The sequence below is a fragment of the Podarcis tiliguerta genome, assembly GCF_965153285.1.
Source record: "Podarcis tiliguerta genome assembly, chromosome: 3".
NCBI classification, from domain to species: Eukaryota; Metazoa; Chordata; class Lepidosauria; order Squamata; family Lacertidae; genus Podarcis; species Podarcis tiliguerta.
This window is the reverse complement of record NC_139536.1, coordinates 20,664,522-20,736,610: the sequence shown is the minus strand read 5'-3', so window position 1 is coordinate 20,736,610 and position 72,089 is coordinate 20,664,522. Positions and strand designations below refer to the sequence as shown.

At 43.4% G+C, this 72,089-nt stretch overlaps 2 long non-coding RNA genes across 3 annotated transcripts; one reads left to right on the top strand and one right to left on the bottom strand.

The window, feature by feature from the left end:
- Nucleotides 1-17,595: 17,595 nt before the first annotated feature.
- On the bottom strand, nt 17,596-50,602 carry LOC310674247. Its single transcript, XR_014509476.1, has 4 exons — nt 50,562-50,602; nt 35,028-35,202; nt 34,130-34,300; nt 17,596-17,669 (listed from the first exon to the last, which is right to left on the bottom strand). It is a non-coding gene; the product is annotated as an uncharacterized lncRNA (long non-coding RNA).
- On the top strand, nt 17,596-64,048 carry LOC310674231. 2 transcript variants are annotated; one of them, XR_014509456.1, is made up of 4 exons: nt 17,596-17,699; nt 19,897-19,966; nt 61,420-61,470; nt 63,924-64,048. It is a non-coding gene; the product is annotated as an uncharacterized lncRNA (long non-coding RNA). The 2 variants fall into 2 exon arrangements; XR_014509457.1 differs by having other exon boundaries at nt 17,624-17,699; nt 19,894-19,966.
- Nucleotides 64,049-72,089: the final 8,041 nt, after the last annotated feature.

Below are 72,089 nucleotides of genomic sequence, written 5' to 3'. Positions count from 1 at the left end.
GTGGTGTTTAGCAGAGTATCTCTGAAGGAGTTCATGCAAGGAGAGCTGTTTAGATGCTATAAAGCTGAATGCAGAAAAAAATGGAAATTTGCAATCTTGTAGGACCAGTGTAAATGGGGAAAACACTACATCCATAAATTAAAAAAAAAAGAATTGTAGAGTTGGAAGGGACCCTAAGGATCATCTAGTCCAACCCTCTGCAATGCAAGAATCTCAACTACATCATCCATGACAGATGGCCAGCCAACCTCTGCTTAAAAACCTCCAAGGAAGTCCACCATGGAGAGGGAAGTTCTACACATTCACTGGGAAACATACGTGTTACGCTTGAATTTGCTGCAGCAGACCCACAGCATGTAGCTATCCTATTGTATATACACACAGATTTGCTGCGTCTCATGGAATCCAGCAGCATCCAGAGGGCTGCAGGTTCCCCGTTCCCATCATCGATACCTGGGTTTCAGCTGGAGATGGGGGAGAAATTTGATTCTGTTCACATTTAAATGTGATGAACCTTGGGCTCCTTTCTAACACTATGATTCTGTGATTGTGATGTGATTTTGTAGCTTCTGAAACAAAACACTGCCATCCTTCGAAATCTGCACTTTGTTGAATTTTGGAACTCCCTGCTGCAGGCCCTGTTAGCTGTTCAACAACCAGTGGATGGTGACAGTTGGCCTTCTTGGTGGTAGCCCCTGCACTCTGAACACCTGCTTTCAGGTAATTTGTGAGGTGGAAAAGTAGTTATCTTTGACCTCTTTTCTATGAACTTTTAATAGTCTGCCTTTTAAAAATACAGTGGTACCTCGGGTTAAGAACTTAATTCGTTCTGGAGGTCCATTCTTAACCTGAAACTGTTCTTAACCTGAGGTATCACTTTACTAATGGGGCCTCCCGCTGCCACCACACCGCTGACACGCAATTTCTGTTCTCATCCTGAGGTTCAAATATATAAAAGGATGTCACATAGAGGAGGGAGAAAGGTTGTTTTCTGCTGCTCCAGAGAAGCGGACACGGAGCAATGGATCCAAACTACAAGAAAGAAGATTCCACCTAAACATTAGGAAGAACTTCCTGACAGTAAGAGCTGTTCGACAGTGGAATTTGCGGCCAAGGAGTGTGGTGGAGTCTCCTTCTTTGGAGGTCTTTAAGCAGAGGCTTGACAGCCATATGTCAGGAGTGCTCTGATGGTGTTTCCTGCTTGGCAGGGGGTTGGACTCGATGACCCTTGTGGTCTCTTCCAACTCTATGATTCTATGATTCTATGAGGTAAAGTTCTTAACCAGAGGTACTATTTCTGGGTTAGCGGGGTCTGTAACCTGAAGTGTCTGTAACCTGAAGCATCTGTAACCCGAGGTACCACTGTAGTACCGTTAGTGGGAGGAAATAACCACAAGGACATACGTTGATATCTGAAATGTGGCATGTAACTTGATGCAGATAGCACCAACTAAATGTGACGGTCAGAGTCATGAGTAGTAGTTGTAGTAATAATAGTAGTAGTAGTAGTACTAATAATAGTAATAATAATAATAATAGTAGTAGTAGGTAAAAGGTAAGGTAAAGGACTCCTGGATGGTTAAGTCCAGTCAAAGGCAACTATGGGGTTCAGCACTCATCTCGTTTTCAGGCCAAGGGAGCCAGTGCTTGTCCACAGACAGCTGTCCGGGTCATGTGGCCAGCATGACTCAACCACTTCTGGCGAAATGGAACACCGTGACGGAAACCAGAGCGCACGGAAATGCCGTTCACCTTCCCACCCCAGCAGTTCCTATTTATCCACTTGCACTGGCATGCTTTTGAACTGCTAGGTTGGCAGGAGCTGGGACGGAGTGATGGGAGCTCACCCTGTCGCGGGGATTCGAACTGCCGACCAGCCCAAGAGGCTCAGTGGTTTAGAGCGCAGTGCCTAATAATAATAATAATACATTTCTATCCTGCCCTTCCTCCCAGGGCAGGAAACACCAATATGGTAAACTGTAAAAGATACCCAGTGTAAACAACTCTGAAGAACATAAGGCTATACAATGAGCCTGATGGTCCTGGATCAGACCAATGGCCTGTTTAGGTCAGCATCCTGCTCTCACAGTGGCAGATGCCTGTGGGAACTCCCAAGACAACTCTCAAGACCTACATCTTGGACTTCAGCACCTTTCTTCCTGTTTCCCTATGCAAGTTTTTTAAATAAGCGACTTGTACTGTAGGAAGCTCCAGTGGTGTGTGTGTGTATGTGTGTGTTGGCTTTTAAAAAACAACTTTATTTGTATTTTCTTCTTGTTGTTGTTAACTGCCCCGGGTGCCACGTGTAGAATGGCATGGCATAAATTGAAATAAAGGAAGGAAGTCTGTTGAGAATCATCGATGCTCCACAAAGACACTGCCAAGCAGTTTCCCTGGGCTCCCCCATGGTTTTTAACACAGTAGGGCAGCATTTAGCCTTATATAAACACAGATAAGATAAATGGTTTATTGTCGCACAGTAGGTATTGCCTGCTCTATCAGCCACCATCGTGAAGCCTGAGCTGATAGCTGCTGCAAGATGCTTTAATGTTACTGATATCTCCTCTCTTTTCTTCTCTCCTCTCCCACTCTCTTCTTCTTCTTTTTTAAAAAAAAGTCATTTATTTTGGGTTCACATGATGGGTCAAAGTAACCAACCTGCCTCCTACATTTCATGCCCGTTATCTGGGATCAGGAGAGGGAAGATGGGAGTTGTTAAGAAGCTGCTTTGTCCATTCCAGTATCATTAAGCCAGAATTGTGTGTGTGTGTGTGTGTGTGTGTGTGTGTGTGTGTGTGTAATAGGAGCATTTCACCCAATATCACAAGAGAACCTGGATTTACCCTTACAGTTCTGAACACACACAGCCTTCCTTACAGGACTCCTCCTATTGCTTTAAGAATTCGCTTACAAAGGTGGTGTTGGATTTGAGGAGGTCCTACCCTTGCTGGAGGGACGCGGGTGGCGCTGTGGTTAAAAGCCTCAGCGCCTAGGGCTTGCCGATCAAAAGGTCGGCGGTTCGAATCCCTGCGGCGGGGTGCGCTCCCGTTGCTCGGTCCCAGCGCCTGCCAACCTAGCAGTTCGAAAGCACCCCCAGGTGCAAGTAGATAAATAGGGACCGCTTACTAGCGGGAAGGTAAACGGCGTTTCCGTGTGCGGCTCTGGCTCGCCAGAGCAGCGATGTCACGCTCGCCACGTGACCCGGAGTGTCTCCGGACAGCGCTGGCCCCCGGCCTCTTGAGTGAGATGGGCGCACAACCCTAGAGTCTGTCAAGACTGGCCCATATGGGCAGGGGTACCTTTACCTTTACCTTAGCCGTGTTGGGGAAAGCCTGGCTAATATATTTTTTTATGGCCTATTATGTAGATGCTAAAGTCACAAGAGCACTGTCAGAATAAAAACAGCAACAACCTGTGCACATTTGCTGAGATGGCTCTGTCCTTCGTTATTACATCCGGGGCTTAACCCTGCTAAACTAACTCAATTTTAAATTAAGCCCTGTGGCTTCTCGCCTGTTTTCACCTGGAGTTCATGCAGGTCACATCCTTATCATATATTTAAAGTGCTCTCACATTACTTCAGCCTGCCCCCAAATAATCACGGCAAGTGCAATTTGTTAAGGATATTGGGAATTGGGAATTGTAGCAGTACTAAGGGGTCTCCTGACGACTCTCAGCACCCTAAATAAACTGCAGTTCCCATAATACTTTGGGGGGAAGGGAATGACCGTTAAAGTGGTATTAAAAGCCCTTGAAATGAAAGGTGTGGATTTGAGCTAGTATTGGGTGGCATCCCAAAATGGATGCTGTGGGTGTCCTCCTGCAATATCTGGACTGTGGGTGAGATATTCAAGAACGGTTCTAGCACCCCAGGGAAATGCCCAATCTACTTGTGGCAGCTCTGCCACAGCCATGTTCTGAAGAGCAGCTTTGACAAGATAGTCACCAATTAACAGATGAAATCTATCAAGTCCCTACAATGAGAGGCACAAATACAAGATGGGTGACACCTGGCTTGAGAGCAGTACATGTGAAAAGGATCTAGGAGTCTTGGTTGACCACAAACTTGACATGAGCCAACAGTGTGACGCGGCAGCTAAAAAAGCCAATGCAATTCTGGGCTGCATCAATAGGAGTATAGCATCTAGATCAAGGGAAGTTATAGTGCCACTGTATTCTGCTCTGGTCAGACCTCACCTGGAGTACTGTGTCCAGTTCTGGGCACCACAGTTCAAGAAGGACACTGACAAACTGGAACGTGTCCAGAGGAGGGCAACCAAAATGGTCAAAGGCCTGGAAACGATGCCTTATGAGGAACGGCTAAGGGAGCTGGGCATGTTTAGCCTGGAGAAGAGGAGGTTAAGGGGTGATATGATAGCCATGTTCAAATATATAAAAGGATGTCACATAGAGGAGGGAGAAAGGTTGTTTTCTGCTGCTCCAGAGAAGCGGAAACGGAGCAATGGATCCAAACTACAAGAAAGAAGATTCCACCTAAACATTAGGAAGAACTTCCTGACAGTAAGAGCTGTTCGACAGTGGAATTTGCTGCCAAAGAGTGTGGTGGAGTCTCCTTCTTTGGAGGTCTTTAAGCGGAGGCTTGACAACCATATGTCAGGAGTGCTCTGATGGTGTTTCCTGCTTGGCAGGGGGTTGGACTCGATGGCCCTTGTGGTCTCTTCCAACTCTATGATTCTATGATTCTATGATTCTATGATTCTATACACAGCACCATAGCCCTCTATGAACCTGCCAGCTCTTTGTTAGCAGCCTCTGGACTTCTGCTCTCTCTTCCAAATAATACAGAAGAAGATAAGGAGAGCCCGCAGGGTCAGATGAATGACCCATCTATACCAGCATCCTGATCTCACAGTGGCCACCAAGATACCTGTGTGGGAAATCAATAATAAGAATAACAAAAGCAATAATAATAATAATTTTATTATTTGTACCCCGCCCATCTCTGGGCAGCTTCCAGCATATATAAAAGCATAGTAAAACCTTAAAATGCTTCCCTATATAAGGCTTCTTTCAGATGTCTTCTAAAAATCAGATAGCTGTTTTACAGTGGTACCTTGGGTTAAGAACTTAATTCATTCTGGAGGTTCGTTCTTAACCTGAAACTGTTCTTAACCTGAGGTACCACTTTAACTAATGGGGGTCTCCCGCTGCTGCTGTGCTGCCGCCACACAATTTCTGTTCTCATCCTGAAGCAAAGTTCTTAACCCAAGGTACTATTTCTGGATTAGCGGAGTTCGTAACCTGAAGCGTCTGTAAGCCAAGGTACCACTGTATTTCCTTGACTTCCGATGGGAGGGCGTTCCACAGGGCGGACGCCACTACCGAGAAGGCCCTCTTCCTGGTTCCCTGTAACCTTACTTCTCACAGTGAGGGAACCACCAGAAGGCCCTCGGCGCTGGACCTCAGTATACAGGCTGAACAATGGGGATGGAGACGTTTCTTCAGGTACTGGGCCAAGACTGTTTAGAACTGTTTATTGTGTTCAGATGTGTTACTGTCTCCAACTGTGGAGGCACAACATAGCCAGCAGATTATGCTAGAACCTGGACCTAACCTGGACCATCGTTTTAGATGGTCATCGGAAGGGATGAAGCACACCATAAGCATTTCTTCCTCACCCTCCCATGTCCTACAGCAGCCTCTACATTCCTGATGTTTTAAAAAAGTAAAGCTTGCTCACCCTGGTAAACATAGGGATACTCTTAGCATGTGCAATTTGGGTTTTTTAAAATTCATTTTAATAATAGCACCATCTGGACAAGAGGAATATAATGGGGTTTGCTGCTGCTGCTGCCCAGTTGCTAAACACATTTACTTGGGGGGGGGACGACATAATTTTCTTGTGGAAAAGATTAATATATAATTTGAAGTAAATACATATTATTGTTTACTTTTATTTTAAGAGGGAGAGACAAAGAAAGAAAGAAAGAAAGAAAGAGAGAAAGAAAGAGAGAGAGAGAGAGAGAGAGAAAGAAAGAAAGAAAGAAAGAAAGAAAGAAAGAAAGAAAGAAAGAAAGAAAGTAAGTTGTGGTAACCAGCATCAGCCCTGGTGAACCTGAATATGCCCATGCCAGCCCAGATGCTAATGCCAGGCCTGCTTGCCACTGCCCCCATCATCTGATACTGTATGGCTGGTCATCCTCTATCCACCCAAGTGTTTTTTCCCCCCTGGGGGTACTCATGGGTACACAGTACAGTGGTACCTCGGGTTACAGACGCTTCAGGTTACAGACTCCGCTAACCCAAAAATAATACCTCGGGTTAAGAACTTTGCTTCAGGATGAGAACAGAAATCACGCAGCGGCAGCGGGAGGCCACATTAGCTAAAGTGGTGCTTCAGGTTAAGAACAGTTTCAGGTTAAGAACAGACCTCCAAAACGAATTAAGTTCTTAACCCGAGGTACCACTGCACCAGCACTCTCTCCCCTCCCCAAATGTTAAAAGTTTCATAGCATCATAGAGTTTGAAGGGACCTCAAGGGCCATCTAGTCCAAACCCCAGCAGTGCAGGAGTCTTTTGCCCAATGTGGGACTCAAACCCACAACCCTGAGATTACAAGTCTCATGCTCTACCGACTGAGCTATCCTGTGAGTGTGGCACTTACTGTAACAACTTCATGGTGAGTGCTGGCACCATTATCTCTCTCTCCCTCTCTCTGCACTTTATTTTATTATGTAAGATACTGAGAGTATTTCAACTGGATTTGTGTGTAGGTAGGTAGTTTCATTTATTTATTTTTTTACAATTGCTATAATAGGCAGAAAAATCATTGAGTGACTGCCAAGGCCCTCATCCATTTTCAAGTGGTTCATTGGGGGAAAGGATTGGGAACTACTGGTCTGCACTGACTGACAGCAGCTCTCCAGGAGACATTCTCGGGCCTACCTAGAAATGCCAGGAATTGAACCCAGGACTTTCTGCATGCAAAGCTTTGCCACATTCACCCCTAGGTATGTGGTCGTGGTATGCTACCAACCCTACCCTGAACATATTAAGGCATAAACGAGTCCTGCTGATTTCAGCGAAACTTATTTCCAAGCAAGGGTGCTTATGATTTCTTTGAAAAAATATTGAATGAAATCACAAACAGGACCATTAACATTTTCATCGTTAACTTCTTGTGGAAATGAGTTTCTTTCACCAAGGCCATGGGTAGGCAAACTAAGGCCCGGGGGCCGGATCCGGCCCAATCACCTTCTAAATCCAGCCCGCGGATGGTCCAGGAATCAGCGTGTTTTTACATGAGTAGAATGTGTCCTTTTATTTAAAATGCATATTATTAAAATGCAAAATTAAAATCCTTTTTATTTAAAATGGGTTATTTGTGGGGCATAGGAATTCATTCATTCCCCCCCCCAAAAAAAATATAGTGTGGCCCCCCACAAGGTCTGAGGGACAGTGGACCAGCCCCCTGACCAAGACATACAAGCAATCACTTTTTATATTTTGGATACGGCTGTCATACAGCGGACTCTGCCCGCCTTCCCATTTCTCCCTTCTCTCCAATATTTATTTAAAATGCATCATGTGGTTGCTAATCTAGGGATGCAGACCCCCCTAAAATGAGCATGCTGGCTGTTTCCACAGAAGCCTCCTCCTTTTCTGTTCTACACTTTCCCCCTAGAGGATGTGAGACGTTGTCTTGAAGCAGAAGCTGATTTGTGCGTGTGGGTGTGCTTTAAAGTGATTTTGGTTCCTGGCTTCATCTGCCTTTTATATGGGAAAGCAAGGGCAGCGTATGATGCAGTGCTGCTCTATAGCTTGATCCAATTTCTTGCAGGTACAATGGACCCAACAGACACACAGCTTTGCTGCCTGAAAAGCCCCAGCCTTCCAGTTCAATTGATGAGGCAGTCTTCTGCAGACATCCCTTCTTGGCTCTTGAAGAGATGGAAGTCTCCTCCACTGCACTGAAGCAAATGGAGAAGACTGTAGTACTGTAGCAATAAATCTGCTAGCACATTTGCAAAACTAAGCAGAATCCAGTATGGTTTCAAATGGGATGGGAAATCTCATGTTGAGATTCCTGCATTACAGGGCGTTTAGATGAGCCTCGAGTTGGCTTCCAGCTCTATGATTCTGGATCAGAGGGTTCCTTGCTCTTACATTAGAGCAATTTTTGCAAAATAAAATAAAATAGATAAGCCATGGGAGAATGGGTTCAGGGTAGTGGTACTGGGGCAGGCAGTCTATAGCCTTTTCCCTTTGCATCCACCTCCTCCAAAATGCAAATAGCCCCACTACAGAAGAAGAAATGGACCAGCTTGGTGGTGATAGCAATTTGACACCTCCCCCCCCCCCCCCCCGCCACAAAAAATGCCTCAGGGAGAGGGGAACAATTGCTGTTGCAATCAAATCTGGATTCCCTGCCCCCCTCTCCAGCTATTTTTAGGTAAAAATGAAAATGTCAAGATATGGTTGATCAGTGGTGTTCTGCAGCTGTATACATTTTGGCCCTTAGCTACAAAGCTGCTCCAGAACTACACAGGGTCGCTTTTACACAGGGTCCTATGCGTTCACAGGATCAGGGGGAAAAGTGAAATAAAGGCATTCCCCAGACCATTAGGATTAAATCCACCTTTCTAGGAACTATGGTTCAAATCAAGAGCGTCATCCTTTGCATCACCTGTATCCATAAGTTTCCAAAAGCATGTTAGAAACCAAAAGGTGTTCCGATTAACATTGGAAGCCCCTATGTGTACAGCTACTTAAGTCTTTTCTGTCTCCTTCCCCATGCAACATGAAAAATGTTTCTTTCAGGAATATTGACACTGTGCTTCAAAACTGTGCTTCAAAACCCAGCTTCAAAACTGGGGAGGGGGAACCATGATAGAGGAGAAAGAAAAGTTGCTTGTTTCATTAGAACAATTTCCAGAGGACAGAATGTTGGGCAGCCACATGCAGGGCCAGATTACCAATAGGCAGAGTAGACACCAGCGTTTTAGGGGCCCCACGACAATGGATCAAAATAATATTGATTTGATCTTGTAAGAAAATTATAATCAAGCTTTCTTAGTTCAATGTGATGGGGACCCCAAGATTTCGGCTGCCTCCACAGGGTTTAATCTGGCACTGGCCACATGAGTCTGATGCAGCGAAAACAAAGAATCTTGTGGTGCCTTTAAGACTAACAAATTTATTATATGGCACAAGATTTGATGGATTAGGCCCCACTTTGTCAGAAGCATCCTTTAAGTCTTCCTAACTGCTCTGTAGTGTAGATTGAAAATGTACTCTGAAAAGAGAGGGAGGGAGAGAGGGAGAGGTAGAGGGAGAGAGAAATCCCAGCTGATGGCTGTCTTTCTCTAACCCTTTCCAATCACAGGCTAGCAGTTAAAATAATCCTCACCTACTGGGCATCTAGTGGAGTTGATCTACCTTTTCTGTTGGGAGGTTCATGTCCAGTCAAGCTTCATTAATCTGGACCGAGCCCTGAACGATCACAAATATAACGCCAAACAGCTACACCTGTTTATCGAGTCAGTTCATTTTCCCCTCCCCGGCTCCACGCTGAAAAGGAGCATTAATTAAAACAGTAAACAAACGAGCTCCTATTCTAAATCAGAGCTGCAGGCAACGGAGAGATAACTTAGACTCTTGAGAAGAGGGATTTCCAGTTAATTTATGGAATCGACTGTCATTCTCAGGGCAAGGAGGCTTGGCTTAGTAGGGGAATTGAAGCAGACAGCCTGTGTCTAAACAGTTCTTTTTCACAGAATATCTTCATTTCTCTCTCCCTCCCCCCAAACCTTCCTGTTTGAATTTTTAATCAGCTTGGCTTTGACTTTTCAATGGAGGAAGTAGCTCAGTTTTTGCCTGCTATGTCTAGCTCCTCACATTTTCTAAGGATTGGAGTTGGTTGTGAGGGACCACTAAATTGGCCCCACTTACGGTGGTGTGTGTAGCCACAAGGGGAAAAAAGAAGCCCCCCATTTGGGATTTCCTATGGGATAGTGAGGATCACCTGTACAGTGGTACCTCAAGTTAAGAACTTAATTCGTTCTGGAGGTCTGTTCTTAACCTGAAACTGTTCTTAACCTGAGGTACCACTTTAGCTAATGGGGCCTCCTGCTGCGCGATTTCTGTTCTCATCCTGAAGCAAAGTTCTTAACCCGAGGTACTATTTCTGGGTTAGCGGAGTCTGTAACCTGAAGCATTTGTAACCTGAAGTGTCTGTAACCCAAGGTACCACTGTATAACAAATAATAGTGGGACACAATTTTCAGATAATGCAGATAATGTACCGGGCATGTATCTTCTTCTGAGTCCACAGACTGGGCCAAATTTGCAGACACCCATTCTGATCCAGTAGGGGAGATCTGCAAAACTGTAACTGTGCATTGAAACAACTACACTGGTTAATGGTCTGCTTCCAAACGTAATTCAAAAGTGGAGGTTAAGACCTTTTTAAGCCCTATATTCACTCATTCATTCATTCATTTATCACATTTATATTGTGCCTTGCCTCCAAGGAGCCCAAGGCCACAATTTATCCTCATTAACAGCCCTGTGAGATAGGTTAGGCAGAGAGAAAGTTGTGCAGTTCAACTTGTAAAAAAAATAATAATGAGCAGGAAGATCTTTTGTTTCTTTCTTTTGGAAATGAAATATCTTTCTGCTCATTTTTTATATATATATATATATATATATATATATATATATATATATATATACACGTTGAACTGCACAAGTGTGGCACTTTGTCTCTGCCTAACCTACTTCAATCTGATGTGGGGGGCATAGATCTTAAGTAGCCCTCTCTGGGCCAGCTGACACATTTGCACTTGACCACACATTCGGCACACAATACAGTTGAAACTGTCAATGGAGTCCATTGGAAAGCCTTGAGTTTGAGGTGGTTTGAAAACTCTGTGGTGTGATGTCTCCCTTACCTGTGCAAGCTACCACCTAGTTCTGCAATGAACATGCGGGGTGGCCTGCCCATGAGGTGTGGTAAGGCACCTGCCTTGGGCGGCAAAAGTCCTAGGCACCCCACTCACTGAAATCTCACGAGATCTTGCAGGTCACACAAGATCTCATAATATTCCAGCTCTGCCATACCATGCAGGTAAGGAGGCTGGCAGCGTGGAGCAGTGGTGACAGCATGGTGGGTCTGTTTGTTTCATTTTACCTCAAGCAGTGAAACGGGACCTGGCGCCTCCTGTGGACATACTTGGGTAAACCTCAGTTTCCCCATAGGTAAAGCTGCAATAAAACTCATTCTTCTGGAAAACAATGTTGTCTTTGTACTTAACCCCCTCCTGTGCATGGAAATTCAACCCCTAATTAGTGACTGATGCCTCAATCTTGAATCGTTCTCCTATAAGGATGTGGGAAGCTCTGCCTTATACAAAGTATGAGCAAGGCCTACAGCAGGCAGGTGAAATATTAAAGCAACATTTGGCCTAGAATTGAATTGCTACCGTCAAGCACGATGTCAGTCTTCTTCACTCCGAGACTGTTTCTCAACTCACATTTCTGTTGGGACTCTCTAACTTAGGTAATTAATATATTAGATGGATGTTTTATTTTTATTTCAGGCTGGGGTTTAGAATTCTTCCATTTGCAATATCACAACCAAATTGTAGTTTTCAAAAAAATTATAGACAGTCCCAAGGCAGAAAAACAAATTTCCTCTCTGAATCTTTGTCACTTCATCCTCCTTGAGAGAACGGGAAACGTCTGGTACATATTTCAAATCATCCTGCTTTACTTGTGGCGTATCCAGTAATCATGTTGACAAATTAATGGTAGAGAATTAGTTGTACATTAAAGATTGAAACTGTATTATGCGGTACATTGTCATAAAGAGATATAAAACAATAGGAAAATAAATGTAAATGAATTCAGGCTGGTGACATGTAAAACGCTTAGACTGACATCTGTACACTTAACAACTTCCAAAGCTCTGCTTTATTACACATAAAGTAAGAGTGAGGTATAAGAAGGGTTGGGGAAAGTCATCCTTTGCTCAGATCTACGAAAGCATTGGAATTCATGCTTTTTCCAAGAGAGGCAGTAAGTTCAATGGAAACCTGCCCGATCCCACATGCTGTTATGGTTGCTGCAGTGGAAACAGATATTTGTCCTGCAATGGCTGAGGTGGGATTTCATTGCTGGGCTGGTATGCAAAGGCAAGTCACCACAAATGCCCCCTGCTCCTTTGTTGCACTGATTTGTAATGCAAAAAGGAGCCTAGGAAGAGGGCCTTTTCAGTTGTGGCTCCATATTTGCATGGGCACAGCCAGGGGGTGGGGGGCAGCTGCCCCCCAAATCAATAAAAATAAATAAAAATGCTTAACTAACTTAGGTTCTGCCTCCCTAACAAAAATCCTGGCTACTCCCTTGCCCATTTGTGGAATGCTCTCCCAGGTGAGGTCCACCTGGTACCTGTACTGACATCTTTTTGGTGTCAGGTAAAAATATACATCCCCTGCTCTGGGCTTTTGATGGACTACGGTGATGTTGTTTGCTTTTAGATGTGCTGCCGGCACTTTCTGCTGCTGTTGTTGGGGTTTGCTTCCAGTGTTGCCTTTTACGAATTGCATGTATTTTTGTGCAAATGTGTTTTTCTTATACAGTGGTGCCTCGCAAGACGAAAAGAATCCGTTCCGCGGGTCTTTTCGTCTTGCGGTTTTTTTGTCTTGCGAAGCAAGCCCATTGACGGAGTAGCGCTATTAGCGCTATTGACAATTTAAGGGCTAAAAACGGCTTTTTAAGGCTTGGGGGATTAGCGGTTTTGCTGCTAAAATGCTTTTAGCAGCTTAGCGATTCAGGAAAAGGGGTTTTGGAGCGGAAAAAAATTTCAAAATTTTTCGTCATTTTTCGTCTTGCGAAGCAAGCCCATAGGGAAATTCGTCTTGCGAAGCGCCTCTGCAGACGGAAAACCCTTTCATCTAGCGGGTTTTCCGTCTTGCGAGGCATTCGTCTTGCGGGGCACCACTGTACTCCATCTTTACTTATGCCAAAGGGCAAGTCAGGAGTCAGAACTGTGAAGCAAGTCATAAACCGTAAGATAAAACAGGAGGCAGAACCAACGAATATCCAAGGGTACAATAACACACTGATAAGGTCAAGCAAGTGAAACAGGAAGTCCTTATATTCCTTCCTGCCCAGGAAGATCCCATGAGCCACTATGGGTATGGTAGTCGGTTCTGAGCCTAAAGGTTCTTGCAAGTGAACTGATTCACTCAGTGCTTTTTTTCTAAAAAAAAAAAATGTTTAGGGGTACTCTCATTTTCCTACTCATATTGAAATACTGCCCCTCAATGAGGCCAAACTTAAAATGTTTAGGGGTATGCATACACCTGTGTTCCCCCAGAAAAAAAAGCACTGGATTCACCACTCAGTGCAGTCTCAGATAGACCCCACAGACTCTGACAATATCAGGGCTCTAGAAGGATACTAATTGTTTTGATATCCCACCCGTGAGTGAGTGATGGATGAGCATTTCTATATAAAGTAACTGTAGGGTTGTCATCATGTTAGATTGAATGAGCAGTCAGTTTGTGTACAAACCAGTTGAGCTATATAAATCAGCTGGAGTACACTTTTTCACACTATACACTTGCACATGCGTGGAGACGACTTGTACTTACATTGAGTGTAATGGGTGAACAAGTATTTTTAATAAAGCCAGTTTCAAACAATGAATCATATGCCGGCATGAGTAAGAAATAAAATATCACGCGGTATAGTGGTTAGAGCCCCAGAGTAGGATCAGGGAGGTTTGTGTGAATCTCACCAGTCAAGGCATGAAGTACACTGGATGACTTTGGTTTAGTCGTGGTTGTTTTTCAGCCTTGCCTACCTCAGGCGGCTGCTGTGAAGATTGTAAGGGAGAGAAAAAGAACCATTACACCAGCCAGAGTTCCTTGGGGGAATGGCAGGGCAAAAAAATATAATACAGTGGTACCTCGGATTACATACGCTTCAGGTTACAGACTCCACTAACCCAGAAATGTTACCTCGGATTAAAAACTTTGCTTCAGGATGAGAACAGAAATTGTGCTCCGGCGGCGCGGCGGCAGCAGGAGGCCCCATTAGCTAAAGTGGTGCTTCAGATTAAGAACAGTTTCAGGTTAAGAACAGACCTCCAGAACGAATTAAGTACTTAACCCAAGGTACCACTGTAAATGTAATACATGTTGGATCAGCAGCACAGTGTTGCAGTGTGGGTTGCTTACTGTTTAACCACACCATTCATTCTCTGTCCCGGTATTTTTTATTATTATTATTATTATTATTATTATTATTATTATTATTAAAATTTGTATACAACCCTTTACCTACAAGTCTCAGGGCAGTTACAACATAAAATCAGAATATAAAAACACAAAATACATAATCAAAATAAAAACAAAAACAACCCCCTCCCCCAACACATTTTAAAAGGGCATTGGATGTCAATCAGCCCAAGGCCTGGTTAAAGAGGAACATTTTGCTTGGCGCCTAAAGGTGTATATTGAAGGCGCCAGGCGAACCTCCCTGGGGAGAGCATTCCGCAGACAGGGAGCCACTGCAGAGAAGGCCCATTCTTGTGTTGCCACCCTCTGGACCTTTTGTGGAGGAGGCACATGAAGAAGGGCCTCAGAAGATGATCTCAGGGTCCAGGTAGGTTCCTAAGGAAAGAGACGGTCCTTTTCTTCTTCTCTTTGCAGCCAGTCAGCATTCCACAGCCACTAAGCACACTTCGCCCTTATTGGGCTGTTTTAGGGGTTCCCAGCTAAATTCGATCGCAACACCGAGGGCTGGTATTCAATGCTAGTCCAACCTGGAGTAGACCCATTGATGTTAGTGCACATGGTTTACTTTGATTCAGCGAGTCTACTCTAAAGCAGGACTTGGCTGAATATAACCTCAGCAATCCACGACATAGTAACTTTCGAGAGGACTGTATGAAAAGATTTTTGGGTCCGTCCCCCCCTTGCAACTGCTCTCAAATCAATCTCTCTTCTTAAAAAAACGTATTAAGAAGCAGGCTGGGGAGGATTCGGCGCTACCCCACCCGCCTCGCTCTCATAAATACCAAAGTGAGATTGCTTCCAGGGCCACCAGCCCTTCGACTTTCAAGTAGGGAGTGGACACTACTGTGCCGGCTAATTATAAGGATTCAGTTTCCTGGTATGAAGGAATGTGCTACCTGCAGCAAAGGATGCATGAGCGATCAGGAACCAGAGAGGGATGGGGAGGAGGAAGGCGAGCTGAATGCCACATAGAACTGAAGCTGTAGCCCCAGGTTTATACCCACAATCCTGGCCCCTGCCGGGAGACTAATCACTTGGCCATTCTCATTTGCTGTTGTCCAATCAATTCCTGAATGGCAAAACTTCACAATGCGGAGTATGAATTAGAAGGGAGGGTGGGGGGTGGGATGGTGGAAATAAATGTGGGTGCAGAGGGGTTTTTTTGTGGTGGTTGGGTTTCCCCCCACCTTCTTTTTTGCAACAATACCAAACTGAGCCTTTGAGAGAGGACAACAGACGGACAAAGGCACGGCGGAAATAGGAGTAACTTTTGGAGGCCCTCATAGCTCTTGTCAATAAGAGTTAGCGCCATAATGGTAGCATTGGCCCCTCTATTGTATTGCAGGACCGTTGTTTGTAAGCTGTTTTATTTTATTTTTGAAAAATAAAGCCATAAAATGGAACATTTTCTTCTTGCCTTTGTCTGGAAAATACTGAATTGGACCAAATGTCCTCCTTGTGTGTTTGCTGGATTGTTATTTTTTATGTATATATAATCATTTACAACCTGCATGAAGAACTTACATTTCACTTTCCCTCCCCACTCTGAAGAATAGGAAAGCATATTGAGCCAGACAGATGTCAGGCCCCTGTTTTAAAATTTAGCTTTGTTTACCCAACAGAATGGAATTCATTACGATGCAAAAATGGCTCAATTTTGTGACCTCCTTTTTTTCATAATCCGAAGTGTCGACAATATCAAAAAGCTCATTTGAAGGTCACAGGTTTATGTATCTATTCTCTTAAGTGTTTCAGAAAATTTATATGGAGAATGCCAAAAGTGGAATATGTGCAAACATAGTCTTCATTGTTTACTCTAACCTTGCCATTATTATCAGATAGACAGTGTGTAGGAAAAAAGCATTAAAAGCTATTATGAGCAATGGAATTTCCCTCCCTTTTCTTACCAGAAGACTTTTCATTTTAGCCCCTGATCTGAAAAGGTCACTTTTTCATTCTTTGCAGTTGGTTCTTTTTATAACTTCTATATTTCAAGCATGGGGAGGGGGGAAAAATCTTTGGTGAAACTATTTTTCATCACTGCAAGTAGTAATTCATTTCATTGCATGTGGATGTTTTACATGTAGTTCCAGTCAGCATTTTGATGACATCGACAGCTATAAAAGCCGAATGCAAGGTGGAGTGTTTATTTGTTTTAAAACCAGGTGCTCCCCCCCCCCTTGGATAATTTAAAATTGGCAGAATTAATAAATCGTTGACTTCTGCCTAATCTGAGGATATGAAATGATTTAATTTTGTTATATATAGTGGCATATGATTTGACAGGCCAGCTAATATTTAACTGTTACTTAATTCTTCCAGTTCTCTGCCTTTTGTTAAAGGAACTTTTCTGGCTGGATCTTGTTGCTCCGGTCCATGCTAATTGCAGCTTGCATTATATTACAAATGGCTTTGTAAAGAAAACTATACCGTAAACCTGGAAAGTTGCATGTTTCTATTTGCACAAACTTGATGCACTTATTTTGAGAGGGTCATTGCAAAGGGAAGCTGTATAGGCCGTAAGAATGTCCCGTATAATAAGCTTAAACAGAACCTTTTGTCAAGCCCAGTATTCTCAGGCCTGAAAATTAGGCCTCCTTTTCCTAACTGCAAGCTGAAGTGGTTCATTACTGCGGCTTCCTTCGCCGGGCTTTGGCCCAGCCAATCCCCCCCAGTACTCAAGGTCTGTAACTTCCTTAAAAAGGAAGAAGGAAAACAGGCTACACAAAGGTCTTGTTAGCACTTCCTATGCGAAATTAGCAGCTTTCTAAAAGGTACAACTCCAATTACCTCACATAGTGGGGACGCACACAAACCCAACAAAGACTCCAGTCTTGCAAGTGACATTCTGTCTTTCTAGAGTTACTTCCCTAATTAGGAGTGAAGAAGGCCTATTCTAGTGAGTGCATCTATTTACAGTGGGGCACAATGCTTTAACTTGAGCGTCTTTCTGAAAGACCAGTGTTAAAAAACACAAGTGCTCTTTTGGCAAAGCTGTCTATGGAGAAGCACCACATTCCTAACGGTTACACCCTCTACAGAAAAAAGAGAGAGAGATTGAGAGAGAGGGAGAGGGAGAGGGGGGAAAAAAGTGTAGGTCCTTCTACCATCAACCCCCCCCCCCCACCGGTATTGTTCACACTTCAAGATTCGTTTTAGACAATAAAGCTTCTGCCCAGTGAGCGCTGGGAATTACAGTGGACAATGGAGGAGGCATTCTTAAGAGTGTCTAATGATGGGGGGGAAAAGAAAAATATTTATTGCTTTTGACAGTTTCACAAGGGGCAAAAATCCTTGTCATGGTTTAAAGTTTCCACAGCTGTTTGGAGGGGAGGGTGGCGCCTACGGACTGGAAACAGTTCGGCGTCTTTGTTTAGCAGGCCAAGCACAAAAGGGGCCAAGCTGTGAAATTAAAGATGTAAGTTCATTAAGGTAAGAGAAATTGCGCCAGCGTTGTTGTTGGTACAGGTGTAAGCTGCGGGTCAAGATGGCCCCGACCTATTTGCATATTGCTTGCTTGACATGGGAAGATACCTTTTTCTGAATCCATATGCAGAGGGGGAAATAGGGAAAGGCTTTATTTCTATATTTATACGTTTATATATGTTTATTTAGCTCCCTCTTTTTTTCTATAGGCCCCTTTTCACTATAAAGGGCCTTAAAGAGGTTTACAAAACAAGCAACAGAATAAACACATGAGCCAAATAAGCAGGCGTTTAAAACAGCAGATACAGATATAGATAGGCACTTGTACCTTGGCAGATAGTGGTCTACATGCCATCCACTTTCACATTCTCATTGGGGAATAAAGCAAGTTTGTTCTTGTTTCCAAATGCAACACATCTGCATTTGTTCAGGAACACATTCATTTCATCCATCCATCCATCCATCCATCCATCCATCCATCCATCATTCTTTTCCACCTCTGTTGCCTTTCCCATAGCCTAATTTAGATTGTAAGCACCTTGTGGGAAGAGACCTGCCTATTATTTATCCGGCGTGTAAAAACTCCGTAAAAGCATCACATTGTTGCTTAAATAATTAATAGTGTTGTTGAAGACAATTAAGAAACAGACCCATTTGCACAGATGGGTTATCTATCTGTCTATTTGTGTCTATATGTCTTTCAGTCTGTTTGTCTGTCTGTCTGTCAGTATCTATCATTTCCCCCACATGGTTTTATCACAGATTTTGACGGTGACACTTCCTTTGCTCTCTTATCTCTCATTAAAAGTTGTTTTGAAAATCCATGGTTCTTGCTGCAAATGAACCCAGATTATTAACATTTATTCCCTGTGGGGCTTTGTTTTGTTTTGTTTTACCTCAGAAGACTGCAGCCTGTTAAGAGGAAGGTTGTTAAATGGTTCTGTTCTTCTCCACAAAGCTCATAGCAAGTGAAATTTTCTTTAAAAATTAATTTCGGAAAGGAAAGTGATCACGCTCTGTAGCTGCAATGCTGCTGTAATGTTCATGCTGCCTATATGATCCATACCCAGGAGATAAAATTAAAATCTGTGCCTAAACTCATCCAAATGGAAGGAACTGACAGCAAAGTCTCAAAGCATGCTTTTTAAAAGTAAGTCTCATTGAAACACAGAGTTGTGTTTGATTCTGAGGCTATAGATCACTTGCATGTGATGATGGCAGTGTGATATTTAATGTGCAATTAGGCTGTAAAGTTAATTTTAATGCTCATTTTCAAATAAGACAAGTAAGTCATTATCATTACATTTTGAGAGCTTTAGGCTGTAATCCTAAAAACACTTAACATAAAGTAAACCCCACGGATACAGTGGAACTTGCTTTTTTTTTGTAAACATGCAGAGAATTGATTGTGCTACATGTTTCATTTCTGGATAGAGAGAGAGAGGGAGCGCATCACGGATGCAGAACTGAGAGAGTATCTAATTTCATCATTTTGCGAAGCAGTGGTTTAGATAAATGACCTTTTGCACACAATTGTTTTGCAGAGGTCAATTTTTAAACTATTGTTCAGTTTTGTACCTGAGAAGAGAGTGCAGTTTAAAGCTGATGGGCTACTTTTCTGCAATTGCACCCATATTGTGATGCTGCATTGCCCTTGATAGAAAGAAACGGCTATCTTGAGACAGTGGCATAGCCTGCTTGGAACACTAATGTCCACATATCTATCTGCCCGTTCTCTCATTCAATTTTTAGCGCGTGTGAGAAGCTTTTAAAAGGCAGACTTTTCTATAGCAAGGCTTCCTGATTCAGGCATTCTGCCTCTGTTTCGAAGCCAGGTCTGTTTTGGATAAGTGCTTCATTGTCTCTCATTCTGTCTTGGGCAGAATATTGAAATATTTATCTTGGATTGGGGGTCTAATTCTGCTCAGCAGACATCAGTCAAAAGTGTTCCATTGACTTGGGGTTGCAAGTTGATCTGTCCTGGGTTTTCTCCCCATTTATGTCTCTTGAGCAAGATGCCTTAGGAAAAAAAAGGTGGATAATCTTCAGGAAGTGGGGAACAACAGCCTTGCTAATGCACAGGAGAATCTGCTGTTATCAAAGAGTGGTTTTTCTTCTTCTTCTTTTTGCTCAGGCACAAAATAATTATTCTCTTTCCCCCTCCCCATCCTTCCCCCCCCCCCTTTTGGCAACAAACAAGCAGAGAAGCTGATGTCTTTGCATAAGAGAACTGCGGCAACGACTTGTAACCCTACCAGTCAATTTTTTAAAAGGTAGGCTTAACACTCTCTTTTTCATGTGTGAATAATGGATTCTGTTTTGCTACATAAAGAATTATTTGAAATGGTGCAGCCGAGTTAAAACATACATCCGTTTAAAACCAATTTAGCATTTGCATTCAGAGATATTTCAGATGCCCCATGTTTTATGCAGCTTTCCATTCCTTTTAGCAAAAGGTGAGCTCTCCAAATGATAATTTGGTGTGTTTGAAAACATGCCCGTAGAATGGTGTGAGTCTCTTTATTGAGTTATTAACATTTCATATCTGTCCATATTGCTAGCACTTTCTTTCATGCTTTAACTATTTAACCGATCTGTTCTATTTTAAAATTTACAGCAGTGCTCAGAAGCATTAAATATCAGTTATTGTGGAAGGTTTGTGTTTGTATTTTGTTTCATTAAAAAGACAAACAACATGGAGATGCACGTTTTGCTAACAACTGCAGTCAAATAAATGACTAACACCACCAAAATGTAACACACCAAATACTAATCACAAGTTTGCAGTAAAGAACACTACAAGTGGAAGTATCACAATACAGTACACTGTATTTGCAACTTGTAAAAAAAGCATAATCTGAAGAGAGAGAATTTGCAATAAAGGAACTCTTATTACACAAATATATATTTATTCAAGAAAGAGAAAACTGTTTACCTTGAGGTGTGTGCTTTTTATCCAGTATTAATTTACCCAGAAAAGGAGGAAAAATATATTTCCAAATGTATCAGAATGTTGAAGATGTTGCTATCAGTGATGCACCTAGCTGATATATAAATATAGGCTATTACTGCTTAGATGTAATTCCAAGTATAAGCTCAGCCCCGTGATGCTACCTATATTTTAATATTTCTACTCAAGCAGATGTAAAAAATGACATTGAATGGGTAGACATATGCCCATGGACAACACAATATTTACAGATTCAGAGAATCTCACCCCATATAATTTTAGAAATATGTGCTGGTGTAGCTAAAATGGATAATTTTCCACAAACACCCCATTCTTAAAAAATATGTACCTGGAAGTAAGATTCCATTAATTTCAACTAAATTTAGGATCACAACCAAGGTAGTGTTTTAGAAATGCCTAGAAGTAGCCATTTCAAATACTCTTACATAATTGTATTAGACTTTTAACAATATCATAATTCTTAATAAATTGTTATTTCCTAACAAACTTTAGGCTGGGTTTTTAAAAGTGACACCCATTTCCCCCCCTGTCAATGTTGTTAACATAAAAACATTAAATTTATTTGCTCAAAAACTATACGGTTTCTTTTTCTACAATTGATGGAATTCAGTTTGAAACAATTAAAAAAAATTGTTCCCTTGGGAAAATATATCAAACTTACAGACCAGTCCTAGAAGGAAAAACCACTTTGTCTATGACTTTTACTTCCAAGTAAGTGTGCATAGAAAAGAAGTGCCCATTTCTGATTTCTTCTTCTAAGTATACAATTAATTCAATGCATTGCAGTCACTAGGAGGGTGTATTTGCAGTGGATATATGGTTTGGGGCATATAACTGAACGGTTGGGGAAAACTTTTAAAATGCTAAATTATCATCGCTTTGCATATATGTATATATTTGTGTGTGTGTGTGGAAAATACTCTCATTAAAGAGGTGGATCACGAATCTGAAGAAAGTGTATGAAGTGTAGCATGCAAAACTAAAATGCACTTCCAATTTCCAGGTAAATAAAATTGGAAAATGTTCTTACAAATTCTGCTGTGCTGCATTTTTTCTCCTGCCTTCTGCAGTTCTGAATTTCTTCTGCTCCTATTCTGAGGATTAGCAATTTAAGTTATGTATTAAACATATCTGGCAAGCTCAATCTAAGAGTCATTATACATGTTTTAATAGCAAAAAATGTGTCATTGCCAGACACAATTTTAATATTTCAAGATATGCTTCTTTCCCTTAATAGCCTGATTAGCAAATTTACTTGGAAGGGTAGTTTTAAGATGCATATTGTGGCCAGCAAAATAAATATTCAAGATACTCCCCCCTTTTTTTTAAAAAAAATGTTTTTTATGCTTAAACAAATTTCTGCAAATCAGTGTGTATTTATTTATTTATTTAAAGTCATTGTCAAGAATATGTACAAAAACTTTGCAACGTACACTATATTTCCAGTCCCTAATTTGAAGGCCCTGGATAGATTATTAGGCCTTGACCCATGAAAATCATATGCACTGATCATTAGTCATGGCATGCTGGCATGGTCTTGAATTTTTTTTGGGGGGGGGAAATAGATAGATTTGCTTTTCCATAAGTAAATAAGGCATTTTCATAGTGAGCAAGATAACTGTGATGTCTTTGTGTTTTGGTGTCGTGCCCCACCTAAGAATTATTGTGTTTTTTTTACATGCCAGCTTCAAAAGATCCCTTTCCCATTGACCTGGGAAGTCACAACAGGGATCCGTCTATCTGTTCAACATCCCCGCAGCTGTGAAATATGTCATAGGTTAGACCAGGAATGGGAAACTGTTGATCCTCATATGCTGTTGGACTCCAACTCCCATCAGCCTCATGAAGCATGGGATAACAGGCGTTGCAGTCCAATAACATCTGGTGGCCATAAGTTCCCCCATCCCTAAGTTAGACCTAAACATTACTGCTAAAAATGGCCCCTTCGTGTTGACGTCAGCCCCAAACATGTAGTCAACACATAGTATCTGATGGCCTTACTTTGTCTATTTCCATGCCCAACCAATGTGGATGAGGAGACTCACATGATGGTGAAGCTGTGTCATGGAGATGTGTGGCAGAATAGAGAGGGAGAATATGGAGGTTGCTGTTTTCACCTGCATCACAATGGTGCATGCAATCTGTCGTTCTGGGTACATGAGTGGCCTCAGCTTTATCACTACCAACACCCACCTTGAGCTAGTATAAAATGAAATTGGATTCCTGGTGACTCTAGCTCACAGGTGTGGAAGATGAGTGGTAGAAAAGTCATGTTGCGACCTGCATGGCTACGAGGATGTTAGAGAGACAGGATGGTTCTTTGGGTTTGGGGGTTTTCAGTCTACAAAAATGGCAGGCAAGGGGAAGACATGATAGAGCTGCAAAAATCTGTGTACTGTGCGAAGGAAATGGATATACAGAAGTGTTTCCTTCCACCTTTATTTCTCACAACACTGGAACCTGGGTTCAGCCACAGAAAGTGAATGGTGAGAGATTTGGGACAGGCAGAAGGAAGTACTTCTTAACTCAGCCAGTAGTTAAACTTGTTACGATATTGAAGCAATGATGCTGCAAGCTGATTGCTGGGAAAAGTCACATGCTGTTGGGAGTGTCTGTGGGAAACAGACAGCACCGGAATTAGCTCAGAGTGTAATATGAGCTGCACAGGAAGTGCTTTTGTGAGTCGTCTGCTGGAGGTTGATGAGAGCAGACATGCTTTTGTAACACTGCTGGAGACAGAAATAAAAGCCATGTAAATACGTTTCTGTCTTATCTCTTTCCCCTGCCGGGGGGGCAGGAAAGAGTGGTGTGTTCTTCTCACGCTGAGAAGGATCGCCTATCGCGACCTCTGCCTGGTCTTTGCCGGGAGAGCAGACCGGGAGGTCAACAGGAGACCGAGCCGGGTGCCTGGGAGAGATGCCAGTTTCTGCTGATAATGGCTCGGAATCCAACATCTGGTAGCAGATCGCCGATGGTTTCATTCCATGAGAGCAGCGATAGAGGTTGGTGGATCGTAACTTCATCCTCTGCTTGAAGATAAGGGAAGATATGGTAGCGGGCGGATGGAATCTGCAAGACCGGCAGAGCACCGGAGCAATCAGTTTTGCTGATAAGCTACCGAGCAACGGAACCCCCAAGGTATGCTGATTTTATGGGCTAAAAGGGTGAACGCAGATTGAAGATTCTCTGGTTCACGAGAGCTGTTTTCTTGGATTAGAAACGGCACTGAGAGAGAGCCACATTCTTCGCATACCAGGGCCTGATAAGAAGCTTGTTGTTCAAGTTTGGAATGTCCAGTTGCTAAGCAACGAGACGTCAATCTTTTCAGCTACTTCGGAGATAGCTAGCTTGAAAAGGAAGTGGAAAATCACTGGCCAACCGGAAGAGGCTGGGACTGTGAAGAGGCTGGAAAAACACTGAGTAAACATTCCAGCGTTTGTTTTGACTTATCTCACTACTCTTGGAAGGGACTTTCCAGAGCAGCCTGCGTTTAGCTGCCAGGTGCAAAAAGGCAGTAAACAATCCAACAGACTCTTGGATTTTACAAGGCTCGAAAGTGAGAGCTGAAGCTTGGATTCAAAATGGATACCAAGAAGGGGGGAGGCTTACCTTACCCACCTCCACTGACTAATGACAATTATGCCTCATGGTCTATAAAGATGAAAGCCCTGCTACAGAATCAGAGGATTTTTAGGGTGATTGAGAACCCCATCCCTGCTGCACCAACGCCAGGTTGGAATTCACAGAATGTCAGAGCCAGGACGGCCATAATTCTGTGTGTCTCAGATGATCAACTCGTGCATGTTCAGGATTTGGAATACGCACGTGAGATTTGGGAAACGCTGCGTAGAATACATCAAAGAGATGCTGGTTCTTCAGCGTTGCTGCAGTTTGAGAAGCTAACCAATCTAAGGCTAGCGCCTGATGGAGATGTACAAGCGCATTTGACAGAGATGAAATTCTTACGCCAGCAGATGGCGCAACGCAATTTCCCTCTACAGGAAGAGATATTCTGCTTCATGATTATTAACAGCCTTAATCGGACTTATAAAACCGTTGCAAGTCAGCTTGGTTCGCTACCAGCGGCCGATCTAACTGTGGAAAGAATCTGTTCAGTCGTTCTGAACGAAAGAGATAGACTTGCTGCAATAGATGTCAAAGACAGGGGGAGAGAAGCTCGGAATCCTGACACCCCCACTGCTATTGCAAGTGAAGAAAAGGCTGTTGCTTTGAACGTTGTCCGTTGTTTCAATTGTGGACAGACTGGGCATCTTCAGCGGAACTGTAAGAAGCCACGTCAACAGAAAGGAGCTAAGGGGAGCTCTGCAAAGCCTGAGGCGTCAGGCAAAAGTCGTACCAAGTCCCAGATGAAACCTGAAAAGGCATTGCTGTCAACAAAAGCCGAGTTTTCAATGGAGAACGCTTTTGTTATTGACACGGGTTGCACGCAACACATGACGTCGCGCCGAGGACTGCTTTCAACGTTTAAGAAGCAAAGCTTCACTGTGAAACTGGCCAATGGCCAGGAGCTGGAAGCGATCGGGTTTGGGACTGTGTATCTTGAAAGTCTGAACTTGACTATAAACAATGTGTACTTGGTTCCTGATTTAAAGTACAATCTGCTGAGTGTATCGCAGATCACGAAGAAAGGACTGAAATTGTCCTATGATGAAGAAAGCTGCAAAATCTTCAAAGATGGAGAACTGTATCTTTCTGCCAGAGAGAAAGATGGACTGTATTTGTTGACTTTTGATGAAAGTGATTGCATAAAATGTAATGCTTCTGAATCTAACATGATCTCTCTTGCAGGTACGACGAAAACTACGAGAGTAACCAAAGCTTTTCAGCGAGTGTATGCTGATGTGATTGGTCCTCTAGCACCGTCTAGAGGCAATGCAAGATTTTATCTTGTGTGTGTGGATCATTTTTCCCATTACGTGTGGTTATTCATGTTGAACAGACCACAAGAAGCCTTAGAAAGGTTTAAAGAGTTTTGTGGCAAGGTTAAGGATATTCATGATGCTAACGTTGATTGTCTTTTCACAGATGAAAAGCCAGTTTTTCTTTTACAGGATTTTCAGGATTTCCTGCATAAGAAAGGAATCAGGCACAAGGTTGCTGTTTCAGCAGATGCATGGAACAGAAGTGTCTGTGTACAAGTGAACAAAGAATTGCAAAATGGGATGAAGGCGCAATTGCTGAGTTCACATTTGCCACATGAGTTTTGGGCGGAGTCCCTATCATGTTATTGTTATTGTTGGGTGAGAAAGGTTTCCAAAGGTATGGAATGTTCTCCTTTTGAAAAGCTGTTCCACAGAAAACCTTCGGTCGCGCATTTTAAGGTTTTTGGATCACAAATCAGGACAGAAACTCCAGATGGGGTGAAAAATGCCAGAGGCATTTTTGTGGGTTATGAAAAGGGTCTCTACAGAGTAATTTTGTCTGAATCTGGTCAGGTGATTCTCACAAAATTTCTAGAGAGTGCTCCTGAACAGGAGAGAGTAATTGTTCACACATTTCCCACTGAGGACAGTTCAGATGATGATGATGATTTTACTGATTACAGTGGTACTGAGAGTGATAGTGATAGCTCGAAGAGCTCAGTTGACACAGTCATTGAGAGGAAATCTCACACAATGGCTAGACCTTCACAGGTGGAGGATGAACCACTGTTTACTATTGGAACTGGTTCTCCAAAAAGTCCTGAGTTTGCTAACTCAGCTGTAGCGTGTGTTACTATTGTTGACAACTCAAGACAGGCAAAAGCTGTGTCCAAGTCAGAGACAAAGACACAACAGGGAGTTGCTAAGCGTAACACTACATTCCCTAGCCAAGGAAATGCAGATGCACTCATTCCTTGGAAAGCAGACAACCAGAGAGGTACACTGGGGAAACCAGTGGCGGGTAGTTCCAAGGGTGGAACTGAAACAACAGGGGAGTGTTATATGTATAACAACTGTTTGTTTTCTTCTCTGGGTCAAGCTTTGCTCGCAGCACGCATTGAATCAAATGGGGGAGTATGTTACAATATTGAAGCAATGATGCTGCAAGCTGATTGCTGGGAAAAGTCACATGCTGTTGGGAGTGTCTGTGGGAAACAGACAGCACCGGAATTAGCTCAGAGTGTAATATGAGCTGCACAGGAAGTGCTTTTGTGAGTCGTCTGCTGGAGGTTGATGAGAGCAGACATGCTTTTGTAACACTGCTGGAGACAGAAATAAAAGCCATGTAAATACGTTTCTGTCTTATCTCTTTCCCCTGCCGGGGGGGCAGGAAAGAGTGGTGTGTTCTTCTCACGCTGAGAAGGATCGCCTATCGCGACCTCTGCCTGGTCTTTGCCGGGAGAGCAGACCGGGAGGTCAACAGGAGACCGAGCCGGGTGCCTGGGAGAGATGCCAGTTTCTGCTGATAATGGCTCGGAATCCAACAAAACTATGGGATTTGCTACCAATAAAATGTAGCGATAACCACCTATGGCTGTAATAGGAGGGGGAAAAACAAGTTCATGGAGCATAAAGTGATCAATAGCTACTAGTCATGATGGCTAAATATTACTTCCAGTGCTATAGGAAGTGATAACAGCTGCTAGGAATCATCTGTGTGGAGAGTGCCATGGGAATAGATTGCTGGATTAGATAGGCCTTTGATTTGATCCAACAGGGCTTATGGGTTGCAATTTAGCAACCCGTGTCTTAGTGAGTATTCGGGTGCCATAAATTAGGTTCTCACAACTTGTGACCAATCTTACAACTTGTGACTCAATAAATCTTACATTTTGACAGCCAGTCTGGTGCTTCAAGAAGGATGGGGATGTCAAGCACCAAATATATCACAAAACAGAGAGAGAGGAGGCAGTGATTATATATGTGGAAAAAACAACAGTGTAATTCTATAATTAGAACATGTGTCTACTCCCAGGGAAATGTGCATAAGCTAAGGACTGCCATATGACTGGGTTTTCCTGGACACGTCAGGGAGTTCGGACGGAAAATGGCATCTAGGCAGATTTTCAGCAAATTGGGAGGAAATAAATGTCCCCAGACATATGGCAAAAGAGGAGATAATTTTAAAAAAATAAAATTAAAAATTAAAAAAGGCCAAAAACTTTTGGGAGGAGATGTTTTTCACTTTTGGGAATATGGCAACCCTAGCATAAACCCAAATGCAGCCCAAAAATACTGTTCCATTAGGCCAGGACTGAGGAACTTGTGGCCTTCCAGGCATTGTTGGCAGCCCAACTATTTCTGACTCTTGGACATGCTAACATCCAGGTTTCCCATTCCAGCATTAAACCATTATGTGTGTGCACGTCTATGTGTGCATGTGGACCAAATATATTTGATGTATTTGAAAATAATCACACAGAAAGGTAATTGACACCGTAAGTCAGCCTTGGCCAACCTGGTGCCTTCCATACATTTTGAACTACAACTCCCATCAGCCCCTGTCAATAGGTGCTGATTGGGACTGTTGGGAGCTGTAGTCCAAAATGTTTTATTTTTTTAAAAAAGAGTGCCACTCTACAACACAAATAGTTTCAAGGTGGCCTGCAGGTACACATGGAGGGCATCAGGTTGGTCCAGGCTGCCTTAAGTATTTAAAAAATGTATGCTGTCTCTCGTCACACACCACCCTTCCTCTTTATGGCAGTACAGTCCATTCAGAAGTTTCAGAATTATACCTTAATTGTGCCATAAAGGTGAGGCACCATGGCGGCCGCCACGGCAGAAAGCAGCTCCTGAAGCCAGCCGAGTAAACGGCTCTGGCTGGCTGGCTCCCGGGCTGCCGGGACTGCTGCCGCAAGCGCCACTAGCAGAGAGGAATCGGGGTGCCCGGTGCGTTTATCAGAGGAGCCGAAACACACACACCCCCACACACAACCTTGACCGAGCCAGGAAGGCACCTGGCCACTCACCCAACAACCCAGAGGAGCTCCAGGACCAGGAGGACCGCGGAGCTAATGTGAAGAGGGGGAAGGAAAGGGGGAAAGAGAAAGAGAGAAAGAAAAAGGAGCCCCAACCTTACTGTTGCTGCTGCCGCTGACAGGAAAGAAGAGGAGAGTGTGCACCACTGAGGAGATTGCGGGAACCCCAGAGAAGCTCTCGAAACACAACCCAGATGAGACACAAATGACCGCCTAATCCAGACGCTCTGTAAAAGCCACCAGTCAACAACGTCTGTGCAGCTCAGCAACAACCAGGAACCACCACCACCACAACTCCAAATCACAACACCCTCCTCCCCAAGAGGACATCAAGCAGGTCTTAAACCAAAAGCATCAGTGAGACTGCGGTGACACCAACCAGGGAGATGGCAAACAACACTGAGAACACAACACCCCCCCCCCCAAGATGAGAACGACACAGCAACAACAAAACAAGAACTGAAGGAAGTGAAAAGAAGACTAACAGAACTACTGAAAGCATTCAGTGACCTGACCACCAAAGTGGAAACTCTAGAAAACAAGAACCAAATACAAGAAAGAATAATAGAGGAGTACTGAGAGAAAAACACACGTGTGAATAATAAGTTGGCTGAACTAGAAAGAATAGAAATGGAAAACACAGAAATGAAAATCAAACAAGCAGACCTCGACGGTCACGGTAGACGCTGCAACATCTGCTTCTGCAACTTTCCTGAAAAAGTGGAGAAAAGCCCAGCAGACCTAATTGTTCGCTGGCTGAAAAATACTATCCCAAACCTGACACTCGATGTAGACGACCTGGAGAGGGCTCACAGAGCCCTAAAACCTATGCTGAAACCTAGCGCCTCCCCAAGAGACATCATTGTGTGCTTCACATACTACAAAAAGAAAGAAGAGGTATGAAACAACCTCAGAAACTCAACCAACCTTCGATACGGACACAACCCAATATTGGCCTTACAGGATTTATCTCAGGACACCCTAAATCAGAGGAAAAGCCTACACCCATGCACCCAGCGTCTCCAACAAGCAGGGATCAAGTACTGATGGGACTTCCCCTTCTACCTCATTGTAACAACCAACACAACACAACACATGGCTACCGACATATCTGAAGTCCTGCAACTACTGAAGAACCTCGAACTCGACCCTCCACTGGGATGGCAACCGACAGACCACCAAGTGACAGCCACGACCACCACAATGAAACAACAGCAAAAAGAATTCTGCTCCAACCTATGCACCTCCCTTAACCCACCTGAGAAGGAAATCAGAAAATTCCTAGCAAGACTGACCATGCCTACTTTAACTGATAAGGTACAGGAATTAATGTATAGTCCTATCACCCCAGAGGAAATAGATACAATCCTCAAAAACCTAAAACCACACAAAGCCCCAGGCCCAGACGGATTCACAGCAGAATTCTATAGGAAATTCAAAGAACCCCTGATGCCCTAAATGACCCGCCTATTCAATGACATCATAAAAGGGAAGCCCATCCCCAAAACCTGGACCCACTCCAAAATAGTCTCCATCCCAAAACCACTGAAAGACAGCCTCAAAGTAGAATCATACCGCCCAATCTCATTAATAAACCAAGACTACAAAATATTCACATCAATCTTGGCCAACTGCCTAAAAATTTTCCTACACAAGTTAATAGCCCCAGACCAGACTGGTTTTGTCCCTGGCCGCAATATAACAGACCCCATCAGGAAACTATTGAACCTGATCTAACACTGCAAGGCAACTAAATTCCTACTGACAATTATGTCCCTAGACATCCTCAAAGCTTTTGATCGCTTAGAGTGGAAATACATATTAGCAGTACTAACTAACCTGAAATTTGGCCCCAACTTCCTACAAATCCTCAAACAAATATACTCCCAAGCCTCAGCAAAATGCAGAGCTAACAATATGGACTCTAATACTATAGCAATCCAAAGAGGCATGAAACAAGGATGCCCACTGTCTCCCTTCTTATTTATCCTGGCTCTGGAACCCTTAGCAATCCGAATCCAAGCAGCCACAGACATCAAGGGGATGGAAATAAAAGGCAGAACCTATAAATTAGGGCTCTTTGCAGATGACCTAATGGTCACAACACCAGATACCATAAGCACAGCAACCTCCCTAATCAGAGAACTCAACACATTTGCAATGGTGTCGGGCCTACAGGTAAATTTGCAAAATAGTCAGAAGCTATGTGCTTCAACACCCCTCCTCACACACAAAAAGAACTCACTAATGTCACCAAAATAAAACTTTGCCACACCAAGTTCAGATACCTAGGGGTGCAAATAACCAGAAACCTCAATAAATTATACCTCCACAACTACAAGCCCCTGTGACAACAAATTAACAAAGACCTAAAGAGATGGAACAACATGAATTCCACTCTTTCAGGCAAAATAGTCATGATCAAAATAATCACCCTCCCAAAATTAACCTACCTATTCCAAACCTTCCCAATCTGGATTCCCCCAACCCAACTCCGCAGATGGCAGAGAAAACTACACTCTTTTATCTTCTCACATAAAAAACCAAGAATAAGCCCCAAATACCTGCACCTCCCCACCTCAGAAAGAAGATGGGGAATCTGCAACATAGAAGCATATTACATTGCCAACCAAAATATGCCATATAATCCCATATATACTAGAAGATGAGACAAAACAATGGGTACACCTAGAGAGGGACACAATTGAAAATACCTGCACCACAGCATACCCACTCCTACCAAACAAACTAAGGAAAATTCCCACAGCACTTAACAGGTACACACAGACCATGCTCAAAGCATGGAAAACAGAAATAGGCAAATTATCCCCAACCCCATCCCCACTAATTTCCCATGCGTACCACCCATTATTCCACCATACAGCACAAAACCTCCAGATAAAAACCTGGCAAACCAAAGACTTATATCGCCTAATAGACTTCTATAAAAATAACAAACCTTTGTCAACACAAGAAATACAGGACAAACTAGAAGACACCCAAATGCCTTGGTTAGCACAACACCAATTACAGGCCCTCTTAAACAATCCAGCAGTAAAATCAGCAGCAACTAGGCCCCTGACAACCTTCGAAAACCTTCTCCTAACAACAAAGGGACACGGTAAAGGGGTGGTATCTGCAATATACAAAATACTACTCCGAAATCCCACGAACCTCCTAGACACAATCAAAAAACAATGGGAGGATGACATAGGCTATGAGATTAGCCCCACTCAATGGACCAGAATGTGGTCTAAACCCCCCTTTAAATCCATATCAATGGGGGGGAAAGAAAAGGACTCATTCTGAAACTCACCTACAGGTGGTACCTAACACCCAGAAAACTATGTAAAATAACTAAGCAAGTATTAGCATTCACCCCAGAATTGACCCTACTAAACATCTTCCAAGACAATAATGCCCATAAAGAACTCATAACCCACCTACTTTCAGCAGCCAGAAACATCATAACCAGACACTGGAGAGACCTGTCAGGAGTAAGCAGGGACCAATGGTATGGGAAACAGCCTTACTAGAAAAATTAACCAATAAACTGAAACTGACATGGGGACAAATAGAAGAAGACATCTTCACTCCGGTATGGCTCTCCTTTATCACATACGCAGCCCAACAAGACGATGACAAAAATCCACCAACAACATACAAATCAAGATGGCTAACCTGATCCAACCCACCCCACTCACACATGAAAACCCCACCCACCCCACTCACACATGAAAACAAAGATTACCACAGCCAATCACAAATGAACAACCACACCCTAGGCCAACCCCAACTTCTCTCACCACCAAAGGAACACAAGCGAACAGCAGAGAACATGCACAAGCAACGCTGACACAAAACCCCACATATATTAAGTAAAATGGAAATATCGCCACCCCATCCCCACTCACCTTTTCCCCCTTCCACCTCTTTCCCCCTTTTCTTCCTAATGTCTCAACAAATGAACCTGACCTGTAAAAAATGTTACTTGGGGGGAAAAAGAGAGACATTGCACATACTTTTGTAAACCAAGAAAATCTTTAATAAAAATAAAATAAAATTGTGCTATAAATGTGTGAACCCTCCTGGAGATAATTCGTGGACTTGTACAGGAAAGAAGAAACCATCATTTGTAATCAATATCCAATTAATTCCCTAGGCTTAACAATTTCCACCAATGATTAAAAAAACCTCCTGCACTAGAAATATTGTCTTCAGATAGCCCTACTGAGCCCAGGTTTTCTGTAGGACCGACCACCAGAATTATAGCAACACATGAATAATGCTGCATTCATCTGTCTGTCTGTCTGTCTGTCTGTCTGTCTGTCTATCATCTATCTATCTATCTCCCATCAATTTATTAGTGATCTCTCCACCACCACCCCACCGCCACCAGCCATAATCTAACAAATCTATATGGTTTTTCTAACTCATTCTACTCATAACTATTGATGCGGTAGAAATTTCTGTTCAGTTCGCATTTAATTAAAACTTTCTGAACAATATGGAAATAAAAAAGAGGCCACCCTTCAAAAATTATACTTTTAATAGATTTGCAGTTCAGTTCTCCAGCCAAATAAGGTGTGCCTTTTCCCCCAAACCACACCCACCTCAATCACAGAGACACTCAATCACAGAGTCGATCCATGCAGAGAGCAGCTTTGCCAGCCCTATGTTTGGTGCTTTGCTGAGCAAAGGGCCAGCAAAACCCCATGTGCTATTGTTCCCAAGTGCCTGGCAGCCAACTGGCTATTGAGTGCTTGGGAAGTGCTGCGCAAGGGACAGCTGGGTGGGACAAACCGCCTGTCAGTCATCTGACATAATGATGCCTGGTGAGTGACAAGTGGGTTGTCCAGCCCACCTGTCAGCACCAGCCTATGGGGGGTGAGGACAGATAGCGATCTAGCCCATCAGGCCAAAAAAGGTTCCTTGATCTGGACAAACTGGAACAGTTTCAGAGGAGCACAATGAAGGTGGTCGGTTGGGGGAAAGTCCCATGAGAGGAAAGCTGGAGGAACCAGGTATGCTTAGCCTGGAAAAGAAAAGAGTGAAGTTCAGGTCAATTCTGCCTGGAAGAGGTGTGTGCCCCATTGGGGTAGTGGTGGTGGAAATACTCGGGGGGGGGGCATAAAAATGTGGGGGCCAAGGAAGGTCAGTTGGCAGGGAGTAAGAAATGTCCCTGTTTTCATCTGAGGAATGTTGGAAGGTATGTCTATTAAAGGCATGGGGCAGGCACATATTAATAGTCCATGTGGGGTATCCAATGTTGATCGGACTCAAAGCAGATCTATTGAAGCCAATGGACTTTGGTGCGTTAAGTTCAAGGGGCCTACTCTGATGTTGTTGGATATTATTGAATAGTACCCTAGAATGGGTAAATTCTTAGAATTTGTTCGAAATCTACAGTATTTATTTCTGAGATTGGCCTTCAAATGCACAAATCATATGCAGTCTTTAGCAGGAGAATGATTATAGCCGTAATGGAAATTCTCAGTGTGGATTTGAACGTTATTGATGTCTGAGTGACAAAATACTTACATATAGCATGTGCCTATGGAGTTGCCTGCGTGATCTCTGAATCCAGACTGCAGAACTGAAAACAATCAGAAAGGAGCCCTTTCTTCATGACGTACTGTTTGCTGTGTTAAGTGTTGGCTTATTTATGCGGAGTTTGGAAAATCTGCCATCGAGCAAGGGGCCATCCATCAGCTAAGGAAATGAAAAGGCATTTGGGAATGGGAATTTGAAGGACACAGAAAGAGACACGCACAGAGAGAAATAGACAGGAGCCAGTCTCTTCTAAGTTCTTAGTTTGGGCACCAAGTTAAGACACAAAAGCATTTGCAACAACATTGTGGGAAGAAAGAATAAAAGCGAGGCTGTACAGCCATTAAGGCAATTAAGGAAAGATTAAGGTTGCTTTTTGTTGAAAGACCCATTAATCAATAGGCCAGAATTCACAGCATGTTGCAAAACATAAGTCTACAAAAAAAAGAAAAAGGGGGAAAAAGGAAGAGGGAGCGGGGGGGGGGGCACAGACCAAACCACTGGCCCCAATTCAGAGTTCCTCTTGAGAAGCAGTGGACTGTGTATAAGCTGCTGCATTCAAGGATCAGCTCTGATAATACTGATCACCTCTCTCTCTCTCTCTCTCTCTCTCTCTCTCTCACTCACTCTCTCTCTCTCTCTCACACACACACATACACATTCTCTCTCTCTCTCTCTCAGCAGGAGTGTGGCAGTAGGGATACCTGACGCCACACATGCACACCCAAAGGAGATAAGAATTTAATGCTACCAATTAGTGCTATGACGAATCTTGCCTTCAGATTTCCAGAAGATTTTTTGTCCCATGTGAAAGAGGCTGGATTCCTCTTGTCTCTGCGTCTTTCTCAGGAGGCTTGAGAAATTCACAAAATTAGCAGTTTACACTTACCTTACACGTGACGTGGCCAAGCGGGTGTGAGTAAGTGAACAGCCTCTTTCATTGTGCAATTATTTCTTGGCATTCTGCAAACTTCCCAGCCCACACTTCCTAAAAACTCCATGATGTCCATGTTTGCTGCGCTTTCCTGTGAGTGCAGGCACTTTGGAAGGCTGAAGGGTGCAGACTGCAAGAGTGCGGATGGGCAGAATGCACTCAAAAGGTTAGACAAACCAAAATGCTTGTTTACAAAGCTATTGTACTACCAACCTTACTGTATGCTTGTGAAACATGGACCACTTATAAACGCCATCTCCAACTCCTTGAAAGATTCCATCAACGGTGTCTCCAAAATTTTTTACACGTCACTTGGGAATACAGGTGAACTAATACCAATAATACTAATACTGGAAGAAGCAGAGATCACCAGTGTTGAAGCAATGATTCTTCAACATCAACTTTGTTGGACTGGTCATGTTGTTCGGATGCCTGATTATTGTCTTCCAAAGCAACTACAGTGGTACCTCAGGTTACAGGTGCTTCAGGTTACAGACTCCGCTAACCCAGAAATAGTACCTTGGGTTAAGAACTTTGCTTCAGGATGAGAACAGAAATCGCGCAGCAGCGGTGCGGCGGCAGCAGGAGGCCCCATTAGCTAAAGTGGTGCTTCAGGTTAAGAACAGTTTCAGGTTAAGAACAGACCTCCGGAACGAATTAAGTTCTTAGCCCGAGATACCACTGTAATCTATTCCGAACTTAAAATGGAAAGCGTAATGCTGGTGGTCAACAAAAGAGGTTTAAAAAATGTACAGTAGTATAAACACCAACAATTGGGAAACACTGGCCTGTGAGCGCTCCAGTTGGAGAACAGCGTTTACCAAAGGTGTCATGGGCTTTGAAGACACTCAAACTCCGGACACAAGGGAGAAATGTGCTAAGAGGAAGGCATGCTTGGCGTGATCAACTCCTGCCCGGAAACCAATGTCCCCACTGTGGAAGGACGTGTGGATCCAGAATTGGCCTCCACAGTCACTTACGGAGTCATTGTAAAAACCATGTTCATGGAAGACAATCTTACTTGGCTATGAGTGATCGCCAAAGAAAGAAAGAAAAGACACTGGTCACCTGAGAAGTAAGGCAAATGCAATAAAAAGCCAACATCCCACTCATTATTCCCTTGGATAATTTTCTAACTAAATTTACTTTCTCATTCATTGAGGATAAATGGTCTGGGAAACATCTTGGCACATTACTAGGACCAAGTTTGTGTTCAGAGGTTCCGTGTGCATTGAATGCATCATCCTTCTATATGAACTGTTTTTCCCCATGAGGGATTGCAATGTATGAAAGCAGCAACTAAATATATCTTTAGCCAAATGATGTGGAGGCGTCGTAGTGAAAATTCCTGTTGTTTTGCATAAATCAAAGGCCTCTGTAAACAGGCAGGTTTTCAACACGCACTGAAACTGCACAATCATTGGCACATGTCTTCTTTTTTAACATGTGCACTGTAAACCTATACCCGTCTACCTGGGAGTAAGCCCCTTGGAATTCAGAGAGACTTGCTATGCCCAACATGCCTGTCTCTGCCCCTCCCTCTTCATACCTCTTCTGGTCCTGGGAGACTAGGGGGAGGAGAGATGGTCACAGCCAGAGGGGGAGACACCCTGGCTTTGTCACCAACCTGACTCATCTCTGCCTCTTGGCCTCCCTCTTCTCTGGCTTCCGCCTCTGCTTCTGATTTGGGATTTCTCTCCCTGCTCACCACGCCCTGTTACCTCTTCAGCTTCTGACACCTCCTCCTCCTCCCAGGCTTCTCCTTCTGACCACTTGTCATAGTCCCACCACCAGTCCCCTGGCTCTGAGTCTTCTTCCCCAGCGGGTGCCTCCCACTTTTCCTCTGTGTCCAGCCAGTCTACAACAGGAAGGAAGACAGTTTCCAGCTATTCCTCTTCCCTCTGGAGCCTGCCACGTCCACCCAAATCTGCTCCAAGGGGTCCTTCAACCCTCCAGAGCAGATTGGGGGGAGATGAGGTGCTATGGAGGGTGGGGAGTGCTGAAAATTGCCTAGCTTGATACCTTGCGTCAGCACAGTGATCCCACTTGAATCTCCCCAATATTTCCTTTTTAACTCTGATTTGTGGGAGAATATTTAGTTATTGAATTAATACATCTACTTGAAAAAACCTATTTGACTCTACCCAAGAGCAAGTCCTGCTATGATGATGATTCACAGAAGGGCCATTTCCACAGTAGGCCTTTGACTCTGGAACAAGCTTCCCTCAAAGGCGTATTTGTCTCTCACATTATCGAGTTATTTCAGGCACATTTTATCTATCCAGGCTTTTGCAGTTCAATAAATAGAAGATGTACTCCTAATTAGCACTGTTTGTACTCCTTTTTAATACTTTGGTACTAAATTTTTAGTGCCTATGTGTTTTTAGCTCTGTTTTTAAATGTTTGGTGTACATTGCCTCAGTCGCATAGCTATTAACATGAGTTTGACCAAACTGCGGGAGGCAGTTGAAGACAAGAGTGCCTGGCGTGCTCTGGTCCATGGGGTCACGAAGAGTCGGACATGACTAAACGACTAAACAACAACAACAACAACAACACACATACATACATAATTTTATTTGAATGCTGCCTTTCCACAGTTCAAACCATGCTCAAGGCAGCTTACAACATGGAAAAAACACATAACACAACAAAAGTAGTCATAAACAAGAAACAAACCATTAAAAAATACAAAACTAAACCAAACAATTTCTACATAAATTGCAACAAAATCTAAAATAAAGATGCAAAAAACCAACACACACAAAAAATCCCAAACAACATTCCAGTCCAAAAGTCTGTTCAGCATCCTCAGCTTTTATAGCTGGAGTCAGTCTGTGCTCCATCCTCCTACCCAAGTGGAAAGATGCCTGCAAGGCAGGGAGCAGGTCTTTCAGGATTCACGGCCAAGGTGGTAATCACCTTACACTGAGCCCACATCATTGGTCCATCTAGCTCAGTGTTGTTTGGATTTGGATTGGATTTTGGATTTGATATCCCGCTTTATCACTGCCCTAAGGAGTCTCAAAGCGGCTCACAATCTCCTTTCTCTTCCTCCCCCACCACAAACACTCTGTGAGGTGAGTGAGGCTGAGAGACTTCAGAGAAGTGTGACTGGCCCAAGGTCACCCAGCAGCTGCATGTGGAGGAGTGGGGAATCGAACCCCGTTCACCAGATTACAAGTCCACCGCTCTTAACCACTACACCACTGACTAGCAACTACTCTCCACAGTCTGAAGCAGGTGCTTTCCCCATCCTGACCTAGAGATTACATGGTTTGAACATGGGACCATCTGCATGCAAATAAGCCCAAAGCTGATAATAAGCGAGATCATGGCTCAGGTGGGATTAGAACCATGGCCTTTCCTGTTCACAGCCACTGCATCATCTGGCTGCGTGAAAGTAACTCTCCTATTTGCTCCACACCAATCGCCTGCCCAATCAGAGAACTCTCCTATTGCTTCTGAAATGTGCTCCAGCTAGGGATCTGGTGATCTTCCAGGGGAAGTGAGGTTTCACAGAATGGAAGCTGCTACAAAAACCATTTCTGTTAGGAGCAGCTGTTAGTTTCTGCTGTTAATCCTAGCGCCTCCCGTTTTTCCAGCGGCTACAATCAACCTGTTGCATACCACAGACTGACGTTTTTGCCTTGTTATTTATTTTGCTTCTTGTTGGGAATGAGATAGCCCTTTACAGTGGTGCCCCGCAAGACGAATGCCTCGCAAGACGGAAAACCCGCTAGACGAAAGGGTTTTCCGTTTTTCAATGCGCTTCGCAGGACGAATTTCTCTATGGGCTTGCTTCGCAAGACAAAAATGTCTTGCGATTCTTGCAATTTTTTTTCGCTCCCCACCCCCTTTTTCTAAGGCACTAAGCTGCTAATAGCCTTTTAGCAGCTAATCCGCTAATCCCTTAAGCCTTTAATAGCTGCTAATAGCCGCTAAACCGCTAATAGCGCTAATCCGCTAATAGGGTTGCTTCGCAAGACGAAAAAACCGCTAGACGAACGTGGAACGGATTCTTTTCGTCTTGCGAGGCACTACTGTACAACGAACATATTCTTAAGGCTGCAAAAACCGTGGCGTGAGCCCCACTAAAAATCTGGCACAATTTATTTCTGAGGCATAAAGTCCAGCTGCACAAATGATGAGTTGCTAGGGGATCAAAAGCAATCCTGATCTGAACTACCAAAACTCATATTAAGACTCATATTAAGGAGCCAATAAAATAGGATATGTGGCCATCCTGTTCCGAAAGGTCTCTTCCAACCCCAACCCCAGGAAGGACAACAGAGAGAAAGAGAGAGAGGAGATACACAGGAAGGAAGAGGTAGGAAAAGTCATTGAATCATAGAATTGTATCGTTGGAAGGAACCCCAAAAGTAATCTAATCCAACCCCCAGCAAGGTCTGTTCATTCACAAAAGGGAAATTAGGATTCAAACCTTTGTCTTCTTCCTTTAACTTGTTCTGTTTGCCAGTCTTATGACACACATGCTGATGGCTATTTCTTTCCCAGCAACTTGTCTTCTGGAGCGGCAAGAAAGGAAACCCATTGCTATGCACAGGCACCCCCAAACTCAGCCCTCTAGCTGTTTTTTGGGACTACAACTCCCATCATCCCTAGCTAACAGGACCAGTGGTCAGGGATGATGGGAATTGTAGTCCCCAAAAAACAGCTGGAGGGCCGAATTTGGGGATGCCTGGCTATGCACTTCCCATCTTCAGCTGGGCATTCCAATAGGAAGGGAGGCCCGTTGTTAATTCAGATTGCTGCTCTTCCTTTGAGCAACTAATTGAAATAAGTTTCAACAACCAGCTACTCAGTCATACCCATTGCAAAAGAAGAAGGGGGGAAAAGCCATCATGGCTATCAGTGAGATGGTGTAATTGAGAATCACTGGCTTTGCAAGATGCCTTCAGGCTCCTATTTTGGGGTGGAAATGGGGAAGACGGGGTCTTAATATGCTAATTAAGAAAGGGAACAGAGTGGGAGGGCAAGCAGCACATGTTAAAACCTGCACCTGAAATAATTGGAAATTGGCTTAAAGTGGAGGCGTGTAACCTGATTGATTTGCCAGCTCCAGGGCACGTTGCTTCATCTTTGGAGTCAGGGTCATCATGCAATCCCTAATGTAACAGATGTAGTTTGAGAGGGAGCCGTCACTGGCGGGATGGAGCTGACAGCTCAAGCGCTTGCAGAGATGACTGCAACACAGCCAAGGGAATAATTATTTGGGAATGCCTTCGGGTTTGTGATTTTTACACAAGGCAGAAAACATTCTGCGCCCTGCCCCAAGATGCCTGGAGTGTGTTGGAAGGATTGTTGTTTCTTAATCACCTGAAAGCAATTGTTTTGGATGTTTCAAGATGGAAGATGGGTCAAAAACAGAGGGAGGTCTTGTACCGAGGCTAAAATAAGCTAGGAATATGCCAGCCTTCCACTCATAATGCCAACAACCTCTTGTGTCACAAGTTCCATGGAGGCAGTTAGTTGTTTTTGTTATTTTTACCCATGGTGTTTTAAGTTGCAAATAAAGGGGCTAATAATTTAAAAAATAAATGTATCTAGCTGTTGTTTTAAATCAGGGGTGTGGAAGCTGTGGGTACCCAGATGTGGCTGGGCTCAAACTCCCATCAGCTAGCATGGTTCATAGCCAAGCATGATGGGATTTGTAGCCTAACATCTGAGAAGTCAGGTGCTTCCCAGCCTTGTTTTTCAAAAGCACAACATTTGTCCCTTCATCCTGTTAACTCTAGTCTTTCACCCATACTTTTTTCTAACAGTGGTTTGAAACCACAATAGTTTCCCTAACAATATCCTAAAGCACCCCAGAAAGATGGGCATCTAATCTTTTTCTGAAAAGCTGCAAGGCTGGCTTTCTTAGGAACCTTGTCTGTGGGAAGGGGAAAATGATGGAATAGGAATGAAAATCTAAACAACAGAGGAGGATGGCTAGGTTGCCTGGTGGTGGTGGGAGGAAGCAGAGATAAATAATGTAATTTATTTTTAAGCAGTGGTTGTATCTGGACAGAGGTTCCTGGACCGCAAAGGGGATGGAAACCATCTTGTCTACTCGCCATGGTAAAGATGTGTATTCTTGAAGGCCATTCTAATTATCTGTTTGGTAAATTTATAGGCTCCCACTGTTCAGTATAAAGACATAGCCTCTAACATTTCTCCAATGAAAATATGGACACCCTATTCAACAACAACAACAATTTTATTATTTATACCCCACCCATCTGACTGGTTGCCCCAGCCCCTCTAGGTCGCTTCCAACATATATAAAAGCATAATAAAACATTTTTTAGAAAACCTCCCCTATTCAGGGCTGCCTTCTGTTGTCTTCTAAAGGTTGTATAGTTACTTTTTTCCTTGGCTGGGGGATCGGATAACTCCATGCTCTCCAACATTTCTCCAATGAAAATAGGAAAAGTGGGACATTCTGGGATCAAATCAGAAACCAGGATGGCTTCTGTAAATCTGGGTCTGTCCTTGGAAAATAGGGACACTTGGAGGGTCTGAGAAGATGGCAAGAATATGGGTAAAAAGAGATACCATCAAATTCATCCTTAAAATAATGAAGGGCAGCTGCTCATAAGAAGTTGTCAAAATCCAACAGAGCCATAAAACAGCGAACTCAGATCTCTAGCCTCATTCCAGGCAAGCAAGAGGCATAGGAGCTGACTCTTAGGGGTTGAAGGGTCTTCAGCTCCCCCAATAAAATATTTGAGGGCCCCAGCCCTCCCCCCCAAGTTAATGGGCATTGCCATTCATGTATGCCACATCATGTGATTGATTATGTGGTACGGGGCTTACCTGCCCCCCCTATTTTATTCAAGTTTTATATATGCTAGGAGCTGCCCAGAGTTGCTGGGGAAACCCAGCCAGATGGGTAGGGTGTAACTAATAAAATTATTATTATTATTATTATCATCATTATTATTATTATTCACCCTGGCAACTCTGATAAGAGGCCTTATCAAAGTTCAAGGACACATCCCAGCCAAGCAAAAATACAGAGGATGTGAAGCAGGGCCAATTGACTAGGGAGGGGGTGTGGCCTGTGGAGAGATAGGAGAGTCGATTGAGACACACTTGGAGTATTCTGGCCCAAAGGTTCCCCACTACTTGTGCAGGCTATTTTGGGAAGGCATCAGAAGCACCATAAGTGAGATCAAGAGGCACAAACTGCAAATGAATCCAATTGTGATGCCGTTAGGCCACATTAGCTAGTAGATAAATAATAAAGAAAGAGCAAAGGGCTTTGGTATCACATGTGTTGATAACAGCTCTGATAATGGTAGCAAAAAGCTGGAGAAGCAGTAATCTTCCAAAAATCGATCAGGAAGGTGAGGAAACTGTGGGATGGGATGGCAATCACTACTTAGAAATTGCTTTGGGAGGGAAGAATGCAAGCACTCCGGATTTTCCAACAAAACTGGTGGTCTTTTATTCTGTACCAAAAAAGAGAGAAGAAATTATAACTATGGGTGTTCTTATAATATGATATAGTGTGACAATACATGATGCATTTGATCTAAGATTTAAGTAATATCTCGTAATTATGTAGTTAGGAAACTCATGTAAATATATCCGCATGCCATAAGATCCTGCAAGATGGCCTTGTTCCCTGCCAGCAGTGGTTTTTAAAATACTTGTGATTGCAAGTATAACAGAAAAGGGAGGGGGGAGAGAAAGAAACAGTGTCAGCTCACATTAACAATATGAATAATCCAGCAGCCCTAATTTAAACATTAATATAAGCAGTCCATGTGTCCTAATAGATAGGCAGGTGAAGAAGAAGAAGAAGAGGAGTTTGGATTTGATATCCCGCTTTATCACTACCCGAAGGAGTCTCAAAGCGGCTAACATTCTCCTTTCCCTTCCTCCCCCACAACAAACACTCTGTGAGGTGAGTGGGGCTGAGAGACTTCAAAGAAGTGTGACTGGCCCAAGGTCACCCAGCAGCTGCATGTGGAGGAATGGGGACGTGAACCCGGTTCACCAGATTACGAGTCTATCGCTCTAAACCACTACACCACACTGGCTCTCTATGAGCAATATATTCAAATACAGAAAGGGGCAGTGAGATCTTCAGACCAGGTGATTGTTCATCCTTGCAACTTTAGAAATACAAGTCTCTTTGCAACCATTCTGGCTTGCAGGATCCATCTTTTGCTGTCCACCTGTTAGTCCCCACACCCAAGGTATATAATTTCAAAGTTCACAAACATCTGCACACTTTCTCCCTGTGCTACGGTATCGGTCAACCTCCTTCCTCCAAGCTACTGTGTCCCCTGAGAAGGAAACTGCCACTGGCATCAGGGGAAGAATGATATCTCTGTGCTAGTGCACATACTTCACTGCAGATGGTGACAGCAGTCATGAAATTAAAAGACGCCTGCTCCTTGGGAGAAAGGCGATGGCAAACTAGACAGCATCTTAAAAAGCAGAGACATCACCTTGCCAACAAAGGTCCGTATAGTTAAAGTCATGGTTTTCCCAGTAGTGATGTATGGAAGTGAGAGCTGGACCATAAAGAAGGCTGATCGCCAAAGAATTGATGCTTTTGAATTATGGTGCTGGAGGAGACTCTTGAGAGTCCCATGGACTGCAAGAAGATCAAACGCATCCATTCTTAAGGAAATCAGCCCTGAGTGGTCATTGGAAGGACAGATTGTGAAGCTGAGGCTCCAATACTTTGGCCACCTCATGAGAAGAGAAGACTCCCTGGAAAAGACCCTGATGTTGGGAAAGATTGAGGGCACAAGGAGAAGGGGACGATGGAGGATGAGATGCGATGGTCTGACCAAACTGCGGGAGGCAGTGGAAGGAGTGCCTGGCGTGCTCTAGTCCATGGGGTCACGAAGAGTCGGACACGACTAAAAAGCTGCCAGGTTCAATTCCATATAGGGCAGGAGAAGACTTCTTTCTGAAATCCTGGAGAGCTGCTGCAAGTCAGCGAAGGTCTGGCCAGTGGTTGAGTCAGCTCCACATATTCCTAGCTTCTCTTCTGGGGAGAAAGGCTGGGAAATTGGTGTGTGGTGGCTATTCATCACGCTGGAAGAACAAGGTTAAATCTCCTTTCATTCACTCACCATGATTCTGCTCCTGATAAACTCTATAACTGTTTTGGTGCGTGTTTTTTAAAGTAGAAAATAGACACATTAAATGCACAGGCACATTTAACCATCTATTTTGATGGGAGGCAGTCGAGCTTCTTCCATCCCAAGGCAGTGTTGCTCCAAAGGAGCTCTTGGGTTCTTAAGACAGGAGACTGAGAGCCCTGTTGGATAAAACCAAATGCTCATCTAGCTCAGGATCCTGTTTCCCACAGTGGCCAATCAGATGTCTCTGGGGAGAACTAAAGACTGAAAAGAAATGAGAAACCAACAGATTCACTCATTCCTTAGAGCTAGCTGATATACCAGTTTGCTGCTATGCTACAACTCTTGTGTGTCTTAAGTTCACAGTGCCGTTCTCACACTTCCCCTTCTCCCTTTATTATTTCATCTGTATGCAACCTCTGGTGATAACCCCCTATTTCCCTAAACCCCTGGTTTTTCAGATTTTCTCAGTTCATATTATCCTCACAAAGTTCATCTCTTCGTAATCACAGGGACTAGCTCCAAGAGACCACCTGCATTGTTTGGGATTCAACGTGCTGAAGTGCTCCATATCAATATTTCCGTCGAATGCCTGCTGAACGCTGAAACATATATGTTACAGACTCTCGGAAAGTGGCAACCGGTGGCCTCCCATAAGCCAGCAAGCTCCATAGAATGTCAACCCTGTACAAGGATTCAACATGAGATGAAATGTTGCATTGTAACCAACAGAGAACGATATTCAGTGTATTGCTAAGGTTACATCAGTACAAGAATTCTCTTTGTGCAACTGAACACTCTCTTCCCCCAGCACAATGACCACATCTGTTCTAGGTTTTCCTCCAACCTTCTGGAGCAGATTTGGAGACCCCGTGGGGTGCACGGGGGCGGGGACAAGAGGGGTGACTGCCCCGTTGTGGTAGTGACAATCCTTGCACGTGCACAATTATTTAGTTGAATGCTGTCCTGAGTCATAATCAGAGCAGAGCCACTGGCATCCATAGACTTGAATTAGTTGTGTGACTCATTGTATTTTTAATTACAGACTCACTCTCTTGTCTGATTTCAGTTTTGTGCCCTCTTTGCAGCTTTTGCTTTAAGTGGGAAACAGATCAATAGAATCTCCAATATTGTGGCTGATTCACATTACTAAAAATGTAGAGATATTGTAAGAAGGGTGTTACGGGAGGCCATGTAAATCTGTCACTGTACAATAAGATGTGCACCAGGTGTACATAATACCTCCATCTTTTGAGTTGGAAGAATCATGGGAATAGATTACAGATGTCCGTGATGCATATGTTATGCCACTGATGTGATGTGATGCATATAAATTTTGACATTATTAGCAGGGAAAGCAGAGTTTCAGACAAAGATTTCCCTTGTTCCTGCTAAGTTCTCCCTCTTCTTGACTAACCCAATGCGCCTTCCTGTCTTCCACAAAGAGCCCCTTCTGTCTCTAAGCCTTCTTTAAGGTTTTCATATACCAATTGTCCTTTTATTTCCCCTGCAGAATTTGTTTGTCGGTGTGCTTTCTCTGTCACCTTCAGTTAACACTTCCACAAAAATCCCATGCCATTACAATGCATTGGCTTACGACTTGTGGGAGATGTGGCTCATAGATGGCAACATGTGGCAGGCAAGTGACAACCAGGTTATTGCTGTTGCAGTTGAAACTATGCACCTTGCCTCATCCATAAAACCACATGCCTTTCTGAGCTCCTCTGGCTTTTCTCTAAGAACGCTAGAATATGGAACCAGTGTCACCATGACAGTAAATAGAAACTGGATCAGGTCTTTAAGAGCAGAGAGAGTGCAGCTATTAGCATCGGAGACAGAATTACTGTTATCATTCTGCATTAATCTGACTCTTTCCTATGCACTGCCCTCTCATTGTCTTCAGCCCTTTGGAAAGCGTTCCCTTAGCAAACAATCAAACCCACCAAGTCCCCTGTCAATAAATTTTATTTGAGAAATATAGCGGTTGCAATATTGATGGATCTCGCTTTCCCCTCCTTGCTTGTCCTGGCTTTCCTCCGCCCAAGAGCTGTGAAGAGCAGGTGCCCGTTCTCCTCCGGCAAAGGAAACACAGGCGAACGTTGAAGAGCACCCATATTTAAATACTGTATAGCGTGTCTATTTGCATATCTTAGCACATTTTCTCTGCATGGAGTACATTTCAAAATAACCAGGGTTGCGGGGTGTTTGGGTCGGTGGCTACTGGATCTGTTGATAACTTGAAATATGTAAATACATCTCCTCTCCCCTCTCCTTCCCTCTCCCCCCCCCCCGCCCCCCGCCTTGCTTTCTTCTTTTCTACAACCAGTGCTTTAGATTGCATTAGCTGTAAACAAAGATGTATTTGCAGGGGCAGTCGGTTTGAGTTTATTGTTTATGTAAATCTCTCTGAATGTGACATAGCCAGATAGCTTCCTATGTTGTGCTGATCCACGTTTTAGGCCTGCAGCCAAAAGTATTTTATCTTTTTACTTCATTATAGTGATCTTCCAATTAGCTGTGGTCTGTAATACCCTGATTTTGGTGGCAGTGGTTTGGGGAGGATTGTTTGATAGTTCTGCTCGAGAGGCAAAATGAGTCGCCTTATTATAGAAAGTGCAGAGGTTGTGCAGTAGCCGAGTTCTGTTGCAAAGTTTGCCGATAAGGGGAAAACTGGCCCTTGAGCATCTATTCTCTTCTGTATATTAACACTTCTAATCTGCGCTGCTGATAAAACTGGAAGCCATTTGCCTTTGCAGGAATTAGTTCTGCCTCACTTGTGTAACCAGGCGATGGTGATTAACCTTTAAACTGTCCAATATTCTCAGCAGACTCCTGCTCCAGATTAGAAACTATTTAGTTACGACCAACTAAATTAACAACATTCCCGCCTCTGAAGAATAAGGTTTGGAAGGTATGCATTTTAAGGTGGAATTGTATTTGAAAACAGGGGAGAGATGTGCTTGTTTGCTTCTCACGAGATGCACACATTTGGCGGCGATGGGGCTGCCTAAGAAAATAGGTTCTGCATTTCGGAGAAAAGAAGCAAGAGGCCTAAACAGAAGATGCCCGTGTCCTCTAGATGCAATTAGTTAGTAGCCATTGATGAACATGTAGATTTGATCCAAACCTACCTATACATGTTTGATTATAGGTAGGTGATACATTTTGGAGAATGTGTATATTTGGTTATGTGCGGATGGTTGATTTAAGCACACACACACACACACACACACACACGCACACACACACACACGGAGCGAGAGAGTGCGCAATTATTAAGGGATATTTCACTCCCAGCCATACTAGTCACATAAAAGGAAGTTCCATCAATTTGAATTAAATTTACTTCTGTGCGAATCTGCTTAAAATCAATGCAGAAGTTTACAATGGACACCACCAACTCTAATCAACTGGTGAATTAATCAGCTTTATTTTTTTTTTAAAAAAAAGGCTGTAATCCTGCATCCACTTATGTGGAAGTAAGCTCCATTGAACTAAGTGGAACATACTTTTGAGCAGACATGCATAGGGTTGAGCTGTTCCATGATGAATCCAATGGGGATTTTTTAAATCATGAGGTTCAAGGCTGAAGGCTCAGGAACTATATTTTTTAATAATAATAATAATAATAATAATAATAATAATAATAATAATAATAATTTTGGTGTATTATAGGAACAAGGAGGAAATTTTAAATATGACCTTCTCTTTAAACAATAAATGTAGCTTTTGTTTATTAAATGTTAGGTGATTTCTCGGGTTAATTTTTTTAAGCCTAATCAATTGATCAATTAAATGCTTTAAAAACTGGGCAATTAATAATTTTCTGATCTTGGACTGGCAAATAGCACGCAGGCACACACACATAGGCTGTGATCTGAAACACAATGGTTTGGAACCAAACTCAGTAGAGATCAATGAGACTTAATTCCAAGTAAAAGTATATTGAGGATAGAGTGCCAGCTGTCTCAGATTTGAGATGGCTTGGAATATCTCTGCCACATAATATGACAACGAATGTATGATAAGGAGAAGGTGAGCAATATCGGAAAGGAGGGGAAGATAATTTTCTTTTAGGCAAAAAGGGCTCTCCCAGTTTTCTCTCTCTCGGGGTTAAGCTGAACAGTGAAATAGATGTTATAAATATTCACAGCAGCCCCTCATGCCCAATAGGCTTCAGTTGGTGGGGTAACTTTGCACTGAGCTATTGCATCTAGAATTTTTTTTAATATAATGTAAAACTTATCAGTTGAAATGTAACCTCCAACTCACATGGCATAAAGACAAAAACGAGGGCATTTATGTAATAAATGGTGTAGTGCTTGTCCGACATGCATGAAATGACTGTATTGTTCTCCCTTGCTGGAGAACAAAATCAAAATCCCCGTTAGCAATGTTTTTCTGTTTTACCAGTTTTTACATTGGCTGCCTCCTTAAAAATTGCTAATCTAGATACTACATTAGTAGGGTGTCAGTCAAACTGCAATCCACAGTGAAGCCTTCTTCACATACCAATTTAAATCATTCATGGTCCTTTCTTTGGCATTATTCAAAAGATCATAATAATTTTCTTGTGCCCACAGCACAAAAAAAATCAATTATTTCCCCACAAAGACTTGAAAGTACTTAGCGAGTGCTGCAAGAAAAGCTGAGGGTTATATCAAATTGAAATTGCACTCATTACACACAACACAATTAGTTGCCACTAGTCTGGCCGGTCCTTTAATTCTGAATGGCATATCTTTATTATTACAGAAACAAGCATGCAAATGGCATTGTTCAGGATTTGCCGAAATCAATAGGATATAGTGCTGTGTGTTTGGTGGCCACTGTCACTCAATCGGCTGTGGATTTGAGATAATGTGTGTATTTGAATTAATGAAGGGAATGTGAGACATCATAAGTGACACCCAAATAAAAGAAATGGGTACATGATATTTGTAATTATTCTACTTGTGTTTTTGTTGTAAATACTTGTGCTTTTTGTTTTTTAATCAAAGGATTAATTGCATTTTAATAAGGCATTATGATTTTCAGAGCTTTAGTTAATTAAAACTTGTAGTATATAATTATGAAGTGATGCTGAGATTTTTCTAAAGATCACCCATATGTTTTGAATGTGTACATTTTCCCTCTTCTTGTTATGCGGTTGCTACATGATTCCCTCCCCTCCTTTTCGCTTTTTAATGAATTATATTTAAATGTTTGAGAGATGACGGGTTCGAATTTCGGACAGATTTTTTTATATTTTTTTGTAAGTGGCAGCTACAGTACAAAATGTTCATGATCTTAGGGTTGAGTCATAGACTATGTTTCCTTTGGGCTTTTTGAGGATGCAGGACTTATTCCCTGCATCTGCATTGCACAATTAAGGGGGGGGGGATATCGTGATGTGGGAAACACAATGCTAATTGCTGACCTGTGAAATGACCAGACCCGGAAGCCATTTGGGGAATGTTTTACCTGCATAGCACTGAAATCATGGAAAGGGTGAATTTAGGGACAAAGCAAAAAAAAAAGTGACACCCCCACACACACCGGAGGTGAACATGCAGCTATTGCCCTGATCCAGTTTGCTGAAACTGTAGTGCTCCCTTGGTCATATGCTGCTTCCTTACTCACAAGGAATGCTCATTTTGGACTCACAGGTGTCCATGGAGGCGCAGGTTAATTCTGTCTCCAGGGCAGCTGTCTACCAGCTCCACCTGGTACGCAGGCTGAGACCCTATCTGCCCACGGACTGTCTCGCCAGAGTGGTGCATGCTCTAGTTATCTCACGCTTGGACTACTGCAACGCGCACTACGTGGGGCTACCTTTGAAGGTAACCCGGAAGCTACAACTAATGCAGAATGCGGCAGCTAAACTGGTGACTGGGGGTGGCCGCCGGGACCACATAACACCGGTCCTGAGAGATCTGCATTGGCTCCCAGTACGTTTCCGAGCACAATTCAAAGTGTTGGTGCTGACCTTTAAAGCCCTAAATGGCCTTGGCCCAGTATACCTGAAGAAGCGTCTCCACCCCCATCGTTCTGCCCAGACACTGAGGTCCAGCGCCGAGGGCCTTCTGGTGGTTCCCTCATTGTGAGAAGCAAAGCTACAGGGAACCAGGCAGAGGACCTTCTCGATAGTGGCGCCCGCCCTGTGGAACGCTCTTCCTCCAGATGTCAAAGAGATAAACAACTACCTGACATTTAGAAGACATCTGAAGGCAGCCCTGTTCAGGAAAGTTTTTTATGTGTGACATTTTAATGTATTTTTAATCTTTGTTGGAAGCCGCCCAGAGTGGCTGGGGAAACCCAGCCAGATGGGCAGGGTACAAATAATAAATTATTATTATTATTATTATTATTATTATTATTATTATTATTATTATACCTTTGTATGATGGTAAACAGCAATTGTAACCCAGCGGGACCTATCACAGGCAAGCTGTGTTTGAACGGACCTATCAGAAGCAAGCAGGGGGGTGGGCCTGGCTTTGTGGAGAACCTCAGCTCCTGGTCTTCACTCAGGTCCGCTCACTGGATATATAAAGACTCGTTAACTCAGTCAAAGCTGGATTCCCCATCCTCCTGCCCTGTGTAGAGGTGGGGAGCAGGCAGGTTCTGAATATGCCCTTGCTATGGAAATATGTGGTCGCTGTATTCGGGGCCAGGGAGGAATTTGCCTGCAGATGAATTAGGCCTGTATGGAGGGTATTGCCAACCTCACAGCAATTGTCACAACTTGTTGGCGGATAAGGCATTGGATTGGATCCTTAGTCTAGGTGACGGAGGGGTTTGGGAAGCCACCTACCCTTGCCTTGAGGAATCAGGGGTGCCATGTTACAGAGGTCCAGGGGGAGGTGCTTCTATCCGGATGCCCATTTGGGAGCTGGTGGCCATAGCACTCCCCCAAAAGGTGGCAGCCCTGAAGGGATCGCCTCTATTGGATGTACATCACAGGGAATTCCTTAACCCAGGATTGACCCTGCAAAATAGTCTGCCAGCCAGCAGTCAAGTTGGTTGATTCAGGATAAATACCTATGCCAAAAGCTACTTGCATCTGTAATCAGTAAAGTTGTGGCCTGTTCGAACCCAGGATGTTTACGATCTCTATTTATGCAGAGTTCTTTCCCTCACAAGATTTAATGTTTTGCTGTCTGCAGTTTTGCAAGGTACATTCTCAAAAATCCCATATTCTGAAAGGGACTGCCCTTGTGGCACAAAACAGGTCGAATCCATCACACACGTTGTATTTCATTGCCCACTTGATGAAAATATATATATGTATTTGACCCCCTTATGGAAGGAGGGGATCTATCGCACTGACTCTTCCAGTGTGTCCTATCTGCTGAATAATTGTAGGAAGGACATTGTGGAGAATGTGGCGAGATTTTTGAGTGATGCCATGAAATTACGTCACTGTAAGTCCTAAGAGCCACTTTTGTATCTCACAATGTCTGTACAGTTTTATCCTAAAGTACCTCCTACTATGTTTTGTTACCCATGTTGTGTTCTGATCCATGTATATGATGTACTCTTACTATGCCAATAAAGGAAATTGATTGATTGATTGATGTTTGTCCTATGTGTTTATAGTATCTTATCACGATATGGGCCCAGCCACCCGCAGGTTCTGTGCAGGGAGAACACACATCTGTGCATACATTTCTTTGCACTTTTACTGTTGTTTTACCGTCTGGGCAGCTTCCAACAAATTATGAAACCACATGCAGAAGTTCCCCAGGTGGGGCAGAAAAAAATTATCTGGAGACCTGCTGCCAGTCAGCGTAGGCAATACTGGATTAGATGAACCAATGGCCTTACTCAATATAAGGCATCTTGCCATGTTTATGGTCAAAGTAGCAATCCACCCAGTACTTCTTAAATGTATTTATAACATTCATACCATACTTTTCCATTATTTGGTGTCCATGATGGCTTATGTAAAGCTCCCAGTCTGATTCGAGGGCTCTTCTACAAGATCAGAACTTGAAATGGTGAGATCATTCAAGATTTTCTACAACTCAGCAAGTTGTAGAAGGAGCAAGAAACCTGTTCTTATTCTTCTGTTTGAAAGAACATCCCTTAGTTCATGAAGCCTTCAGTAATATATATCAAGGTAAGTTGTATCCAGGCTTCACTTTCTGTGTATGGAAAGACTCCTTCCATTGAAGGCAGCCTTTATACCCAGAGAAACTTCCTGTTGTGGAGGGAGGCAACTTTGCTGATTGCCTCCTCCCATTGCAGCTTCCTTCACTGGTATTCTGGTAGAATCATAGAATCATAGAGTTGGAAGAGACCACAAGGGCCATCGAGTCCAACCCCCTGCCAAGCAGGAAACACCATCAGAGCACTCCTGACATATGGTTGTCAAGCCTCTGCTTAAAGACCTCCAAAGAAGGAGACTCCACCACACTCCTTGGCAGCAAATTCCACTGTCGAACAGCTCTTACTGTCAGGAAGTTCTTCCTAATATTTAGGTGGAATCTTCTTTCTTGTAGTTTGGATCCATTGCTCTGTGTCCGCTTCTCTGGTAGATCCCTCAACACCTACTATAGTGTTCTGGAGGGTCCCTCAACACTATGGAGGAGTGTGGAAGAGGTATCAGGATCACTAACTGAAGGAGAGAGCGAAGAGTGGAGTCGTAGGGGTAAGAACTAGAGCTGCACCAAGTATGCGCTCCAAACACTTTTTGAGGGGGGTAAGGTTTGCTCTTGTGGGTGTTGAAAACCCTCCTAGCCTTTTAACATTTCCCCAAGCTTGTGCCCAGTGTGTTGTGTTGCTCCTTCAGTGATATTTCCTCCCTTATTATTAGGCCAACTTTCTCAACCACTGCATGATCCCAGCCAGTCAGGGTTCACTGTGATGATGTCAGAGAGGCAGGGTGCCAATCAGATTTCCAGCATTGCCTTGTGACAGTTCCATTGCCTGTTTTCACAGGGCAGTGCAACACAAAGGATAATTTATTGATGTGGGGAATAAATTTCCCATTTTTCTGCACTGTGGTGTGAGGGTAAGCAATGAAAAAGCATGGCAAGAATGGGAGTGTTGATTTAGTTCTTCCAACAGCATGTTGTAGGGCAATATTATCTGTTTTGCTGTGCCATGAAGAAGAAGAAGAAGAGGAGGAGGAGGAGGAGGAGGAGTTTGGGTTTGATATCCCGCTTTATCACTACCCGAAGGAGTCTCAGAGAGGCTAACAATCTCCTTTCCCTTCCTCCCCCACAATAAGCACTCTGTGAGGTGAGTGGGGCTGAGATACTTCAAAGAAGTGTGACTAGCCCAAGGTCACCCAGCAGCTGCATGTGGGAGCAGGGAAGCGAACCCGGTTCACCAGATTACAAGTCTACTGCTCTTAACCACTACATCACACTGGCTCTCAATGACAGTTTCATTGCCCACCTCAGCTCAATGTGACACAAGACGGAGTATCAGCAATGGCAATGTGTCTGCTGTGAACATTCATGTTCTTTTGAAACCCCCCCCCCCAAAAAAGGACCTCCAATTTTCCAAGGCAACAGAAACTTTCCTTAAAACCTGTCCTCTCTTTCAATTCTCTTGAAGCAGAAACACACTTGCCATCTATCTGTTGGTGAGTGGTGCTGGCAGAGTAAGGCAAGGAGGGCGTTTTGGTGGTATCCTGGCCTGTCTAGTGATAGTTTGGGATGTGTTAAGTTAGCAGCTGTTTTAATAAACAAGCTTGGTATACTGGTAGTGTTGCAGGTGGGTAATTTTAAACTCTGGTCTTACAGGGATCACCTCTGAAGTAATCTGTATTAACTTCCAAATGTGGTTGGCTAGCCCTGCTGTAGTTGTGGCCCATCTTCATATTCCGCTGGCCCTGAAGTCACTAGTGGAAGAACATTCAAGGTTTCCTTCTATATTCTTCCCTCTGCTCTGGCTAATTATCAATCGAATCCACATTACGGGTGCTTCTGCCAGTGGCTGGGTATCAAGTTCAGGGTCTTCTTAGTAGTGGCACATTGTCTGCAGAAGATTTTTTGAAGGGAACATCATCTGGTTATCTTTCTTCAGCTTTTTTGGAAAAGGACAAAGAGATCCCTCTCTAGAGACCAACACTACTCTGCTGAGGCCCAATGATAAAACTGAAGTAGAGCTGTGTTGTGTTCCAGCTGTGTCGTTTTAATCAATTGTGTTTCTTGTCTTGGGCTGCATTCAGACGGCACTTTACTCCATTTTCCTAACATTTCCTTACCTGATAATTTTCTTTTTCTAATGTGATCTTTCATATGATGTAAAAGCTACTTCTAGAAATCTAGTGGAATCTAGTGGAAGTCTGATGCCCATACCCATGTTAATTGCATCTAGAAAAAACACACACATGTAAGATGGAAGACTGCAGGATGAAATTTGGGGGTGACCTCCTGGCATGCACTTTGTTCTCACCATGGGGGAACAGAAGCAGCACCAGTGTTCATAAAGGGTGATGACATGTCCAATGTCATCTGCTATTGCGCCACACCACGTCCATGGGACTGAATTAAATGTAGCACAACATATTTCAATTTTTTTAACACCCACAGCTCCATTATGCAACAGGTTAAAAGGAACCGTATGAAGGAAGAAATGTTAGAAACCTAGGGATAGAAATACTGGCATTCTAACGAGGAAAACTAATGAAATATTCCCCAAGTCTGAATGCACCCTTGACCATGATCATATCTTGGGTTTTAGGTAAACAATAGATTGAAGATGCTGTGAAATGCTTTGAGGGGGCATCAAACTGTTGCTTAGGTGTCAGGTGAACTTGGCAGAAAGTCTCTCCCCCCCCCTTTTTTTTTTTGCACACGTCTTCTGAGATTAAAATCCACTCCTCTGCAGCCATTCCCCTTTCCCCTGATGCTCTTAGGTATACTCTAAATGTGCAGCTGCACAAACACAGCATTTGCCATATTTGTACCACCTGCGGTTCAGCATCTCCCAGATTTGGTTTATTTGCAGTTTTCCCCCTGCTGTCTTTTGATACGGCTCTCCTCGGACGCTTTGAGGCAAGGCGGGTTGAAGCTAGGAAAGAAACCCAAGGCAGATAGATTCTCTCCCCTACCCACCCACTCCAAAAAATAAAACCCCACTGCCAGAGTTCAGCACTTATTTAGGTGTATCTAAAAATGTACTTTAAGTAGGATTTGCTCATGTTTTCCCTCCCTTCTGCAAGCTGATTTAAAATCTAATATTATTAAGTTGGCCGCAGCCTTCATATTTTAACTGTCAAGCCCAGAGCCTGAGAGGTGATGCATTCAAAGCTTGCTAAAATATTTGCTCAGCAGCACAATTGTGTGTGATGGAAAATAAACTCCTCCAGAGCATCTCCTCCTATCAGGCATGGCCTGCAGCCAGCGAAGAATGAGGGAAGGTCAGTCAATTATGTGTGGTAATCACCGTAAGCATATTATCTGAGACACAGATGTCTTCCCTGACCCCACACGACATAGCTATTAACCCCACAGCAATATAAAAATGGGGCTGGGGGGGGGAGGTGCTGGTCCCTTAGGTAAACTAGACCTTTTCAGTTTGGACATGTCCAGTAGATCGGGGGAGGGGAAAGTTGCAAGACAAGGGAGATGGTTTTTTCAGGGACCTGTCCAACAACCTGACCTTTTTGTCGCTGCCGTCAGTGAGGTGGCGTGCCTCCTCTTTAGGGACCTCGCTATAGGCCTAGTCATGTGAGATAAATAGCTGCATCATCTGAAAATGAGACGAACAAATTGACTTGTAAGATATCGCAGCCGCATCGTAGCTTCGGAATGCCACTTCGCGATTTGTTGGGTGGGGGAGAGACCAAACAGCCATTTGCGTGCTCCACTCCTGCGTACGTTTTTTAAATATGGCCCCTCTCCTAATATCGACAAAGTATAATGGCAATATCACACAACTCGCCTAACGCCGTAATGCAAGAAATGGGAATTTCTCATTACGTGGCATGTTTGCAGCTATCGCTTTCCTGCACAATTGCTTTCAGGTTGGGATTTTTTGGCAGAATTACAAACTTGTTAGCTAGGGTAGAAAGAATACAGGTTGTTGTTGTTTCTAAATAACCCTCATATAGCTGCAAAATATAATATATACATACAGTATATGAATGTGTATATAACATAAACCTAGCTTGAGTTTATATGTAGGAAGCTTGTCTGCACTGTTAGATAAGTTATACATACTCAACTATTATATGAGTCTGCACTGGTGTGTGTGTGTAGGTTGTCTCATGTTGGCATGGGTAACTCACAGGAGAACAGAAAGACCAAGGGAGGAATTCAGTGTCACACCAAGGCGATCATTCCATCTGGACATGCATTTTGGCTTACCAGACAGAACAATCTCCCCTCTCCTCTCCCCCACATGCTGTTCTGGGGGTTCTCCTAACCCCACCTTCTAGAGCCAACTTCAGGGGCACATGAGGTGATCAGTCACTATCTTTTACCATATTCCCTAATGAACATATCCTAAAAGAAAATAATAGTAATAGTAATAAGGATTGTGGGAAGGTGCCTCAAACCATGGGAGCCCATTGGTCCATTCATCTTTGTGTTGTCTACACTGACTGCTTTTAATGTGTTTTAAATGTATGATGTGGAATGTGACCAGAATTAGGCTGCCTAATGTCACCCGTGGAACATCATGCTATGTACAGGAATTTTAATCCTTATCTCCATTCTCGATGTCCAACACTCTGCCAATGCTCCAACCACTTTGCTACACTCTAACTCCCTCTTCCTTTCTATTCACCCATCCACCATGTTTTTCAGTTTCTCTCTCTCTCATTGGCTACTGTAAGAACAGAATACTGGACTAGATTAGCTTTTCCTCTGATCCATCAGGACTGTTCTTATATTACTGTGCTCCCCTCATTTCCAGCAGCAAAATACATTCAGCGTAGCCTCTTGTCTAGAAGACCAGAAACCCTCACAGAGATACACAGCTGTCTGTTGCAGAGTCCTCCTGGTAATCTCGCCCCTCTGGGCAAACATCATCAAAGAGAGAGACTACCTTCAGGTGATCAATAGCTATTGGAACAAACCTCAGTGACCATATGGCTCCACTACGTATTCATGTTTGCAACCTTAGGCCCATACTACTGGTGTTTTTGGTTGAATGGTCACAGGGTGCAAAGTTGGAGAGTGGACACAACTGTTTGCTGCACAATCGGGGAAAGGTTTAGTTAAAGATTTGCATGGTCCAAAACTGGAATCTCTGCTTATCCTGATGCTCCCTTGTGATTGAAGGGACCAATATATATATATATTTTTAAAAAAACCCAATGTAAGTGTGGTCTCCATCTGTTTTATGTAACTATCTTATATATGTCTTTATTATCTTGTAAATCACTTCAGGGTGCCTAGTGGGAAGCAATTCATAAATGAAATTCTTCATCATCAACATCCCTAAGTTTAGAGATGTTTTCCAAATCACTTCTGCTGATAAAGTGTGTATCTCATGTGATCACTGTAAACTATTGTATACAGTGGTATCGGGGGTTACAGATGCTTCAGGTTACAGACACTTTAGGTTACAGGCTACACTAACCCAGAAATAGTACCTCAGGTTAAGAACTTTGCTTCAGGATGAGAACAGAAATCGTGCAGCGGTGGCGGCGCGGCAGCAGCAGGAGGCCCTATTAGCTAAAGTGGTGCCTCAGGTTAAGAACAACTTCAGGTTAAGAACGGACCTCCAGAACGAATTAAGTTCTTAACCCAAGGTACCACTGTATTGGCTTGGTTGTTTGAAATGGCTATCAGATATCAGTCACCACAGAATGCAGTAGTGGGATAACTGGCATTGGGGGGGGGGGGGCAACATAGTAAATGATAAACTCATCACCTGATAATGCCCATGTCTAATAACTATGAATTATCTCTTCATACACATACATTATAACGTCTACTTGGTGCTTCAGAACCCCTCCCCCCGTCCTTTGGCTCCTCTTTCCAATTCTCCTCTTGTAGAATTTTACAGCTGGAAGTGACCACAGAGTTCATCTAGTTCGCCTCCCTTGTTCAGTGCATGACATAAATGCAAGATGTAACTAAAGCATTCCTGGCAGGTGACCATCCCCCCTCTATTTAAAACAGTGCTTTGCAACCTGCTCTGCTGTCCACCAGAAGTTTTTGCTAATGCTTTTAGCCAAAATCTCCTTCCTTGCTGTTCTTACCCATTACTTCCAGCCCTGGAAGAACACAAAGTTGCGTGTGCACTATGCATTTAAATCATGTGACTTCCCCCCAAAGAATCCTGGGAATTGTGGTTTGTTAAAGGTCCTGGGAATTGTATCTGTGTTGCAGAGTTAACTATAGTTGTCAGGGTTCTTTGGAGAAGTATTCTTTTAATGTGCTGGTGCGCACACAGTCTATGTTCTATGTGGCAGCCCTTCAGATGTTTGAAGCCTACTGTTGTGTTTCTCCTTAATCTTCTTTTCTCCATCTGTTTCAACCATTCATAATAGGACTTGCTTTCTAGGCTCATCATCACCCTCTAGGCAGGTGCTGATTTTCTCCTGCATCCTGAGTGTTTGGTGAGGTGGCTGCAAATCTTCTTCATCTCTCCCCCTCCCCAATTGCTGTGTATTATTCGGGATTATGCATATTACGACAGACTTCCTAAGGACTCTGGGTTGTTTTTTTCTCCCCCTAAAACGTCTTCTCATTTGAAGAATGAGTGTGCTACCCTCTTTCCCATTTCCTTCCAGAATACATTTAAATGAAAATGGCAAATGAGATATTTGTTTGCAGCTGCAACGACTTCGTGCTGCTTGTTCCATTTCTGAGAGAGCGGTGTTATGAGCATCTAACATGGGAACAAAAGTATGATTTTAATATAACAAAAAGGGGGTGTTTTTGTTTATGCCCTGCTGATCTGTAATCAAGTGCACTAAGTATATGTGTGTGTGCTTGGTCTTAAACCTCCTGTGACGTCTACTGTGGTTTCGATTGTGAATCAAACATAAAGCCGTCAAGTCTCTCTCTTTCTCTTTCTTTACTTTCTGCACAAGTATGGTTCTACTTTGAGGATACAGTATATAACGCATTTAAAACAAAGTGAGACCCAGTGCGTGTTTCACTTTTGAAGAAGAGCAAGTTCATTCACTGGGACTTTATGAAAGAGTGTCGACGGAATAGATTTGCACAATGGCAATATAGATTTCTGAAACGAGCCAGAAAAATAATGGAGTCCATACATTGCCATTGTTGGTTTGTTTTTGCTTTCAGCTGGTAAAAGTTGGCATGAAATAGCTTATCTGGACTGGCCTCTGGTTGTGAACGGGATCCGTTCCTGAGCCCCGTTCACAACCTGAAAGGAACGCAACCCGCGTCTGCACACAAGCGGGTCGCGATTTGCTGCTTCTGCGCATGCGCGTTACATCATTTTGCTCGTCTGCGCATGCGCGGGAGGCGAAAACTGGAAATAACCTTTTCTGGTACTTCCGGGTCACCACGGGATGCAACCTGAAAAGATGTAACCTGAACTGAACATAACAAGAGGTATGACTGTATCTTTAGGCAGACTGAGGTGGCTGTCTCAGGCAATTGTGGGGTGTCATGAAAGTACAGCACATCGCTCTTTCTTTATCATTGTATTGCCAAAATAACTTAGCTAGTTTTAGATGCCATCTAGCATCTTGTTCTCACACTGACCAACTAGAGGTCTGTGAGAGGCCCACAGCACCAGCAGATCTCTTCTGTCTTTATGATACAGGTTTAAACAGAAAATAAATAAATGCAAATAAGCATTTGCAAATAGGTTTTTGTCTGCCACATCTTGCGAGTTTGCTTTGGCATTCCTAAGCCATGTTCTGCTCCCATATTCTCCCACACACTTGCTTTTTCTAATTTACATATCCCTTTTATAGAGCTTACCACATGCTCTTTGGTGTATTAATTTAAACTTGGTGATTTGTTTTTCTGCTCAGGAAGCAGCAGACTCCAGGATAGTGACATATTCTGGCAGCCACAAGCAGCGATTACTTTCCAGTTTGGCTAATGATATAATCCACCGTGGTTGCAAAGTCTTGCTTTTCTCTTTAGATGACATTTTTCCGCAAGCTACACGTGTTGTATTTATAAGTGGCACTTAGGAAGATGCATTCTGTAATCTCCTACTTATGCCTGACACTCTACGCATGTGTTTATCTACGAGGAGTGATGACATTGCTTGTTAATTCCACCCCCTGCTCCACAGCATCATAATATTGGAGGTGGTGGTTGGGGAGGAGGGGAAGAGTGTCAGAGATGTACTTCAGCTGCCAAAGAGTAATATATTGACATTGGTCATGGGTACTTTATAAGGCACCTATTTGGAAAGTCATTTGCTACCAAATGTGGAGAAACCATGGCTCACTTACAGTGCATGCAGAAGGCCCCAGGTTCATTCACCTGTTTAAAGCATCAGGTAACAGGTAGACAGGTTCAAAGACCTCAGCTGCTGGTCAGAGACCACATTCACACCATACATTTAAAGCACTATGTTACACTTGAAACAGACTTGGCTTCACCCAAAGAATTCTGGGAGCTGTAGTTTGTTAAGGATACTGAGAGTTGTTAAGAGACTCTCTATTTCCCTCACAGAGCTGCAGTTCCCAGAGTTCTCTGTGGAGAAGGATGATTATTAAACAACTTGGGAAATTGTAGCTCTGTAAGGGGAGTAGAGGTCTTTCAAGAACTCTTGACAACCAGCGCCATTTTCCTAGAGAAAGAGGTGCCAGAACTGACCATGAACACCTCCCTTGTTCTCTTTGAATAGCAATGGCGCCCACTTGAGAGGTGCCGGAACTCAGTTCTGGTGAGTTCCGGCTGAAAAAAAAAGCCCTGTCGGCAACATTAACAAACTGTAGTTCCCAGAATTCTTGGGGTTGGGGGAGCCGTGACTGTTTAGTGCTTTAAATGCATGGTGTTCTGGTATAGCACCATTTCCCATGCTCCTAAATCATTTCTGTGGACAGCTATTCATATATCGCAGATGGAGAACGAAGTCCTTTGAAATGCCCCTTCATAAAAATCAGTTGCTAGTGATGGCCAAAAATAAAGCCTCTCCCTTATTTTTTTGACATTTGTGAATGAGATATTTATACTGTTCATTTTCTCAAGTTGAAACTGGCTGTGTAAGTGGCATGATCAAAATAGGGGTTTCCCCCCCCCTTGGCTACTGGAAGAATGCGAATAAATACTGATTTACCTGAATGCCACCCACATGCCACTGTGAACTTACGTAACCAAGTTTTTCTTTATTAACTCTCCAAGGACACAATAGCCATGCACCGAAGATCCTCAGCAAGAGCTCACACTGCCCATGTAAGTGTATTTTTTATTTTAAAAAGGGGGGGAAAGGAATCAAGCTCTTACCTTTCAAATTACATTCATAAAGCATTATTCAAATACGTGTAAGGCTGACTACTAAAGAAAGCACAATGACTGTCTACAATGCACTAATTTTATTCCACTTTGACTTTGAAAATATAATCGGTACTTACAAAAATTGTAAATACTACGGAATCATGCTAGAGGGATTATTCTAAAGTGGAAGTGCTAATATAGCAAGCAAAATAGCTCTTTCTAGTCTTAACTGGCTCCATTATCAGCAAAGATAACATCTGGCAACAACATTGCAAGAAGCACAATGTGTGTGTGTGTGTGTGTGTGTGTGTGTGTACACATACTATCTGGGATTTATGGTGACATGTACATTTTAGTTTGAAATGAACTTCATCTTGAACTCCACATGAGATGGAGCAGGTAGCAGTTATTCCTTGTGACCCCTTGCTCAGCCACCCCAATTAAAACAGCAGCTTAGCCAAATGAATGTCTGTCTACTACCAGCGATTTCGTGGAAGTGGAATGCAAGGGAGTGCTGCTCCGGGACTATTTTCAGAGCGGGGGTGATGGCCTCATGTGCCAGAATGCCAGGGTTATTGATGGATCTTCCTTGCTCTGGCAGATGAATGCAGTGCTAATGAGCCTTCCAAGTTTTCTCTTGCTTCTGATAGCTTAGCACAGTGGAAAATCCCAAAAGCAGGTTGCATACTTATTTCCCTTTCTTTGATGGAGTTCTTACTTCATCCTAGTGGTTTTATTGCAAAAAGATGGCAGTCTTAAATGATCTGAAGAGAAGCCAGGCAACCTATTTGCAGTGATCTCTCAAAATGCTGATCAGTCACAGCAGGCGAACCACTACACCACCCTTTCCCAGCTCCCAGCTCACTGTTCCATGATTTTCTGCTGATCTTAATATATTGGGTATTATGCTATGTATTGATGCCTTATCTCTCTCTCTGTGTGAGTACATAATAGACCAAGCTGCCTATATTTTTGGACTCTCCTTGGGGGCATAGCTATGATGGCTGTCACTGATGGGCGCCTGCACTTTGCAATTTACCACTGCACCACTGTCTACAGTGGCATTCTCCTTGCACCTTGCCACATGGAGGATGCCCATAGCTGATTGGAAGAGCATTTGCTTTGTGTGCAGAAGGTTCCACATTCAATCCCTGGCATCGCCAGATAGGACTTAGAGGGACAGAAGTCCTGGAGAGTCCAAAAATGTTTAGTTTGGAATTGTTTAATTGGCTCTTTTGATTGTGTTAAGATTTGGCATGGTTTGGTATTGTATTAATGTGGGTTGTTATTAATGAAACATTTAAAAAGGTGGAGGTAAAACATTAATAAAAAGTAATTTTAAAAAAAGGAATCCTGCCCATTAGTGGACCTAGATAATACTGAGTTAGATGGCCAAGGCACTGTTCACTGCAGTAACAATCCAACCAAGTTATTTACCGTATTTTTTGCTCTGTAAGACTCACTTTTTCCCTCCTAAAAAGTAAGGGGAAATGTGTGTGGGTCTTATGGAGCGAATGCAGGCTGCGCGGCTATCCCAGAAGCCAGAACAGCAAGAGGGATCACTGCTTTCACTGTGCAGCGATCCCTCTTGCTGTTCTGGCTTCTGGGATTCAGAATCCCCCCCCCCCCTTGTTTTCCTCCTCCAAAAACTAGGTGCGTCTTATGGTCTGGTGTGTCTTATAGAGCGAAAAAAACGGTAATTAGACTAAGAAACATATCCTCATGTATTCAAGAATTTGTGTATTCAAGAATTTTCACTCGGTCAAATGAGCAGACCAGCATACTATAGCACTGTGTTGTTTATTACTCCATACCAGGCAGTTTGCATACTTAATGAACATACTTGCATGCTACAGCGTTCGATTGTTTCTTACTGCATCCTGGAAAGACTCACAACAGGACAGTGCTGTTCCTGACTTCATGCCAGAGTCCATACTAGGCCAAGCAGACAGAGATGTCTACCACAGCACTCTAACGCTTCTCGCTACTTCCCAGAGTACATGCCTAGCCAACTGAACACACCTCTCTGCCACAGCATCCTGTTGTTCCTTACTGCATTCCAGTATACACTAAATAAAATACCCCGAAGTGCCACGACACCGTATTGTTTCTCGCTGCATTCCAGACAGAGCTCAATCATTCTTGATGCATTATGTATTTACAACATTATATATAAGTGCCTGTTATAAACAAACTGCTATATTAACAGGCACAGCTTATAAAGTATCATTATAAAGTAATCATTCAATCAATCACTCCACTCAGAACTATCCGGGGGAGGCTGGGTGTTCGTCAAATGAAAGGCAAATGTCTGATTTGCATTCACTTTTCCAGAATGTGCCATAGAGTTGAGTTTTGCAGCGCTCTGTATCCTGAATACCAAGTGCATACCTTTTTTTTATTTTCTCCAGAGACTTCACTTGGAGGCAAATGGTGAGTCAGGATATTCCTTGGGAGCAAGTGGGATTTGCAAGAAATAAGAAGACCTCCCCTGGACTGGACCAAATGCCATACAATCCAGCATTCTGTTTTAAACATGATCAAGCTGGATGCCTCTGAAAGCAGGACCTGAAGGCAACTTTCCCTCCCTTGTTGTTCGTCACCAGCATCTGTTCTTCAGAAGTACACAGAACTTTGAACTTGGCAGTTCCATTTGGTTATCATGGCTGGTACTCATTGCTGCTCCCTCTTTTAAAAAAACAACCAGTGACCATAAGCAGATCTTGTGGTACTGAATAGATTTTTTAAAAAATCAAATACAGAAATACAGTGGTACCTCAGGTTAAGTACTTAATTCGTTCCTGAGGTCCGTTCTTAACCTGAAACTGTTCTTAACCTGAAGCACCACTTTAGCTAATGGGGCCTCCCGCTGCCGCTGCACTGCCAGGGCACTATTTCTGTTCTCATCCTGAAGCAAAGTTCTTAACCTGAAGCACTATTTCTGGGTTAGTGGAGTGTGTAACCTGAAGCGTATGTAACCCGAGGTACCACTGTAGTGTGTAACGTAGCACACAGGAAGAGGCATTAAACCCTTTCTTTCTTGCGCCACAATGGATCTTCTTCCCCACAAGCTGACGTTTGCTCCAACGGAAGAATTACCATTTATCCTGATAAAGGAGCCCCCATACTAATTACACTTTTTTAAAGCCAGTTGTGTTCAATGCCTTTGTGCATAAGAACTAACAGACTGAAGAACAGTCTGCCTTGAGAAGTGGTGGAGTCTCCTTCACTGGAAGCAGAAGCTGGGTGAGCCTATGCCTGGGCTGCTGTCATTGTCTCCTGCACATAGCTGTCAATATTTCCCTTTTTTTAAAGGGAAATTCCCTTATTCCGAATAGGATTCCTCGCAAGAAAAGGGAAAAGTTGACAGCTATGCTCCTGCATGGGGCAGGGGGTTGAACTATAGGGTCTCCAAGGCCCTTTCCAAATTTCCGATTCTGCAACTTTATCATGCAACCACCACATGGGGGAAATGGTTGTGCAAATTGCACCTTTGTGTCTGACAAAGCCAAGATTCAGGCCGAGCAGATTATACTGAGTAACAGTTATGACAATTCATGTCATGTCCTGTGCTCAAATAAGAGAGAAACTGTCTCTTGCAGTAAACCCTTCCATAGTTATACTGGGCTAGAAAGTACACGTCCCAAGTCTGTTTAGGTGCACAGTCAGCATAGTGTCGGCGTATCTTCAAGTCTCGGTCTCCGAAAAAGCTTATCAGTTTGGATATGCTGCTGTCCAGGTTGTGGTGAAGGTGATGTATCAAATCTTGATTGAGACGACACCATGTCAGCTTGGTGAAATGATGATGAAGCGAAAACATGACCATTTCTCCCTGTATTAAATTTCTGTAGTGATGCAGTTATATAGATACAAAGGCATATTCATATGGAACAAAAAAGGTGGGGAGGTGTACAGCTAAATGTTCTTATGGTTAGATCAAATCTATATGTGAAATTCAGCCTCCAACTCACTGTGTCTACTCTGACATAGACCCTGGTCTATAGTGCATCTCCCTTTCCATAGATATTGCCAAAGCACACAGCGATTCCATTAGGTCATGGAGCAGTTTCCTCTCAAGCTGACCTTTCACTTTTCTCAGAAAAGCAGTATTGCTTTTCAACATGCAGCTGCTGAAACCTTTCCCCTTGGTAGTTAGGATATTTATGAACATTCCATGTATTGCAGCAGCTTAGCAAATATCTTACACCTGAAAAGCATGTGCAACCATATTTCAGCTTGGTGCAGGGATTGCCAATTTTGTGTTCTGCTGAAATTGTTAGACTATGACTCCCATCATCCCTGACCATTGGCCATCCTGACTAGTGTTGATGGGAGTCCAACAACATCTGGAGAGACAACCCATTGACTACTCCTAGCTTAATAGATGACATTAACAGTCTCTCTCTTCTATGTAAGCGCTCTCCATGTGTGTCTATGTGGAACATCATGGTGGCCTTCCATGGACCCTCCTCACAATATACGATACGATATGATACAATATCTTTATTGTCATTGTCCCTTGCGGAACAATGAAATTGAAAAACTACATAAAACTACATAAAAACTACATAAAACTACCACAAAACTACACAAAACTACATAAAAACTACATAAAACATTCAAAAACCCCTAAAAAACTCTAAAACCCCATTTTAAAATATACTATACTACAGAGACCCCTTATGCTGCGTTTAGAACCAGAATTGCATTAGTGTAGAAACTGTTTTTCAGGCGGCGAGTCCTGGCCTTTATAACCCTATACCTTCTTCCAGAAGGCAGAAGCTAGAAGAGATCATTTCCGGGGTGCGTACTATCATGTGCTATCTCTGCCGCTTTCTTATGGCACCTGGCAGCATAGATTTGATTTAAGGTGGGAAGAGTGCACCCAATAATTCTCTCTGCAGTCTTTACAACCCTGGATAGCATTGTTTGTTCCCTGGCCGTGCAGCTCCCAAACCACACGCACAGACCATAGGTTAGTACGCTCCCCACAGTGCAATGGTAGAATGCCATCAACAGGTCCTTTGAGAGATTGTTTTTCCAGAGGATTCTCAGAAAATATAACCTCTGCTGTGCTCTCTTCACCAGGTCTTTGCTGTTCTCTCCCCAGGTTAGGTCATCTCTCAACTCCATTCCCAGAAATCGAAACACTGAGACCTGTTCCCCGCACTTCCCCTCAATAATAAGTGGCTGAATATTCAATTTACATGATATGAGGTGCAAAAGGTAGTTTCAGGATGAGGGCCTTCAGTGGCAGCAGCATAATTGTGGAATGCTTTCCTCTGAGAGGCTCACCTGGAACCTACCTTGATGTCATTTCAGTGCCAAGCAAATAAATTTTGATTTCCCCAGGTCTTTCAATCTGTTGTAGCCTGATTTTTTAGAAAAAAAAATCTACCAAGTGATTTCATGCTGCTTCTTGTTTTGCCAGATCTAGTATGTAAACATATTCATTAATATTTGCTTGATTAAAGCTGTTGTACTCCAAGGGAAGCTCCTAGGAGAATCATTTTGTGTTTGTGTGTGGAAAGACGGCATACAAATAAAACGATGATGATGATGATGATGATGATGATGATGAATTGCCCATGTATAATGTAATTCAACCAGGGAAAGTGCAGAGGAGACCTTATGTCACCACGAGATAGCAAAATACGGTATTATGCAACTCTATTCTCAGCCCCAAGTTACTTAAAACTAAACTTCACTGAGTTCAGCCAGAGCCTTCCAGAGAGTTAACAAATACATTTTCAGTACCAAATAGACTATATTGATTTAAAGTTATTGCTAGTTTATCTTCCATTACACATCCGTGGGATATTTGTTAGTTTTACTAACTCTGCCACATACAAGATTCTAAATTCCAGTGGTAATTTGTTGGGTTGCAAGATTTAATTAGTAGATTAATCAGGCAAAATGACTCAAAAAGGAACATGTGTTAAGATTTTTCTAGTATTCAGATTTATTTAAATATAATCAATTAATCAATTAAAAGGCAGGTGATTAATGAATGAACAAAATCTAATCAACTGACAGCCTTAGTAATTTGGGGACATTTTGTCTGGAGGTTATCTCTAACAGTGCAGCAGTCAATATATTCATGATTAATTCTACCTCTTCAGTCTCAACCGAGGAAGTAGACCTTTACGAGGCCATGTTAACAGTGGTTACCTAAGCAACAAAAAGCCACAGTCACAAAATTTTAATCTAATTCCTCAAATAGAGGGGTGTCTATGTTACAGCTCCATCTGAAGCACCATTATTTTTGTAAATGGTGTCCATGGCACTAGGAATAGGCATTAATGATTGGCTGGGATGCTGTTTCGGAAATTTAGCACAGCCTGGGAGCTCAGAGTGCTCAACACTTTCCAACTGCAGTTAATCAAGCACTGGCATCAATTCCTCTACTAAAGAGGAATGACAATAGCTTTCAACTGCTCCTAGTTATCAGAAGCATCCTAATAAAAGCCGTGTGCCGTTCCATCACACTCTCCTGTCACTCACAAGTACCATCTAGAAGCAGAAGCTAGGATTGGGCTATGCAGATAAGAACATGTTTAATTCTCTGTGGGTGGGGCTCCAGAATAAGGGAGGAAGTGTGCCTCCCTTGTGTCCTTTGGTGTCACTGTGGACATAAGCAAATGGTTGCCATTCAAAGCAGTATGCAAAAATGAAGCATTGCACTCTAAGGCACTGTCCTGTCCAGGCAAAACCTGCCTCCAGCTTCTGACCAGTGTTGGTTCTGGGTTTGGGGGGCATTTGGGCAAGAAAACTCTGAGGGCCTCCTGTCCCTGAGTAGCCCACTCTTCCACAGTGTTGCTACTCCCTAGTCATTTGTCCCGTCCCTCTGAGCCAAATCTGCACCACCACACAGAGGGAGTGGTCAAGATAAGCAAAGGCTTATCTAGAAGAACAAATCTTGCTGAGGAAGGACCAGCATGTCTTCCACAAACATAATTTTTTAAAAATAACTAATATTTTAATAGATATTTGAGTGTTTCAGTAAGCATGTGGATAGGGGTGACCCAATAGATGTTGTGTACTTGGACATTCAAAAAGCTTTTGATACAGTCTGGATCAGCGCGGGTGGCGCTGTGGGTTAAACCACAGAGCCTAGGACTTGCCAGTCAGAAGGTCGGTGGTTCGAATCCCCACGACAGGGTGAGCTCCCGTTGCTTGGTCCCTGCTCCTGCCAACCTAGCAGTTCGAAAGCACGTCAAAGTGCAAGTAGATAAATAGGTACCGCTCTTGTGGGAAGGTAAACGGCGTTTCCATGCACTGCTCTGGTTCGCCATAAGCAGCTTAGTCATGCTAGCCACATGACCCGGAAGCTGTACGCCGGCTTCCTCGGCCAATAAAGTGAGATGAGCGCCGCAACCCCAGAGTCGGTCACGACTGGACCTAATGGCCAGGGGTCCCTTTACCTTTACCTTTAACTGGTTAAAGAGCTGGAAGCAGAAAGCAAGAATAAATGGGAAGTTCTCATAATAGGAGGACATAAAAAGTGGGGTCACCTGAGAATCTGTATGGAAATTGTGGCTCTGTCAGGGAAATAAGAGTCTCTTAACAACTCCTAGCACCCTTAAATAACTGCAGATCCCAAGTTTCTTAGGCGGAAGCCATGACTGTGGTATGAGACTGCTTTAAACTTACAGTGCAGATGGGAACTGACCCAGAAGTGAGCCTTATTTACTGTTGTGTTCTAACTTGGACTTCTAGATTCATCTGATGTGTAGCTTCTGCAGCCCCATTGGTGAACCTTATCTATCATCTGGGAGCCATTCTTGGATGGGGAACCTGTGGCTGCAAGAATGTTACGGGGCTCTCAATTATCCCTATGCCTTGGCCACTCTGCCTGGGCCTGACAGACGTTAAGAGCTCCAAAACATCTAAAGTGCCATAGGTTCCCCAACCCTGCTAGAGACCTAGCAAAGCCAGAGGATTCTTCTTTTTTTGTTAACTATAGCAAAGAAAGATGGACTTTCTCAAGGTTTACATTGCATTCGTACATGAACATGAAAACAACAGCAAACCCTCAGCTGCGCGGAATATTCTGCACACTTTGGCCAGTTCCTTTCTGCTCAAGGCGATTCTTTTCCAGATCATGCACTGAGAGATATCTGCTCATGAAGCATACAGCTACTTTAAGTTGTCAGAATAAATGGGTGATCCTTTCAAGTGCTGTCAATCCACTTGGCTTATTAACATCACCAGGGGCACTGAGTTTAGCTTAGCACAGGAGTTCTTCTATCTTCTGTGGAGGGGGCCATCTAGTGAATTTTGTCTTTTTGCATAATCATTCTGTTGGAGTGGGCCTCGCAAGCCACGTAATTCTGCTCAGTGCTGGAAGTACAGGAGAGACAGAGCATTCCCATGATGACTGCCAAGCCTCCACAGAAAGACCTCCAGCAAGGGAGAGACAACCACCCCTCTAGGTAATTGTTGAGCTGCTCTTACTGTCAAGATGTTTTCCCCAATGTTCAACAAAAAGCTGGCCTCCTTTAACTTAAGCCTATTAGCTCTAGTCCTGCCTTCTGGGGCACCAGAGAACAAGTATTTCTATGTGACAGCCCTGTTAGAATTCCTGCTCCATGATTGCGGTCATGGGATTGTTGTCTTTCACATGACGGTATATGTTTTGACTCCACAGAGTGGGAAGTGACGGAGACAGAATGTTTGTGTTACTGTGTTCTGTGAACTGGGATTGTTGTCCTTTGTTCTTTTTCTCTTTGCTGTCTGAAGCTAGAGAGAGAGGGATCCATGTTGCAGTGCTCCGTGTTTGTTTATATGTAAATAAAGTAGATTAGCCAAAATGCTGAGTTGCTGAGGTCTGTTACGCAAGCGGCGAAGACTCTGCAGATCCCTAAGTGTGCCGGTGTCTGTTGGCATATAGCTCCCGAACAATTGACCAGGAGGGAGAGAACATGCCAGTCGGGCATATGTCTCTACCAGGATTACTCAAGTGTAGGATGAGCTCCTGACAAGCCCTTCAGATCTTCAAAGTGTGCTGTTGCCATGTGAAAGAAAAGACAAATGAAAAGTACTTCTTCATGTAGCACAGTGTTAAACTATGGAACTTGCTCCCACAGGAGGCATTGAGGCCCACCAACTTAGATACTGGACAAATAATTCATGGAGGATATAGGCTATCAATGGCTACCAGCCATGATGGCCATGATTTGCCTCCATGATCAGAGGCAGTAATATTTCTGTATATCAGTTGCTGGAAACTACAGAAGGGGGAATGCTCTTATTCTTGGGTCCTGCTTGCAGATTTCCCACAGGCACCTGGTTCTTATGCTCATGTTCCCCTGCACTTTTTTTTTTCTTTTCCAGAATAAGCATACAGTACATGGTTTGAGGGACGCGGGTGGTGCTGTGGTCTAAACCACAGAGCCTAGGGCTTGCTGATCAGAAGGTTGGCAGTTCGAATCCCCGCAATGGGTGAGCTCCCGTTGCTCGGTCCCTGCTCCTGCCAACCTAGCAGTTCAAAAGCACATCAAAGTGCAAGTAGATAAATAGGTACTGCTCTGGCGGGAAAGTAAACAGCGTTTCTGTGCGCTGCTCTGGTTCTCCAGAAGCGGCTTAGTCATGTTGGCCACATGACCCGGAAGCTGTACGCCGGCTCCCTCAGCCAATAAAGCAAGTTGAGCACTGCAACCCCAGAGTTGTCTGCGACTGGACCTAACAGTCATGGGTCCCTTTACCTTTACATGGTTCCTTCAACCTTTCCTCATAGGGCAGGGATGGCATAACCTGCAGATATTGTTGGATGCCTATTCCCATCAGTCTCAGAGAACATGGTCTATTGTAGGAGATGATGTCCAGCAACATCTGTTGGCTGCTAAGAACATAAGAATCAGGCCAATGGCCCATCTAGTCCAGCATCCTATTCTCACAGTGGCCAAACACATACCTGCATGCAAGAAGGATCTGAGCACAATAGTCAGTGTGTTGTGGTGGTTAAGAGTGGTGGACTCATACTCTGGTGAACTGGGTTTGATTCCCCACTCTTCCACATGCAGCTGCTGGGTGACCTTGGGCCAGTCACACTTCTTTGAGGTCTCTCAGCCCCACTCATCTCACAGAGTGTTTGTTGTGGGGGAGGAAGGGAAAGGAGAATGTTAGCCGCTTTGAGACTCCTTAGGGTAGTGATAAAGCGGGATATCAAATCCAACCTCCTCCTCCACTCTCCCCTCCTGCAGTTTCCATCAACTGGTATTCAGTTATCATAGGTTTTCACCACACAGCCTGATCCCCACCTCCCAAATTCAGCATTTAGCATGATCACCGTCTGACTTCCACCTGTAAAGATCTATGAAAACTCAGACTGAATTTTGGAGCGCAAACTTGCTGCAGGTTTACAAATGGGATGACTGCCATACGTGCTCAGAGGGTTGCTATAGGGTTCACTCAAGATCAGCAGTATTTTTACCCACATCTACCACCACCGTTGTAATCACTATTGCTACAAATTTCACACATTCACTTGCTCAGCTGGATCACTGGATGTGGATCACTTGGGCTGATGTAATGAATTGTGGCTGGCTGGGTTGGAAGACAATGAACCTTGCCTG